The sequence below is a fragment of the Rattus norvegicus genome, chromosome 1 (assembly GCF_036323735.1).
Source record: "Rattus norvegicus strain BN/NHsdMcwi chromosome 1, GRCr8, whole genome shotgun sequence".
Lineage (NCBI taxonomy): Eukaryota > Metazoa > Chordata > Mammalia > Rodentia > Muridae > Rattus > Rattus norvegicus.
This window is the reverse complement of record NC_086019.1, coordinates 107,226,824-107,298,912: the sequence shown is the minus strand read 5'-3', so window position 1 is coordinate 107,298,912 and position 72,089 is coordinate 107,226,824. Positions and strand designations below refer to the sequence as shown.

Genomic DNA, 72,089 nt, shown 5'->3' with positions numbered 1-72,089 from the left:
AAGGAATTCGGTAGGGCTCCATCTGTTTCAGTTTTGTGGAATAGTTTAGATAATATTCGTATAAGGTCTTCTATGAAGGTTTGATAGAATTCTGCACTAAACCCGTCTGGACCTGGGCTCTTTTTGGTTGGGAGACCTTTAATGACTGCTTCTATTTCCTTAGGAGTTATGGGGTTGTTTAACTGGTTTATCTGTTCCTGATTTAACTTCGATACCTGGTATCTGTCTAGGAAATTGTCCATTTCCTGAAAATTTACAAGTTTTGTTGAATATAGGTTTTTATAGTAAGATCTGATGATTTTTTGAATTTCCTCTGAATCTGTAGTTATGTCTCCCTTTTCATTTCTGATTTTGTTAATTTGGACGCACTCTCTGTGTCCTCTCGTTAGTCTGGCTAAGGGTTTATCTATCTTGTTGATTTTCTCAAAGAACCAACTTTTGGTTCTGTTGATTCTTTCTATGGTCCTTTTTGTTTCTACTTGGTTGATTTCAGCTCTGAGTTTGATTATTTCCTGCCTTCTACTCCTCCTGGGTGTATTTGCTTCTTTTTGTTCTAGAGCTTTTAGGTGTGCTGTCAAGCTGCTGACATATGCTCTTTCCTGTTTCTTTCTGCAGGCACTCAGCGCTATGAGTTTTCCTCTTAGCACAGCTTTCATTGTGTCCCATAAGTTTGGGTATGTTGTACCTTCATTTTCATTAAGTTCTAAAAAGTTTTTAATTTCTTTCTTTATTTCTTCCTTGACCAGGTTATCATTGAGTAGAGCATTGTTCAATTTCCACGTATATGTGGGCATTCTTCCCTTATTGTTATTGAAGACCAGTTTTAGGCCGTGGTGGTCCGATAGCACGCATGGGATTATTTCTATCTTTCTGTACCTGTTGAGGCCCATTTTTGACCAATTATATGGTCAATTTTGGAGAAAGTACCATGAGGAGCTGAGAAGAAGGTATATCCTTTTGCTTTAGGATAGAATGTTCTATAAATATCCGTTAAGTCCATTTGGCTCATGACTTCTCTTAGTCTGTCTACATCTCTGTTTAATTTCTGTTTCCATGATCTGTCCATTGATGAGAGTGGGGTGTTGAAATCTCCCACTATTATTGTGTGAGGTGCAATGTGTGTTTTGAGCTTTAGTAAGGTTTCTTTTACATATGTAGGTGCCCTTGTATTTGGGGCATAGATATTTAGGATTGAGAGTTCATCTTGGTGGATTTTTCCTTTGATGAATATGAAGTGTCCTTCCTTATCTTTTTTGATGACTTTTAGTTGAAAATTGATTTTATTTGATATTAGAATGGCTACTCCAGCTTGCTTCTTCTGACCATTTGCTTGGAAAATTGTTTTCCAGCCTTTCACTCTGAGGTAATGTCTGTCTTTGTCTCTGAGGTGTGTTTCCTGTAGGCAGCAGAATGCAGGGTCCTCGTTGCGTATCCAGTTTGTTAATCTATGTCTTTTTATTGGGGAGTTGAGGCCATTGATATTGAGAGATATTAAGGAATAGTGATTATTGCTTCCCGTTATATTCATATTTGGAAGTGAGGTTATGATTGTGTGCTTTCATTCTCTTTGTTTTGTTGCCAAGATGATTAGTTTCTTGCTTCTAGGGTATAGCTTGCCTCCTTATGTTGGGCTTTACCCTTTATTATCCTTTGTAGTGCTGGATTTGTAGAAAGATATTGTGTAAATTTGGTTTTGTCATGGAATATCTTGGTTTCTCCATCTATGTTAATTGAGAGTTTACAGGATACAGTAACCTGGGCTGGCATTTGTGTTCTCTTAGGGTCTGTATGACATCTTTTCAGGATCTTCTGGCCTTCATAGTTTCTGGCGAAAAGTCTGGTGTGATTCTGATAGGTCTGCCTTTATATGTTACTTGACCTTTTTCCCTTACTGCTTTTAATATTCTTTCTTTATTTTGTGCGTTTGGTGTTTTGATAATTATGTGACGGGAGGTGTTTCTTTTCTGGTCCAATCTATTTGGAGTTCTGTAGGCTTCTTGTATGCCTATGGGTATCTCTTTTTTTAGGTTAGGGAAGTTTTCTTCTATGATTTTGTTGAAGATATTTACTGGTCCTTTGAGCTTGGAGTCTTCACTCTCTTCTATACCTATTATCCTTAGGTTTGATCTTCTCATTGAGTCCTGGATTTCCTGTATGTTTTGGACCAGTAGCTTTTTCCGCTTTACATTATCTTTGACAGTTGAGTCAATGATTTCTATGGAATCTTCTGCTCCCGAGATTCTCTCTTCCATCTCTTGAATTCTGTTGGTGAAGCTTGTATCTACAGCTCCTTGTCTTTTCTTTTGATTTTCTATGTCCAGGGTTGTTTCCATGTGTTCTTTCTTGATTGCTTCTATTTCCATTTTTAATTCCTTCAACTGTTTGATTGTGTTTTCCTGGAATTCTTTCAGGGATTTTTGTGTTTCCTCTCTGTAGGCTTCTACTTGTTCTCTAAGGGAGTTCTTTATGTCTTTCTTGAAGTCCTCCAGCATCATGATCAAATATGATTTTGAAACTAGGTGTTGCTTTTCTGGTGTGTTTGGATATTCCGTGTTTGCTTTGGTGGGAGAATTGGGCTCCGATGATGCCATGTAGTCTTGGTTTCTGTTGCTTGGGTTCCTGCGCTTGCCTCTCGCCATCAGATTATCTCTAGTGTTACTTTGTTCTGCTATTTCTGACAGTGGCTAGACTGTCCTATAACCTGTGTGTCAGGAGTGCTGTAGACCTGTTTTCCTGTTTTCTTTCAGCCAGTTATGGGGACAGAGTGTTCTGCTTTCGGGCGTGTAGTTTTTCCTCTCTACAGGTCTTCAGCTGTTCCTGTGGGCCTGTGTCTTGAGTTCACCAGGCAGGTTTCTTGCAGGGGAAAAATTGGTCCTACCTGTGGTTCCAAGGCTCAAGTTTGCTCGTGGGGTACTGCCTAAGTCCTCTCCGCTGTGGCAGCAACCGGGAAGATCTGCGCCGCTCTTTCCCGGAGCCTCCGTGCACCAGGGTTTCAGATGACGTTTGGTGTTTTCCTCTGGCGCCTGGATGTGCACAGAGTGCAGTCTCTTCTGGTTTCCCAGGCGTGTCCGCCTCTCTGAAGGTTCAGCTCTCCCTCCCACGGGATTTGGGTGCAGAGAACTGTTTATCCGGTCTGTTTCCTTCAGGTTCCGGCAGTGTCTCAGGCGCAGGGGTCCTGCCGCTCCCGGGCCCTCCCCTACGGGAACCCAGAGGCCTTATACAGTTGCCTCTTGGGCCAGGGATGTGGGCAGGGGTGGGCAGTGTTGGTGGTCTCCTCCGCTCTGCAGCCTCAGGAGTGCCCACCTGATCAGGCGGTGAGGTCTCTCTCCCACGGGGTTTGGGAGCAGAGAGCTGCTGCGGTCCGGGACCCGCTGGTGTGGGACTTCCGGTAAACACAGGAAGTGCCCGGCCTTAGAGGAATTTTGCCTCTGTGTGTCCTGAGTTCACCAGGCAGGTTTCTTGCAGGGGAAAAGTTGGTCCTACCTGCAGTTCCAAGGCTCAAGTTTGCTCGTGGGGTACTGCCTAAGTCCTCTCCGCTGTGGCAGCAACCGGGAAGATCTGCGCCGCTCTTTCCAGGAGCCTCCGTGCACCAGGGTTCCAGATGGCGTTTGGTGTTTTCCTCTGGCGCCTGAATGTGCACAGAGTGCAGTCTCTTCTGGTTTCCCAGGCGTGTCCGCCTCTCTGAAGGTTCAGCTCTCCCTCCCACGGGATTTGGGTGCAGAGAACTGTTTATCCGTTTGCAAGAATTTTATTGAGTAGTTTTGCATCAATATTCATAAGGGAAATTGGTCTGAATTTCTCGCTCTTTGTTGGGTATTTGTGTAGTTTAGTTTTAAGTATAATTGTGGCTTCATAGAAGGAATTGGATAGTGTTCTGTCTACTTCTATTCTGTGAAATAGTTTGGACAGTATTGGTATGAGGCCTTGTATGAAGGTCTGATAGAATTCTGCAGGAAACCCATCTGGTCCTGGGCTCTTTTTGGTTGGGAGACCTTTAATGACTGCTTGTATTTCTTTAGGAGTTATGGGGTTGTTTAGATGGTTTTTCTGTTCTTGATTTACATTTGGCACCTGGTATTTGTCTAGAAAATTGTTCATTTCCTCCAGATTTTCCAGATTTGTGGAATATAGCTATTGTGGTAAGATCTGATGCTTTTTTTTTATTTCCTCGGTTTCTGTTTTTATTTCTCCCTTTTAATTTCTCATTTTATTAATTTGGATTCTGTTTCTGTGCCCTCTATTTAGTCTGGGCAAGGGTTTATCTATTTTGTTGATTTTCTCAAAGAACCTGCTCCTGGTTTTATTGATTAGTTGTATAGTCCTTTTTATTTTTACTTGGTTGATTTCAGCCCTGAGTTTGATTATTTCCTGCCTTCTACTCCTCTTGGGTGTATTTGCTTCTTTTTGTTCTAGAGCTTTAAGGTGTGCTATTAAGCTGCTAATATATACTCTCTCCAGTTTCTTTTTGGAGGCACTCAGAGCTATGACTTTTCCTCTTACCACTGCTTTCATTATGTCCCACAAGTTTGGGTGTTTTCTGCTTTCATTTTCATTACATTCTAAAAACGGTCTTCAATTTCTCTCATTATTCCTTGACCAAGTTTTCATTGAGTAGAGCATTGTTCAACTTCCACATATATGTGGGTGTTCTGTCGTTTTTCTTGTTATTGAAGATCAGCCTTAATCCATGGTGATCTGATAGGATGCATGGGATTATTTCTATCTTCTTGTATCTGTTGAGGCCTGTTTTGTGACCAATTATATGGTCAATTTTTGAGAAGGTACAATGTGGTGCTAAGAAGAAGGTAGAGTCTTTTGTTTAAGGATGACATGTTCTATAAATATCTGTTAAGTCCATTTGCTTAATAATTTCTGTTAGTTTCTTTATGTCTTTGTTTAATTTCTGTTTCAATGATCTGTCCATTGATGAGAGGGGGTGTTGAAATCTCCTACTATGATTGTGTGAGGTGCAATGTGTGCTTTGAGCTTTAGTAAGGTTTCTTTTATGGATGTAGGTGCCCTGCATTTCGAGCATAGATTTCTACCTAGTTGATTTCAGGATTTGAAGATTGAGAGTTCATCTTGATGGAAAGTTGTTTTCCAGCCTTTTACTCTGAGGTAGTGTCTGTCTTATTCACTGAGGTGTATTTCCTGCATTCAGTGGAATGCTGGGTCCTCTTTAGACATCCATTCTGTTAGTCTATGTGTTTTTATGGATGAATTGAGTCCTTTGATGTTAAGAGGCATTACCCTGTTGTTTTTGTTTTTAAAAGTGGAATTATGTTTGTGTGTCTCTCTTCTATTTTGTTTGCTGCAAGGAGATTAGTTTCTTGCTTTTTCTAGGGTTTAGTTTCCCTCAGTGTGTGTGTGTGTGTGTGTGTGTGTGTGTGTGTGTGTGTGTGTGTGTGTGTACTAATAACATAAAGACTAGAACAGCAACTACCTGGAGGAACAAAAAGACATTTGGAACAAGGAGAAAGGGAGGGAAGGTGAACAGTGTATGGGGAATGTGCTCAAAGTATATCATATAGTTAAATGTAAATGGCTTCATGTAACCCACAATAAAAAAATTTAAAACATTGAAAATGAATCTTCACTGAAATACATGGTATGTTTCAAGCATCTTCTGAGATTAATAGCATTTTATTCTTAGTTTATTACTTTTTGAAGGGTTTTTCCATTGTGAATAACTTGTATATTGGTGAAGACTCTTTCTCCTTATTTTTTATTTCATTTGCTTTCTGTTAGGTTTTTATCTGAGTCATTTTATTTAGTCACTCAATGTGATATAATCTTCTCTAGACAGTACTTTTTATAAATCTCATAAGTTGTAATGCACTTCTTTAGTTGTTTCAATATTATTTTGAAATGCCCTACCAATTTCTTCATTGATGCTGATTTTCCAAAAGTATGTCCTTTGATTCTCATGGAGGTATAGACTTGTTGAAGATAGTCTTGATGATTTCTGCATTTCTATCATTGTGTATACTTAACATGATTTAAATCTTCCTCAGTTCTGTTGAGACATACTTAATGGCCTAATATACAACTCTCCTGGGAAATCTTCTGTGTGCAACTGTGTGTAGTCCATTAGGTCTGTTTAGTAAAAACAATAGTTTTTTTATCTTTATTAACTTGAGTATATCTTATTTACATTTCGATTGTTATTCCCCTTCCCGATTTCTGGGCCAACATCCCCTTAACTGTTCCCCCTCCACTTCTCTATGGGTGTTCCCATCCCCATCCTCTGCCCATTACCACCCTCCCCCCAACAATCACATTCACTTGGGGTTTACTCTTGGCAGGACCAAGGACTTCTCCTTCCACTAGGCTATTCATTGCTACATATGCAGTTGGAGTCCAGGGTCAGTCCATGTATAGACTTTGGGTAGTGCCTTAGTCCCTGGAAGCTCTGGTTGGTTGGCATTGTTGTTCATATGGGGTCTCAAGCCCCTTCAAGCTCTTCCAGTCCTTTCTAAGTTTCCTTCAACCAGGTCCCATTCTCAGTTCAGTGGTTTAATGATGGTATTCGCCTATATATTTGCTGTATTCTGACTGTCTCTCAGGAGAGATCTACATCTGGTTCCTGTTGGCCTGCACTTCTTTGCTTCATCCATCTTATCTAGTTTGGTGGCTGTATATTTATAGGCAAAATGTGGGGCAGGCTCTGAATGGGCCTATTCTAAACTTTGCCTCCCTATTCCCTCCCAAGGGTATTCTTGTTCCTCTTTTAAAGAAGGAATGAAGCATTCACATTTTGGTCATCCTTCTTGAGTTTCATGTGTTCTGTGCATCTAGGGTAATTCAAGTATTTGGGCTAATATCCCAAGTACTTGAATTCATAGAAGGAATTTGGTAGTGCTCCATCTGTTTCAATTTTGTGGAATAGTTTGGATAGTATTGGTATGAGGTCTCCTATGAAGGTTTGATAGAATTCTGCATTAAACCTGTCTGGACCTGGTCTCTTTTTAGTTGGGAGTCCTTTAATGACCGCTCCTACTGCGTTAGGAGTTATGGGGTTGTGTAAATGGCTTATCTGTTCCTGATTTAACTTCGGTACCTGGTATCTGTGTAGTAAATTGTCCATTTTCTCCAGATTTTCAAGTTTTGTTGAATATAGGCTTTTGTAGTAGGATCTGATGATTTTTTGAATTTCCTCTGATTCTGTAGTTATGTCTCCCTTTTCATTTCTGATTTTGTTAATTTGGACACAGCCTCTGTGTCCTCTCCTTAGTCTGGCTAAGGGTTTATCTATCTTGTTGATTTTCTCAAAGAACCATCTTTTGGTTCTGTTTTTGTTTCTAGTTGGTTGATTTCAGCTCTGAGTTTGATAATTTCCTGCCTTCTACTCCTCCTTGGTGTGTTTCCTTCTTTTTGTTCTAAAGCTTTTAGGTGTGCTGTCAAGCTGCTGACATATGTTCTCTCCTGTTTCTTGCTGCAGGCACTCATATCTATGATCATTCCTCTTAGCACAGATTTCATTGTATCCCATAAGTTTGGGTACATTGTACCTTCATTTTCATTAAATTCTAAGAAGTCTTTAATTTCTTTCTTTTTTTTTCCTCATTGCTATAGCACATGTGACTTTTTATTGAATTAGTTTTTACTGGTTCCTTAGTCCTAGTGCACTGTAGGAGATGCATAATAACATTTCTTTTTTTTTATTAACTTGAGTATTTCTTATATACATTTCAAGTGTTATTCCCTTTCCCGGTTTCCGGGCAAACATCCCCCTCCCCCCTCCACTTCCTATGGGTGTTCCCCTCCCAACCCTCCCCCCATTGCCGCCCTCCCCCCCATAGTCTAGTTCACTGGGGGTTCAGTCTTAGCAGGACCCAGGGCTTCCCCTTCCACTGGTGCTCTTACTAGGATATTCATTGCTACCTATGGGGTCAGAGTCCAGGGTCAGTCCATGTATAGTCTTTAAGTAGTGGCTTAGTCCCTGGAAGCTCTGGTTACTTGACATTGTTGTACTTTTGGGGTCTCAAGCCCCTTCAAGCTCTTGCAGTTCTTTCTCTGATTTCTTCAACGGGGGACCTATTCTCAGTTCAGTGGTTTGCTGCTGGCATTCGCCTCTGTATTTGCTGTATTCTGGCTGTGTCTCTCAGGAGCGATCTACATCCGGCTCCTGTCGGTCTGCACTTCTTTGCTTCATCCATCTTGTCTAATTGGGTGGCTGTATATGTATGGGCCACATGTGGGGCAGGCTCTGAATGGGTGTTCCTTCAGTCTCTGTTTTAATCTTTGCCTCTCCCTTCCCTGCCAAGGGTATTCTTTTTCCTCATTTAAAGAAGGAGTGAAGCATTCACATTTTGATCATCCGTCTTGAGTTTCGTTTGTTCTAGGGATCTAGTTTAATTTCTTTCTTTATTTCTTCCTTGACCAGGTTATCACTGAGTAGAGCATTGTTCAACTTCCATGTATATGTGGGCATTCTTCCCTTATTTTTGTTGAAGACCAGCTGTAGCCCGTGGTGGTCTGATAGGACACATGGATTATTACTATCTTTCGCTATCTATTGATGCCTGTTTTATGACCAATTATATGGTTGATTTTGGAGAACATACCATGAGGTGTTGAGAAGAAGGTATATCCTTTTGTTTTAGGATAGAATGTTCTATAAATATCTGTTAAGTGCATTTGGTTCATGACTTCTCTCAGTCTGTCTATGTCTCTGTTTAATTTCTTTTTCCATGATATGTCCATTGATGAGAGTGGGGGTGTTGAAATCTCCTACTATTATTATGTGAGGTGCAATGTGTGCTTTGAGCTTTAGTAAGGTTTCTTTTATGTATGTAGGCACCCTTGTATTTGGAGCATAGATATTTAGGATTGAGAGTTCATCTTGGTGGATTTTTCCTTTGATGAATATGAAGTGTCCTTCCTTATCTTTTTTGATGACTTTTAGTTGTAAATTGATTTTATTCAATATTAGAATGGCTACTCCAGCTTGCTTCTTCAGACCATTTGCTTGGAAAGTTGTTTTCTAGTCTTTCACTCTGCAGTAGTGTCTCTTTGTCTCTGAGGTGTGTTTCCTATAGGCAGCAGAATGCAGGGTCCTCATTGCATATCCAGTTTGTTAATCTATGTCTTTTTATTGGTGAGTTGAGTCCACTGATGTTGAGAGATATTAAGGAATAGTGATTGTTGCTTGCTGTTATATTCATATTGAAGATTAGGTTCTTGCTTTTTTTTAGGGTACAGTTTGCCTCCTTATGTTGGGCTTTATCATTTATTATCCTTTGTAGGGCTTGATTTCTTAAAGTTCTTGTTAAAGAGGTGGGTAATATTAGCTTACTTAGTCAATTCTCACGAGCCCACTTAATTTCTTTTTCTGCACAAATCAGTTGCTGTAGGTGGTTCAGAGAGAATAGTGGTCAATCTAGGGATAGCTGTTTCCTTTAAGGTTGGCTCCTTAGCAGCCTTGTCAGTCAGGCTGTTATCTCTAGCTATTGGTTTATTTTCCCATGATGAGAGCCTATGTTAATGTTATTAGCTTGGCCCTCTGAGTTTAAATGCCTGGATGAAGAGACTGAGTCCAGAAAATGGAGATTACCTTGATTTTCACTGTCACCATTGCCCCTGCTCTCCTCTGACCCTCACAGATAAAGCTGCTTCTGTCCATAAACCAGATCTGCTCTGTCTCTAATAGAGGAGAGTCATTTTCAATGGAGTGGACAGTCCAAGTCAGAGTTCAGAACAGAGTCGCAGGGTTCAGGGAAATGGCTGGCTGGAAAATATCTCTCAGCCAGGGATTACTAGTAAAGTCTGATAATGAAGCATGTAGGCATTACTGCACCATTAATCAGAATTGCAGGGGCAAGGTATAGTCATGAGTCTCAAAGTTAATTTATAGAAGCTTGGAGTTTCTTTTCTCCTGGATCTGAGGATTTATTGGCTAAAGGGCTCTAATTAATTTTTCCTGTCTTGGTCTGCACTCTTCTCCACTCTCCCTGCAACCTTGACTTTTCTCTAATATTTGGCACTGACTAATTGATGAAAGCCAGGGCTACCATACTAGAATTTTTTTCTTATCTAATATCATATCTAAACCTTGGCCAAATTATTGTTGAGACCTGCTTACAGAGCCTGGTAGTAAATCTGGAGACGTTCCCTACCTTTTACCACATTGAAGCTCTAATCTGGGTGGGTTCCCTTCAGGACCAGGAGTCAGTTTCTTCGCCTCTGTCTGTAATGAAGAGAACCTGTAAGAACTTTTGGGCAGTAGGTGTTAGCCTTCAGTCTAAACTCTACCCCACAGTTACCTGGTAACAACCAGGTATGCCTGACACTATAAGAAGGGTTATTAGCCCCCTTCTTTATTTTCTTTCTATCTCTTTTCCTCTCTTATTCTAATAACTCAGAGACCATATTTGTTCAGACAGGGAAAAAGCATTTCTCTTGGCAAGAAGGATAGCCATTTACTGAACAAAATGATTGACCAGGAGTCAGTTGCAAGCTCTGTTGAGGCATACATATGTCCACTTGGGGCCTCTTCTGTCAGGGACCTTGGATGCCAGTGTGCACTATTCTGCACTCATAAAATCCTGAGTTGGTCCTGAGAAAAAAATAAGTCACCAAGTAACTGCTGGGAATTGAACCCTGGAAGAGCAGTCAGAACTCTTAAACCCTGAGCCATCTCTCCAGCCCTAAAGTTAATGCTGTCAACAAGGATGGAGCTGGCTGCTAGGTTGGAGTTGGCTTTGTTATTCCTGTTGACAAAGAGGTATTAGCAAGGGGGAGGAGGGAAAACTTCTGAAACATTTTATCCTCTACTGCTGACAGCCTGGGGAGATAAAAGATCTCTCTCTCTCTCTCTCTCTCTCTCTCTCTCTCTCTCTCTCTCTCTCTCTCTCTCTCAGCTGGTTACTACAAGTTGTACTAAGTGGTCCTTAGTCCTAACTTCTTTAAATGAGTCAGAATAAGATTAAGGTGAAAAAACAGTCTGTTCCACATCCAAAAATTTCATCAGTACAAGTCCAAAAACACAAAGGAAGACACAGACAATCCATCTCTGATGGAGCAACTCAGATCACTCCACAAGCAGAATACATTCAAACCACCTGCCCCCTTCTGCAGGCAGAGTACACAGTCTGGTCTGTCCCACAGATGGAATAACTCAGACACCCTGCTCCTGTTACGGGCAAAATATATAGATTCTGGCGACCTTGCTAGCTTCAAGTCACAAAACACAGACCAGCCCATCCCTGCCATGGACAAGATGACTCAGACTATCTGCTCTCATCATGAGTAAGATGCACACAGATTCAGGTACTGAGGCTGTCTGCTCCTGCCACAAGCAAGATGCAAACAGATTCTGGTGACTTTGTCAGCCTCTTGCCAGATCAAAGTCCTGTTACCAAGGCTCTCTGAGCCCTCCTGACTGGTGACTTTGCTGGTCTCATGCTAGGCCAAAGTCCTGGTGACCTTGCCAGTATCCTGGCCAGATCAATGTCCCATAGAACTGGGGTGGTGAGGCTGGAGCATCCTCCAAGCCCCTCCTTAGTTACTATGGTGATCCTGTTAGCTTATGCTGGAACCAGAGTCTGAAAGGCTGAAGCATCCTCCTAGCCTTTCTATGGTTACACACAGGCTCTCTAAGCCTTCCTGATGCTTGCAAGCATGAACCAAACTGAAAGCAGACCACAAACAAAGAAGCTAGACAGAGGAAACACAGACAAGACTAATGCAGTACCTTGCTCAAGCTGTCACTTTTCCATGAGTCCCCCACAGGAGAGGAGTTTCCTGGCCAATGGACCAAAAGTGAAGTCTGAGTTGAACATCTTCCATTCTCTTGATGAGACTCACAGAGTCAGTGATTGATGAAATAGCAAGAGGAGTTTAATTCCGACAGGTTGGGGTCCTCCCACTCCAAGGGGAATTGACCCTGAGCAGACTCTAACAGAGAGTTGTATACCTTGCAAACAATTGTGGCACAATTCAAACAATTGGGTCAATATTTGTACAATGGTGACTAGGCAGGGTACTATGAGTGTTTGGTGGATGGAAACAACTTTCAGATCAGACTCAGTGTACCATTCAAGACTTTTCCAAGGGAGAGTTGGTTGGAAGCCACAGGTAGCTTTGTGTGACAGTTTGGCTTGTAGATGTTCCATGAACTAAACCAACCTTTTTCCTCCTAGAAGGGAGGGATCCTTTTCTTCAGAGGTTTTGGTGGGAATTTTCCCATTGGCCCTAGATTGGCCCTAACTCTGGCTCTTTCACACTCTAAGCTCAGGTAGATATACTCCACTGCAGCTGCTGTTCTTGGTGATCATCCAATGATACTGGCATCTCCAATCCACTGAAGTCTTCTGTTGCAATGAGGCTTCACCTATAGCCTCACATAGGCTCTCTTCCTGATGCCATACCTCAACTCCTTTTGCATGTTTCCTTCAGTCCTGTGCCATCAATGGCAACTGAGTCTGTACTTCACCAATGCCCTTCTATCACCTTTAACAGTGCTGAGCCTCAGCTGCTCTTCATGGCCACTTCATGCCTTCAAAACCAATAATAGCACCTAGGTGACTCTTACAACATTACCAAGTCCCGCTGCTGCATGAGCTACAACCTTGGCTATCTTTGGAACACAGCTTCTTTGTGTTCTCAGAAAATACTTCTCAGATTTCACCTCAGTGATGTTGGTCTCTTTTTTTTTTTTTTTCAGAGCCAGGGACCGAACCCAGGGCCTTGCGCTTCCTAGGCAAGCGCTCTACCACTGAGCTAAATCCCCAACCCCTGTTGGTCTCTTCTTAATCATGGCTAATTTTTTAGCTCCAGCAAAGCAGCATCATTCCAGTAGCCCCTTCTATTTTTCACTCTAAAGCCAAAGTCACATAGCCAAAAATTCCATGTTCTGCTGCTGTTGGGACTGGAACATGGCCTGCCCCCTTATTCTATTGCCAGCTTTGTTTTCTTACTCCCTCTCTGCCTAAGCTTGGCTTTCTTAGAACTTGCTCTGTAGATTGACCTTGAACTCTGAGATCTGCATGCTGTCTCCTAAGCACTGGGATTAAAGATGTGGTCCACCAAGCCTCAATTTAAGTTTTCATTCAACTAGAACTTACTCTGTTGTAGGCTGACCTTGAACTCAGAGATTTGCTTGTCTTTGCCTCCTGGGACTGAAGGTTTACAATACTATGACAGGATCTAAATTTAGCTAGATGGGGTCTTGTCCCAAGGTTACTACTGCCTTAATTCAATTTGATATCCTTGAAAAGAGGATTCATGTCCATTCACTTCCTGTCTCAGCTTGTTCTTTGGACAAGAACATTTCTGGGTTAAAAATTTTGAGGTGCATGGGTGTTATCATCCCTTAATGGAAAGCCATAGTTATGTACTGGAGGGGGTCTCTAGAGGTTCTATATCCCCTTTGTTGGGTATTTTAGCTAAGATCATGCATGTTGGGTCCTGGGAGCCTCTTGCTTCCCTGATGTCTGAGACTTTCTAGTGGTTACTCCCAGTTCCACATCCCCACTGCTACATATTTCTATTCAATTAACTGACACTCTGTAGTACTCTCTTGTCCCTTCCATTACCTGATCTTGCCCCCTCCCCTTTTTTGCTCCCTTCCTGTCACTCCCAGGTCCATCCCCTCCTCTACCTCTTTTGATTATTTTCATCCCCATTCTATGTAGAATTGAAGTATCTATACTTTAGTCGTCCTTTTTCTTAAGTTCCATATGGTTTGTGCATTACATTATGGGTATTCTGAACTTTGGGTCTAGTATCCACTTATGAGTGAGTACATACCATGTTTGTTCTGCTTCTGGGTTACCTCACTCAGCATGATATTTTCTAGCTTCATTCATTTGCCTGTGGAATGCATGATGGCACTGTTTTTAATAACCAAATAGTAATCCATTGTATAAATGTACCCCACATTTTCTGTTCCATTATTATGTTGAGGGACATCTGTGTTGTTTCCAGCTTCTGGCCATTATAAGGCTGCAATAAACATAGTAGAGTATTTATTCCTGTGTTATGTTGGAACATCTTTTGGTTGTATGCCCAGTATTGGTATGGTTGGGTGTTCATGTTGAATCATTTCCAGCTTCCTGGGGAACTGACATTGATTTCCAAAGCAGTTTTAGCAGCTTGCAGTCCCACCAGAAATGGAGGAGTGTTTCTCTTTCTCCACATCTTCCCCATCATCTGCTGTCACCTGAGTTTTTGATCTTAGCCTTTCTGGTTGGTATGAGGTAGAATCTCAGGGTATTTTTGATTTGCATTTCCCTAATGACTAAGGATGTTGACCATTTCTAAAGGATTAAAATTTCTTTAAGTGCTCCTATGCAGAATCTTAATAGCAAAGAATATACGATTTTCTGCCAGACCCCAAAGGTATTGAGAAGCAGCAAGTCAATGATAGGAGTCTCCTTATCCTGTGCTCTCTACCCTTTGACAAAAGTTCTCTAATTACATTAGAATACCGAGTAGTCACAAACTGTAATTCAATGTCCTAAGACAGATTATATTGGAAAGCAAGAAAAATGTCTGAGCAGTCTGTATAAGGTGCGCTAGAATTCTGGCTTTGTCTCTACTTTTCTGGAACAAAGGCAGAAAAACTGTAACTCTCAATCTTGAAACATGTCCAGTGTTAGAGACTTGGAAGGTCCATCCAAGATATAATAAATAAATCACGGTGAAGTTTCATGAAGCTAATGTCACCTCTTGATAAACAGATACAGAAATAGCCACAGTTTGTGAGTATAATATAGATATAGATACAGTATGGATGTTATATAGATTGCACCTTAAGGTAATTAATGGAAAATTTTACATGATGGACGGATCCATGTGCTAAGCAAGATTGTTAGCTACAAATAAGAGTTCATGTGAATTTTAGTTTGGTTAGTGTAGTGAGTCATTTAAATGTTTATATTAATAGATAAATGAGACCTTCCCAGAGTCCATGTGGTGACAACCGATCATATTCTCTTTTATTGGTAAGGAGAAAATTGTTGAAGACATGTTCCAACACAATAAATATGTGCCCATACACTGTGTCACTTTATACATCCCACGGACCAATATCCAGGTATCTTGGCCAATTATACATGGAGGGAGGAACATCAACAAGAAATCAGCAACATCAAATCCAAGCCATGAAATTTTTCAGCAAATTTTTTAAATACAGGAAAAGGATGCAATCAAATGAGTGGAGGATAGGCACATAGAGTCAACTGCTGTGTGCAACTGAATGTATGAGTTCTTTCTTGCTTCAGAAAAGACAATTGTCATTCTTCTCCATTGCTGAAGATTCACCAGGCAGATAGAATCTAAGCAGAAAGAAGTTTGATTCTGTAATAGAGATGAATATCAGCCCTGGGCTAAAACATCTGTCACATGTTGCTCCAGTTCTATATCATGGCTGGTTAATGAGTTATAGAAAATTCACAAGTTTTCATATCCTCTCTTAGGACAACTTTTCTGTTTCTTTATTGCAGTGAAAATGCTCCAATGGCTCCAATGATGAGTGCATCTTTCCTTGATCCTTCATTAAATCCAAAACTATAGAGTCTAGGCTTATCTGGTATTTGTGGTTGTATGCCCTACTTCAAGGACATTAGAATTGGAGTACCTGAGGCCCAGCATATAGTGATGTTGCTATCATCACTAGATCTAAATTGGATTAAATAATAGGTTTAGTCACCTAGTTCCATGTTCTAATTTTACTCATTACATAGCTATGACAAAGGATACCTATGTGATATTCCTGAGGGGAGAAATATTCATATGTTTGTAGAGTGTGACTGGCAACCAGAAGCTTATACATGATCCCAATTTTCCCACAGACTTTTGTTTTCTTCTGCAACATAGTAAGTGTTAGAATTTAAGCTCTGAATAAAATTATCAGCCTATTGGTTTTCCTTCCTTCCTTCCTTGGTTCCTTCCTTTCTTCCTTCCTTCCTTTCTTCTTCTTCTTCTTTTTTTTTTTTGAGATTCCATTTCTATGTGTGACCCAGGATGTCCTAGACTTAACTCCATATGTCACACTGGCCATAAACTCAATGAGATCTGACTGTGTCAACTTCTAAAATAGTGGGATTAATGGGAAGTACCATCACTGTCATTATTAACCCATCTTGATTTTCGATGACAGCTTATGACTTAATGCTGACAAATAGAGGTGGTTAGAGGGTTTTTTTTAATATTTCTTGGTTCCTCATGACTGTATAAGGAATCCAGAATCCTCTTCCTTAAACCAGAATGCTGATGCATTTCAGAGTGAGGTAGTACAGGGAAGAAAGATGAGAGAAATTGTGCCCAGGTGTGTCAAAGTTTTAAAAAATCCCCCATTTTAAAATCACTCTTTATATGTATAGAAACCCAATCCTTTAATTAATGTACAACTTGAATCCTGGTGCACTCCTATTTTATTCACTTCCTGGCATTCGTATGGTAGCTCTGATAGAAGTAAGATCATTCTTCAAAAAGCAACACTACACAAAAAGACATATTCAACTGGTAAAAAATAAAAATCAATTTGTCTTCCTGAGATGAAGAAAGTTTTTAGAAATGCAAACCATGTGAAGGCTCCAGAAAGATATAAAATACTTTCATTTTCCACTCATCTTTTATTTTCACTTGATGATTACTGGCATTCTAGCAAAAGATATCATTGTGTCTCATCCATAGGTTCTCAGCAATTCTGTTCCCCTATTTTACATAGGTGGAGACCCATCAGGAAGAAAGCAACTTGGTGTTGTGGAAGTTGTTTCCTTTACTTGACTTTTAATTCTCTCTTTTCTATCTCACTGTTTCTTTCTGTATCTGTTTCTCTTCCTCTATCTCTGTGTTGCTGTATCTTTGTATCTCTCTATGTCTCTGTCTTTATCTGTCTCTGAATCTCTATCTCTGTCTCTGAGTCTCTCTCTCTCTCTCTCTGTGTGTGTGTGTGTGTGTGTTTGTGTGTGTGTGTGTGGACTGTGAATTGGCAGTCCTACAGAAACCCTACCTTCCCAATAGCATATTCTAATAACCACACATAATGACAGCCAGTTGTGAATTTGCTTCATTCTTTCAGGTCTGATAATAGGAAAATTTATCCTATAAAATATGATGCATATTTCTTGCAGCCCTCAATACATCTTAGTAAAGAGCTCACACTGAAGATAGCATATTTAGCATTTTATTCCCTGCATTCTCTTTCTGAGGGAATGATAACAGATATCAATCATGTTGTGAAAAATAGATGTAATTAACAAAAAAAATCAATGAAGCCTAAGAATATTACAACAGTTTGAAATTTTGGCTTTACTAAATACATCTCTTACTAAAAGCAGGACGAAAAATCCAGGCATAGGCACATTAACAGTGGACAGTCACATGTGCTGGTGAAGTAAATAGAGCCATTCATTTAAGCTTTCTAGTTTGATGTGAAGATCAACTCCAGCCTCCACAGAAGGAGAGAAGGGGCAGATGTGGACATTAAGAAGATGAGGAAATAAATACGAAAATGTATTATGACTACCCAGAATCCACTATCATTGAATTGCAGGGACCAAGACATCACATGGGCACCTGGTTATTACTAACTGGAATATTTTTCACTAAAGGACATCATACAGGCTTGTATCCCCTTAAGTCTCCTTTACTTTTCTTTTTTAAAGATTTATGTATTTTAATGTTTGTGAGTACACTGTTGCTCTCTGCAGGTTTTACCAGAAGAGGTCATTGGATTCCATTACAGATTATTGTGAACTGCAATGTGGTTGCTAGGAATTGAACTCAGAACTTCTGGAAGTTCTCTTAACCACTGGGCCATCTCTTCATCCCCCTCCTTTACTAGTCTTATTGCTCTGAATAGAATTTCAAGGATTATAGTGAAACTTGACAGAGAGAGACAGAGAGACAGAGAGAGACAGACAGAGAGAGAGAGAGAGAGAGAGAGAGAGAGAGAGAGAGAGAGGGAGACCAGCCTTGTCTTGTCCATGGCTTTATGCTTTAATACAGAATTGACATTGTATTTTCTACATTTGTACAAAATTTATATATTACATTTGAAATGTAAACAAAATATCTAATAAAAAATAAAGAAAGATCTGGAGTGTGCATGAAGACCTGCAGATGAAAGCCAATAGTTGGGCAGAAGAAAAGTGGATGTAGTTGAGGTTTTGAGGGCTTGGGTTTGCAGGAGGAACAGTAAGGAAAAGAAGAGTACAGGAGGAGGAAGCAAAATCCACCATGGTTTAGCAGCTCAGAGAACATGACCCTGAGGGCTGGCCAACTGGAATTTGGAGAAGCCCAGATGAAACATAATAATAATTCAGAGCATTGGTAGTAAAGTAGATTCTAATAGCATAGAGAATAATATCTGCCCATCTGTTGTGCTGCTTAAGGCTTACTGTAAATATAATGGTTGTCGGTATTTTTCATCTGGGAAATTAAATATTTAAAGGCAGGATAGAAACCTCAGTCCAGGATTAAATATTTCTATGAGAGAATTGCTTTAAGTTTCTCTGCGTTTATTTTGATGTTAGCTATTCAGTTGCTGCATATTGCCTTTATTGTGTTAGGTATGCACATTTGATTTCAGATCTCTCCAAGACTTTTAACAGGAAAGAATATCGGCTTTTCTCAAAAGATTTTACCATGTAATGAGATGATCTTGTTGTTCATTTCTTCAGATTGTTGATATGATAGACTACATTAATAGATTTTCATATACTGAGCCACCACTATATCCCTGGGATAAAGGCTACTTTATCATGATTCATGCCATTTTTTATATGTTCTTAGATTTTGGTTTGAGTACTATTGAACAAAAGCTCATAAGGAAAATGGATCTGAAGTTCATCGTTGAGTCTTTGTGTGGTTTAGGAATCAGAGTGAGTCTGGCCTCATAGAATTAGTTTTGCAGTATTCCTGCTGTTTCTACTTGATGGAATAATTTGAGGAGTATTGGTATTAGCTCTTCTTTTTTTCTTATTAAAAAGTACTTAATATTTTATGAGGAGGTTACATATTCTATTCTTTTCTTATTGGATTTTTTATTTACATTTCAAATGTTGTTCCTTTTCTAGGTTTCCTGCCCATAAGCTCCCTACCCCGACCCCTTCCCCTTCCTCTATAGGTGTGTTCCCCTCCCAATCCACCCTCCTTCCCATCCGCTGACATTCCCTTACACTGGGGGTTCAACCTTGGCAGGACCAAGGACTTCTCCTTCCTTTGGTGCCCGACAAGGCCATCCTCTGCTACCTATGCAGCTGAAACCATGGTCAGTCCATGTATACTCTTTAGGTAATGGTTTAGTCCCTGAGAGCTCTGGTTGGTTGGCATTGTTGTTCTTATGAGTTTGGAAGCCCCTCACCTCTTTCAATCCTTTCTCTAATTCCTCCAATTGGGGTCCCATTCTCAGTTTAACCATTTGCAGCTAGCATTCACCTCTGTATTTGACATGCTCTGGCTGTGCCTCTCAGGAAATATCTATATTCTGTTACTGGCAGCATGTACTTCTTAGCTTCATCAATATTATCTAGTTTTGATATGTGGTACAGGCTCTGAATGACTGTTCCTTCAGTCTCTGCTCCAAACTTTGCCTCCATATCCCCTCCTATGGATATTTTTGCACCCCCTTTTAAGAAGGAGTAAAGAACCTGCACCTTGGGCATCCTTCTTCTTGAGCTTCATGTGGTCTGTGGATCATATCTTGGGTAACTTGAGATTTTGGGCTAATATCCACTTATCAGTGAGTGCATACAATGTATGTTTTTCTGTGATTGGGTTACCTCACTCAGTATAATATTTGCTAATTCAATCCATTTGCCTATGAAGTTCATGAAGTCATTGTTTTTGATAGCTGAGTAGTACTTGATTATGTAGATGTACCACATTTTCTGTATCCATTCCTATGTTGAAGGGCATATGGGTTATTTCCAGCTTCTGGCTATTATAAATAAGGCTGTTATGAACATAGTAGAGTATGTGTCATTGTATGTTGGAGCATCTTTTGGGTATATGCCCAGGATGGGTATAGCTGGGTCCTCAGGTAGTGGAATGTCCAATATTATGAGGAAACTCCAGACTGATTTCTAGAGAGATCGTACCAGTTTGCAATTCCACCAACAATGGAGGAGTGTTCCTCTTTCTCTACATCCTTGCCATCAGGTTGTCTCTACTCTTAGTTTGTCTTGCTGTCTCTGAAAGTGGCTTGACCCTCCTCTAGGCCTGAAAATCAGTACTCCTGTAGACCTGTTTCCTTTCAGCCATATCTGAGGACAGAGAGCTCTTCTATCAGGTATGTAGGTGCTCCTGGCAACTGACTTTCAACTCTTGAAGCTGGCAAGATGCCAAAGTGTCCTGCCCAGCTGGCCCAGATGGCACTAAGCGATTTTCTCTTGGATCAGGAATGTGGGCACAGAGAATTTGTCCCCTCTGGGTTCTCAGGAGTGTCTGCACTTCTGAGAGTCCAGCTCTCTCCCCCACGGGATTTGTGTGCAGGGAACTGTAGTATCCATTCAGTTCACTTCTGTGGTTGTATCAGTTCATCTATGAAAATCTACTGTAATTCTGTGCCAAACCCATCTTGTCCTGGCCTTTTTTTTAGTTCAGAGTCTTCATGATTGCTTCTTTACTTAGCATTATAGAAAGGTTTGTTTATTTACCTGATTTAATTTTGGTAAATGGTATCTATCAAGAATGTCATCCACTACATTTTGATTTTTCAACTTCTAAAGTAGAAGCTTTTGAAGTAAGACCTAATGACTCTTTGAATTTCCTCAGTGTTGTGTTATATGCTTCTTATCACTTCTGAATTCATTAAACTGGATATTCTCCTTCTGTTTCTTAGTTTGGCTAAGGGTCTACCTTGATTTTCTCAAATAACCAGCTCTTGGTTTCATTGATTTTTTTTGTATTTTTTTATGGAAATTGTTTTCTGCCCTGGACCTGATTAGTTGACTTCTCATGGGCATGTTTGTGTCTTTTTGTTCTAGAGATTTGAAATGTGTTGTTAATTTGCTAGTATGTGTTGACAGATCTTTTTTCTTATGTATTGTAATGCTAAAATCTTCTCCCCAAAGCCTGGTTGCTCCCAGGGATGAGAGAATCCACATGTACTTTGGACCATATTTTTAAAATCATTGATTGAATAAAATGTGTAGGTAGAAGAGAGATAGGTGGGGTATAAGTTCCTGGTCTTGAGGGGTCTAAGAAGAACCAGGAGAGGAGAAAAAAGAATAGAGAAGGTGCAGAGAGAAGATGCCGTGGAGTAGCTGAGTAATGAAAACATGGCCATGGGGGCTGGCAAATTCAAGTTAAGAACAGCACAGATGGAATATATCAAGTTATAACATAGGGTTATTGATATGGAAGTAGATGCTAACGGCTTAGAGGGTAGATATCTGTTCAGCTCTAGTTGTCATAAATACAATGTTTTGTGTCTTTTGTCTCTATTCTCAAGGAGAATTGATTATAGACCACCATAATGCATGACACATATCCAAGCCAAAAACTCTCAGAGTCACAGAAGCTTCCTTCCTTACTCTAGGATGGGATGGTTCTGTTAGAAAACACTTATATTATAAAAGCAGCTTTAAACTTCCTAGAAGCATGAAGCCATTACTTAACCCTAAAATGGACTTGTGGTGTCTAGAATGATAGCTCCACAGAGGAAGACATCTTATCTGGTGTTCTCAGAAAAAGAAAGAGAACTTCAGACCAGTTTCCCTTTTGAATGTCGATGCAAAAATACTCAATAAAATTCTTGCAAACCAAATCCAAGTATACATTAAAACGATCATCCATCATGATCAAGTAGGCTTTATCTCAGGGATGCAGGGATGGTTCAATATATGGAAATCCAACACTGTAATCCACTATATAAACAAACTCAAACATAAAAACCACATGATCATTCCAGTAGATGCTGAGAAAGCATTTGACAAAATTCAACACTCCTTCATTATAAAAGTCCTGGAAAGAATAGGAATTCAAGGCCCATACCTAAACATAGTAAAAGCAATATACAGCAAACCAGTAGCTAACATCAAACTAAATGGAGAGAAACTTGAAGCAATACCACTAAAAGCATGGACTAGACAAGGCTTCCCTCTCTCTCCCCACTTATTCAATATAGTTCTCAAACTCCTAGACAGAGCAATCAGACAACAAAAGGAGGTCAAAGGGATACAAATTGTAAAGGAAGAAACTTTAGTGACCCCAAAAGTTCCACCAGAGAACTACTAAACCTGATAAACGACTTCAGCAAAGAGATTGGGTATAAAATTAACTCAAACAAATCAGTGACCTTCCTTTACTCAAAGCATAAACAGGCTGAGAAAAAAAATAGGGAAATGACACCCTTCACAATAGTCCCAAATAATATAAAATACCTCGGTGTGACTTTAACCAAGCCAAGTGAAAGATATATATGACAATAAATTCAAGTTTTGAAAAAAGTAATTGAAGATCTCAGAAGATGGAAAGACCTCTCATGCTCATGGATTGGCAGAATTAATATAGTAAAAAGATGGCCATTTTTCTAAAAGCAATATACAAATTCAATGCAGTACCCACCAAAATTCCAACTCAATTCTTCATAGAGATGGAAAGAGCAATTTGAAAATTCATTAGGAGTAACAAGAAAGCCAGGATAGCAAAAACTATTCTCAACAATAAAAAACTTCTGGGGGAGTCATCTTCTCTGACCTCAAGCAGTATTATAGAGCAATAGTGATTAAAAACTGTATGGTATTGGTACAGAGACAGGTAGATAGATCAGTGGAATAGAATTGAAGACCCAGAAATGAACCCACACACCTATGGTCATTTGATCTTTGATAAAGGAGCTAAAACCATCTAATGGAAGAAAGATAGCATTTTCAGCAAATGGTGCTGGTTCAACTGGAGGTCAACATGCAGAAGAATGCAAATTGATCCACTCTTATCTCCCACAAAGCTCAAGTCCAAGTGGATCAATGACCTCCACATCAAACCAGATACATTCAAACTAATAGAAGAAAAAGTGGGGAAGAGTCTAGAACACAGAGGCATTGGAGAAAAATTCCTGAACAGAACACCAATGAATGGCTTATGCTCTAAGATCATGAATTGACAAATGGGAAGTCATAACATTGCAAAGTTCTTTTCAAGGCAAAGGACATTCTCATCAGGACAAAACAACAACCAACAGATCAGGAAAAGATCTTTACCAATCCTCCATCTGATAGAGGGTTAATATCCAATATATATAAAGAACTCAAGAAGTTAGACTCCAGACAGCCAAATAACCCTATTAAAATGGATACAGAGCTAAACAAAGAATTCTCAACTGAGGAATATTGAATGGCTGAGAAGTATCTAAAGAAATGTTCAATATCCTTTGTCATCAGGGAAATGCAAATCAAAACAACACTGAGATTCTACCTCATACCAGTCAGAATGGCTATAAGATAAAACTCCAGGGACAGCAGATGCTGGAGAGAATTTGGAGGGAGAGGAACACTCCTCCATTGTTGGTGGGATTGCAAACTGGTACAACCTCTCTGGAAATCAGTCTGGAGGTTCCTCAGAAAATTGGATATTGTACTACATGAGGACACAACTATACCTTTTCTGGGCATATAGCCAAAAGATGCTCCAACATACAACAAAGACACATGCTCCACTATGTTCATAGCAGCCTTATTTATAATAGCCAGAAGCTGGAAAGAACCCAGATGCCCTTCAACAGAGGAATGGATACAGAAAATGTGGTACATTTACACAGTGGAGTACTACTCAGTTACCAAAAACAATTACTTCATGAAATTCATAGTTAAATGGAATCAACTAGAAAATATCATCCTGAGTGAGGTAACTCAATCCCAGAAAAACACACATGGTATGCACTCACTGGTAAGTGGATATTAGCCCAAAAGCTTGAATTACCCAAGATGTAATCCATGGCAAATATGAAACTCAAGAAGAAGGATGACCAAAATGTGGATGCTTCACTCCTTCTTAAAAGGGGAACAAAAATATCAACAGGATGTGATAGGGAGGCAACGTTTAGAGCAGAGACTGAAGGAATGGCCATTCAGACCCTGCCCTGCATGTGGCATAGATAGATAGATAGATAGATAGATAGATAGATAGATAGATAGATAGATAGATAGATAGATAGATGATAGACAGACAGACAGACAGACAGACAGACATACATACAGCCACCAAAACTAGATAAGATGTATGAAGCTAAGATGTGCATGCTGACAGGAACTGGATATAGATCTCTCCTGAGAGTCACAGCCAGAGAATGTCAAATACAAAGGCAAATGCTAGCAGCATGTCACGGAACTGAGAATGGGACCCCTGTTGGAGGAATTAGAGAAAGGATTAAAAGAGATGAAGGGGCTTGTAACCCCATTACAATGTCAACCAACCAGAGCTTCCAGGGAATAAACCACTACCCAAAGACTGACCCATGGTTCCAACTGCACATGTAGCAAAGTATGGCTACTTGTTGGGCACCAGTGGAGAGAGAATCCCTTGGTCCTGCCAATGTTGGACCCCCTATGTAGGGAATGGCCAAAGACTAGTAAGAGCACCAGTGGAAGGGGAAGCCCTTGGTCCTGCCAAGACTGAATCCCCAGTGAACGTGATTGTTGTGGGGAGGGTGGTAATGGGGGGGAGTATGGAGAGGGGAACACCTATAGAGAATGGGGGAGGGGTTAGGGGGATGTTGGCCCGGAAACCAGGAAAGGGAATAACAATTGAAATGTAAATAAGAAATACCGAAGTTAATAAAGATGAAAAAATATTAGCATGATATAGATTTTATTTTCAACTAAAATAAGACTATTTTTTCTCCTTTCCATTACTCAGTCCCTGTTACCCTCCTTTCCTTCCTTTGTCCCTTCCTTCCAACCATCATTTAATTTTCCTTCCGTTCTTCCATTCTTCATGATTTTTGAGTTTCATGACTGCTCCTTATAACCTGTACAAGGAAACAGGCCCTTGCAATATACAATATATAAAAATGTCTTCATATATCTATACCCATTTTGTACTCACAAAGTATGGATCTCTTTGCATCTGCTTCAGCAAATGATAACATTATGTTAATGAACCATCATCATTATCTCTTTATTATATCTTGGATGGACCTTCCAAGTCACTAAAAGTGGACATGCTTCATTACTGGGAGTTCTAGTTTTTCTGTCCATAATCTATGACAGAATCACAATCAAGGCCAGAGTTCTATTCATATCCAATAAAGTACGCTCACACCTTTCTCCAGTATTCAAGACATAATATGGCTTTAGATGTTGAATGTGGAGACTACTCAGTATTCTAGTGGTATTAGGGAACTTTAGCCAAAGTACAGAAAGCCCAGGATAAGGAAACTCTGATTATTCATTTGCAGAGCCTCAATGACTTGGTGGGGTTGGCAGAAAATTGACTATCCATAAATCCAATAAAATGTGTAAAAATGATACATATCATTAAAGAAGAAATTAATATATCCATAAAAACACAAAAACATCAAACATGAAAGATATAAATAAAACTTTTCATTATATTAACATGCAAACAGAAATAATAAAGAAAGCACAAACTGAGTGAATATAGGAGATAGAAAGCCTAGGGAAAAGTACAGGAACTACAAAGCTTTCCCAACAAAATACCAGAGATAGAAAAGAGAATCTCAGGCATACAAGACACAATAAAAGAAATTGATATACCAGTCAATGAAAATGATAAATCTAAAAAGTTCCCAACACAAAATGTCCCAGAAATCTGGGATGTTATGAAAGGCCAAACCTAAGAAATATAAGAATAGACATAAACTCCCATTACAAAGCCCAGAAAATATTTTCAACAAAATCATAGTAGAAAATTTCCTAAACTTAAAGAAAGCCATGCCAATAAACATACAAGAAACTTACAGATCATAAAATAGATTGGAATAGAAAAATCCCCCTGCAACATGATGATCAAAATATTAAATGTTCAGAACAAAGAAAGAATACTTAAAGTTGCAAAGGGAAAAGACCAAGTAATGTATTAAGTCAGAACTAATAGAATTACAGTCAATTTCTTAACAGAAATTCTAAAGCAGGAAGGGTCTGGGCAGATGAATTACAGATTCTAAAAGAGTGCAGATGTCAGCCCAGACTACTGTACTTAGCAAAACTTTCAATCACCAAACTGGGGTGGGGAAAATATTCCATGACAAGACCAAATTTCAACCAATGGCTAACACAACTTGACAAACATCCCATGGGAGAGAGACAACCTCTGACACCATTAATTGTACTCTGTTCTGTTTACATAAATGAACCTAGCATAACTGTTGCCTGAGAGTTTTCATCCAGCAGTTGATGGAAAGAGATGCAGAGATGCACAGCCAAATACCAGTTGGAGCTCACAGAGACTTGTAGAAGAATCAGGGAAAGGATTGAGGGAGCTGGAGGTTTCAAGGGCACTGCAAGAGGACTTGAAGAATCAACTACCCTGGTCCCATTGGTGCCCACAGAGACAAAACCACTAACCAAAGAGCATTCATATACTGGACCTAGTATCCCTTCATGTGCATTTGTAGCAGATGTGACTCTTAGTCTTCATGTGGGTCCCCTATATACAGGAGCGGGAGCTGTCTCTAATCTTCTTGACTATCTTTGGATCCCCTCCCTCTAGCTAGACTACATTGTATGGCTTCAGTGTCAGGCGGATGTAATTAGTTTAAAAGTGTCTGCAGAGGAGTGATGCCCATGGAGGGTTTGCCTTTCTCTTTTGAGAAGAAGAGGAAGTATTAGAGGGAGGAGCAGAGGAGGGTGGGTATTCAAAAAGAGGAAGTATGTGGGCTGCAATCTGGATGTGATTTAAAAAAAAACTTTTCCTACATAGTCCTAAGGAGTGTCTCAGTGGTTAAAGCTCTTATTTTGCAATTGTGAGGATCTGGGTTAAAATCCCTGTAATCTACATTGAGGCTGGTTTGGTTGCCTTTCCACAATCTCAGCACTTGAAAGTCCCTTGGGAAAGATGGTTAACTGGACTAACTTAATGTGTAAGTTCTTGTTTCAAGGGGAAGTGAAGCCAGAGTGGGTGGTGTGACCAGAGGATGAAAGATAAGAAGCCAGGTCAAATGTCAAAACAGTCTCTTGGAGTGCATGACTCAAATGGGTGACACTCATATGCCAGTAGATCCAAGTACACGAAACCACAAGGCTTTCTGACAATCCGATTATCCTTCACAAAGCAGTAGTTGCATTGCCATCTATGCACTGCAGATGTGTTTCATATTGACAGCTGATTTGGGACAGACCAACTTAACATCTTCCATAAGAAAAATGGAGGAAAGGTAAGAGTCTTTATGAGATCTTTTCCCAACGTTTTTGTCTATTTTTCTTAGTCTCTGGCTATATATCTACACCTTGATGTGGACATTCCAAGGACCATTGGGTTTTCATGAAATTATAGAAGCTGCAAAAGTCATTTTAGTTGTGTACACTGGCAGATTTGACTATGCAAGGTTAGGATATTGTTAATCAAGGTACTGGCTACTTGTAATTTCTCCTCATTCTGCTCTCATCTCAGCTACCAACATGTTCTGCTATTGTGAGAATTCTGCCACTCTCCTTGATTTAACAAGAATATGAGTACAGCCACCTATTCTAAAAGCCCAATCATGTCAGTAACTCAAATGCCTGTGTTTCCTGCAACAAAGCAATTTTCATTTCTTTGTACATCTTTTTCTCAATATACAACAGATGGTCTGAAAACAAGTGACTGAGAACATAATTAATAATAATTCATCAATAATGTACATATTTGCAAAGGGAGTTAACTCTATCTCTAACCCTAGAAAAGCACACAGAGTATTTAACTTTATAGACAGTAATGGGGCACTAGTGTTCTAAACTAAGAGTTGAATGTTTTATGGATGTAGTTGTACCAGTGCTGCTCCAGGCATACAACGCCTTTTATTCATTGATTACATTTGGTATTTAATTACTTGATTTCTATATGTGATATTCTCAAATTACTCTCCCCTCCCATTTCTTACCTTTACCCAATCCCTTTAAACTTCCTCCTTCATCCCTACTAGACCCTTTCCCAGACCCATCCTTTTTGGTTTTGTTTGTAATATAGTAATATGCTGAAGAAAAGTGCTCAGTGCTTTATACCAAGAAGGGTGTACAGCTTGATTGGCAGTTGTTTGCTCTAAAGGTATAGAACACATCTTTCCATGCTTTCCAAACTTTAGATATTTGTATAGAAAGGTACTATTTTTTTTCTGACAACTTTTCTTCTGCTAGTAAAGTGGCACATATCCCTATATTTTTTATATTACCATTCTTTTTATCCATATTTTTATTCATTTTACATCTCACTCACAGCCACCATTGATCCTCTTTCTATTTCAACTCTTACAAAGCTCTCCTCCAACTGCTCCTTCCTCTTCTTTTCAAAGAAAGAGAACCCCCTATGTGTATGACTCCACCCTGGGACATCAAGTCCCAAAAGGACTAGGCACATGTTCTACCACTGAGGTCCAACAGGCAGTACAGATAGAAGGAAGTATGTCCAATGGCAGGGATCAGAGACTGAGACAGCCCACACCTACTCCACTTGTTAGGTGAACCACATGGAGTCCAAACTCCACAGTTGCTACAAATGTGTGTGGGTCATTTTCAAGCTCTTGCATGCTCCCTGGTTGGTGGCCCAGGCTCTCTGATCCCCTATGGACCCATGTTAGTTGATTTTGTAATTTCTCTTGTCATTTCCTTAACCCTTTCAATTTGCTTACCTCTATAACCCACTCCTCCATAAGACTCCCTCAACTGCACCTGATGTTTCCCTGTGGATCTCTGTATCTGCCTCCATCTGCCACATGATGAAGTATATCAAGAGATAGTTATGCTACGTTCTTCTGTGCAAGTATAGCAGAGTGTCATTACTAGTGTCAGGGGTCGACTCTCTCACATGGGGTGCACTGAATTGGGGCGGTCTTGGGTTGATTGGTTTTGTCCTCAATCTCTGCTCAGAATTTATCCCTTCACATCATTTAGGCAAGACAAATTTTGGGTTGAAAGTTTTCTGTGTGGATTGATATCCCCCTCTATCCACTGGAAATCCTGCCTGGCTACAGGAAGTGGATAGTCTCTATATACCCTTCTCATAGGAATCTCAGCAAGGGTCAACTCCATAGACTCCTGTATCCTACCACGTGTCTCCAGCTAGTCAACAAAGATCCCCCCCCATCAATTTTCATTCTCACTCTCAGCCTCCTAACCACATCACCATCCCGATGTCCCATCCTCCATTCCCCTACACATTTCCCTCTCTCCACCTATTTCCCATGACTATTAGGTTTCCCTTTATGGGCAGTATTTGAGCATCCTTCCTTTGGGACCTCCATATTTCCAAGTTTCTTTGGGTTTGTGCATTGTAGCATGGTTTATCTGCAGTTTTTCAATAATGCACACTTATAAGAGATTGCATACCCTATGTGCCTTTCTGGCTCTGGATTACCTTATTGGGGATGATATTCTTCAAGATCTATCAATTCACCTGAAAAATTTATAATATCTTTTTTTTGATAACTGAGTAGTATTCCAATGTGTAGACATACCACATTATAGTTATCCATTCTTTTGTTGAAGGACATCTAGTTTGTTTTGATCTTCTGACTGTGACAAAGAGAGCTGTTATGAACATCGTTGAGCAAAGTCCCTGTGGTACAGTGGAGCACATTTTGGGTATATTTCCAGGAATGGTATAGCTGCTTCTTGAGGTAGAACTATTCCAACTTTTCTGAAAAACTGCCAAATTGATTTCCAAAGTGGTTGTGCAAGTCTTCACTCTAATCAGCAGTGGATCAGCATTCCCCTTGCTCTACATACTGGGCCAGCATATGCTAGCATTTGAGTTTTTATCCTAGTCATTCTGAGTGGTATAAGATGTAACCTCAGGGTCATTTTGATTTGCATTTCCCTGATCACTAAGGACTTAGAACATTTCTTTAAGTGCTTTTTATGCACGAGAGATTTCTCTGTTGAAAATTCTCTGCTTAGTTCTGTACCCCATTTCTTTTTTATTTTTATTGGTTATCTTATTTATTTCCACTTCAAATGTTGTCCCCCTTCCCAGTTCCCCTCTGCAAGCACTCTATCCTATCTTCCTTTCACCCTGCCTCCATGAAGGTGCTCTCCCACACACCTATCTATTCCCGCCTCACCACCCTATCATCCACTTCTACTGGGGCTTCTAACCTCTACAGGATCAAAAGTCTCCCCTCCCATTGATGTTAGATAAGGCAATCCTCTACTTCATATGCAATTGTAGCCATGGGTCCCTACATATGTACTCTTTGGTTAGTGGTTTAGTGTCTGGGAGCTCTGGGGTATCTGGTTAATTGATATTGTTGTTCTTCCTATGGTGTTACAAATCCCTTCAGCTCCTACGGTCCTTCCCCTAACTCCTATTTTGGGTCCCTATGCTCATTCTGATGTTTGGCTAGGAGCCTCAGCATATGAATTGATCAGGCTCTTATACACCATTTCTTAATTGAGTTACTTGGAATATTGATGTCTAACTTCTTGAGTACTTTTTATGTTTTAGATATAAGCCCTATCTCAGATGTAGGTTGGTAAAGTTCATTTCTGATTCTTTAGGGTGCCATTTTGTCATATTGATAGTGCCCTTTTCCTAACAGAAGCTTTCCAGTTTTTTTTAAGGTCCCATTTATTGTAGATCTCAGAGCCTGAGCCTTTGATGTTTTATTCAGGAAGTTTTCTCCTGAATGCTTTGATCCACTTGGGTTTGAGTTTTGTTCAGTGACAGAAATATGGATTCATTTGCACTGTTCTACTTGTAGACGTCTAGTTAGACCAAAGATATTTGGTGGAGTTGCTTTCCTTTTTCTATTGTATGGTTTTGCCTGCATTGTCAAAAATGGAAAAATCAAGTGTCCATAGGTGTGTGGATTTATTTCAGGGTGTTCTATTAGATTCTATTGATCAATGTACCTGTTCCTATGATGTATGGTTACAGTTTTTATTAATACTGCTTTGTAGTACAGCTTGTTGTCAGGGATTGTGATTTATCCAGACAATTTTTTTAATTGTTCTGGATTGTTTTATCTATCTGGGGTGTTTTATCTTTTCATATGATTTTGAGAATTGTTGTGCCAAGATCTGTAAAGACCTGTGTTAAAAATTGGATGACAGTTTTGTTCAATCTGTACATTGGTTTTGAAAAGATAGTCATTTTCACTGTGCTAATTCCACTAATCCAAGAGCATGGAAGATATTTCCATCTTCTGATATCTTTTTCAATTACTTTCTTCAGAGACTTAAAGTCAGTGTCGTACAGTCCTTTAACTTACTTGGTTAGAGTTACAAGTTATTTTATTCTTTGTGGCTATTGTGAAGTTTGTAGATTCCCTGATTTATCAGTCCATTTATTGTTTGTATTGAAAATGGCTACCAGCTTTTTGGAGTTAATTTTGTAACAATTCACTTGGCTAAAGGTGTATATCAGCTGTTTGAGTTCTCGAGTAGAATTTTTAGGAAGGGGGAGGGAAAAGGGAGGCAGGATCCAGTGTGGGAGGAGACCGGATAGAGGTACAGAGGGCCAGGAAATTGAAGAGAGGTGTGTAGCAGTGGAGGATTGTTGGGTTCCCGGGGATTTGACCTATCTTGACTAGGAATCACAGCCTGCCTGTCACAGCTTGCCACCCCATAGGGGATAGGGAACTGGAGGTAGCTACTAGAAAGTCCCACATGCCAGGGAAGCAAGAGGTTCCCAGTACACAATGGGGATGACATTAGCCAAAATACCCAACAAAGGGGAGAGAGAAACTGTAGAGATCATATACAATGGATATGCATGGCCTGTGATTGAAGGATTATGCTACCCATGCATCCCAAAATTTTAACCCAGAATTGTTCCTTTCTAAAGGAATGCAGGGACAATGAGTGGAGCAGAGACTGAAGGAAAGGCCTTCCAGAGACTGCCCCATTTAGGAATCCATCCCATTTGAAGACACCAAACCCAGATACTACTGCTGATGTCAAGAAGTGCTTGCTGACAAGACCTGGTATAGCTATCCCCTAAGAGGTTCTGCCAGGACTTGACCAATAAATACGCAGATGCTCACAGCCAAGCATCAGACTGAGCTAGGGACCACAATGAAAGAGATAGTGGGAAGACTGAAGGATCTGAAGGGGATTGCAACCCCAAAGGAAGAACAACAATATCAACTAACCTGTCTCCTCAGAGTTACTAGGGACTAAACTTCCAACTAAAGAGTTCACATAGATGGACCAATGGCTCTAATTGCATATGTAGCAGAGGACTGCATTATCTGGCATCAATGGGAAGGGAGGCCTTTGGAACTATGTTGACATGATGCCCTAGATTAGTGAGATGCTAGGCTGGTGAGGCAGTAGTGGGTGGGTGGGGGAGCACTTTTATAAAATCAGGGGGCTCAGAATTTGGGATAGGGTAATTGCTGAGGGAAAGCCAGAAAGAGGGAAAACATTTGAAATGTAAATACATAAAATAACCAAATAAAAATGACAACTGACATTTTAGAGTTAATTTTTTGATATTTTTTAGTTACATTTCAAATGTTATTCCCTTTCCTGGTTTCCTGCCCATAAGCCCCCTATCTCATTACCCCTTCCCCTACTTCTATGGGGGTGTTCCCCCTCGAAAACAACCCACCCCTCTTGCATCCCCAACCTGATATTCCCTTACGACCTTGGCAGGATCTAGGACTTTTCCTCACATTGGTGCCCAACAAGGCCATTCTCTGCTACATATACAACTGGAGCCAAGTGTCTGTCCATTAAACATTAAGCATAAGAAAGATTTGATTTATTAGGATAAGGATGAGCTTCTTTGCTTGAACAGGGGAGGTAAATTGGCTACAGTGAAGGAGGGGGTGGCAGTGTAGGAACATGGTTAGCAGGGGATGGTGGTTTTCTAGGAGGTTGGGGTGGGGGTACTAAGATGGGATTAGGTCCAATTGGTATTGGCCTGGAAGCAAGGACAGGTTCCTTGAGAAGCTTTATGATAAAAGTGAGACATGTGCCTGTCCCAGACTGCTATAGACAGAGGCCCCACAAGAAGCTATATGTGCAGTTTTTGTCCTTTGTGTGGTCTGTGAATCTAATATTTAGGGGAAGACAACAGCCCAAGGTAAAAGACTTACTGCCCCTACAGAGGGGGTTGTGGTGGATAGAGTTAGAGGGGCAGGAGAAATTACTAGACACTGTGATGTAATCCCAAGAGGAGGATAGTCCCCAATAAGTTGTTCCTGTGGTCCCCAGGCAGCATAATAGTGATCTGACTTGCTGCCACATTTGTTTAGGAGAGCGTGAACCCTGAGGTATCCAGGGCATACATAAAAGTCAGTGGCCTGGAGCAAGGTGTGGCTTATTACATTATCTCAGCCAGGCTTGACAGACCTGCAGACCCAAATGAACAAATTTTGAGCCTGAGTGCTCTGGGTATTGGACATGTTATCCTCTGGGGCAACTTGTAGCTCAAGCCGATGTTCAAGGCCTCAAGGAGCTCCAGCCCCGAGGGCTAGTTTACAGAGGTCTGGATGGAGCAAAGTAGGCCACCAAATTATGGTGGAGGTCCAGGATATTGACCACACCACATCATGCCTTTCTGTAAGCACTACCCAGGTATAGTTCTGAGGCATATGTCTATTATCAGGGTATTCGGGCTGGGGGAAGTGAGTGATGGAAGTCACCTTTGTCAGCAGCAGGATTATAAGAATATTGCTCCTTTTCTGGAGCAGTATTTGGAAGATAAAAGAGATGAATCTCAGGAGGAGATGGTGGCTCCATTCGGGACATAGGTGGGTTAATAGTCGAGGGTGGGAACATTCTCACATGAAATGACTGACCTGTTTGCAGTTAAGGCAGGTTTTTTGAGAATTATGTAAGCCTGCCCTTTGACGAGTCGCACCAATTGCTAGGCCAATTGTATGGCTTGTTCCCGCCCCTGCACAGAGGCACATGTGTTCAGCCAAAGGTTTTAAGCAGTGATGTTTAAGAATATCCTAGCATGTGGAGTTAGCATTTTCAAAAGCTAGCGCCTTTAATAAAGGAGCTTTCAGGCTCTTGGACATGAAAAAGGTGCTCAGCTGTCTCTGTCAAGCAGCTGACAAATGAATTGTATGACTCATCCGCTCCCTGAAGCACCTTAGTGAGAGTGGAAGAAAAGCCAGCTCTAGGGGGTAGTTTCTTCCAGGCTGTCAAGCATGCCTGGCAGACTTGAGCCAAGAGACCAGGGGAGAAGAGTATCTGAGCCTCTAAAGTATTAAAGGGCGGCTTGCCCAGGATCTTTTTTGCTGTCCATGACCTAGTGTTGGGATGTGTATGGTTTTTAGTTACAATTTCTTCCACCGCCTCAGCCATCTCTGACTTCCAGAGCACAAAGTCACCTCCTGAGAGCCCGGCTAGGGTGAGCTGAGAAAACTCTCTTGGCATGAGAGGATTCCTTCAGTAGAGGATTCTGGGACTGCCAATGTGAAAGGGGATACAGGGCCATAATTTGATACTGCTGTTCTGGGCTTTTCTAAAAATTTAAAATTTAGGGGCAGATAGTGGTAGCATGGCAGGTTAGGCACGTGAACAGTGCAAAACACAGAGCTGGTCACTGCAGAGGGTGCCATAAGGCAGAGTGGAGAAGAAGGGCAGGAGGCGGCTACTGGCACTGGCTGTAGCCAGAGAAATTGTGGCCATTTTAGGCAGGTCATGATAACGATCTGTCTCATAACTGGTGGCTTCCTCCTCTAATTTAGCCTTATCAGGGGGGAGGGGGAAGAACACCATCATTACCTAAATCTTGAAGGGAAGGATAAAGGCTCCTTTTGGGTTATTATTGTGGAGTATTGAATCTTTTTAGTGGGGAAAGGTCTGGTGGGGAAAGGATAAGAGGCACTCTCCATGCCAATGATGAACGATGGGGAAGGTGACTTAATGTCAGAGACTGATTCCTCTCCCAAAATAGGGTCAGTGGGTGAGGGGAGGGAGGCAGCCTCCCTCAGTGAACGTTATCTGAATAAATGCTCCTCTTCTGTGACCAAGTGTTGAAGGTCCGGCCACTCAGGGGTGATCCTAAGGATATCATTAATAAGAGACCACTAACAGAAGGCAGTGAGCAGGATATTTTCAGGACCAAAAGTCTCATAATAATCTTTGAAACAATCACCAACTCTACACTACCACCTCTCATCAATTGTTCCTTCCTGGGGGAATCATGGGCAAACATCTCCCACAAAGTCCAAAAATTTCTTCAGATCCTTTTTCTAAACCCTAGTTCCTTGTGTCTTGAGGGATTCCTTGAGCCTGGACACAAAAAGTGACTGCTTAGAGAATGCTTGTCCCATCACTTACCGTAAGATCTGTGCCATGCTATAATCTCTCAGGCTGTCTCATGGCGGGTGTACCGTGATGAGCCAAAGACACTCTCTGGTACTTCTGTGATGAGCAAATAGGCCTATTTTTCACTGATGAGCATCATTCTCTCCTCTGTAACCCCTGAGGGTCCCTGTTCAGGTGCCAGTTGCCCTGTTCTGCAGGGTCAGTCAACAGAGTCTTGGGACCGCCTAGGAAAGAATGGGGGACAAGAGACTCAAAGAACAGATAGCAAGACAGGAGGTCTGATCAAGCTGATAATTTTTAAAAAAATATTTATTTATGTTATTCATATGAGTACACTGTAGCTATCTTCAGACATATCAGAAGAAGGCATCAGATCCCAACACAGATGGCTATGAGCCACCATGTGGTTGCTTGGAATTGAACTCAAGACCTCTGGAAGAACAGTCAGAGTTCTTAACCACTGAGCCATTTCTCCAGCCCCCAAAGCTGACAATTTCTAATTTTTCTCAGGCAGCAGTTATGCTTGTAGAAGCAGGATGTGGGAAGGGGTTAGGTAACCACAAAGGAATGAACTTTGCTCAATGAACAGGATGTTGGCTGGGTAAATCAGTTGGCAGGAGGAACAGTACAGGGAGGGTTGCTAAGTGACCTAAAGACAAGATTTATATTTATATTTTAAATTCAAGCAGAGCTTTAGGTGTAAGTGTGGTTTTTTAGATCTAACATGAGGCTGCTCTCAACATATATGGGCTAGATCCCCAGGTGGGGCAGGCTCTGAATTTGTTCACCCTCTGTTGCAAATTTGTCTCCATATCTCTTCCTATGAGTATTTTTGTTCCCCCTTTTAAGGACTGAAGCATCCCCACTTAGATCACCCTTCTTCTTGAGGTTCATGTGCTCTGTGGATTGTATCTTGGGTAATTTGAGCTTTTGGGCTAATATCCACTTATCACTGAGTATATATCATGTGGGTTTGTTTTGTGATTGGGTTACCTCACTCAGGATATTTTCTAGTTCTATCCATTTCATAAAGTCAGTGTTTTTAATAGTTGAGTAATACTCCACGGTGTAGATGTACCTCATTTTCTGTATCCATTCCTCTGTTGAAGGACATCTGGGTTCTTTCCAGCTTCTGGCTATCATACATAAGGCTGCTATGAAAATAGTGGAGCATGTGTCCTTGTTATATGTTGGGGCGCCTTTTGAGTATGTGCACAGGAATGAATGTGATAGCTGGATTCTCAGGAAGTACTATATCTAGTTTTCTGAGGATCCTCCAGACTGATTTCCAGAGTGGTTGTACCAGCTTGCAATCCCACCAACAATGGAGGAGTGTTCCTCTTCCTCCTCATACTCAACAGGAACTGTCCTTATCTGAGTTTTTGATGTTGACTAATGGTTTGTTGTATATTGCTTTTACAATGTTTAGGTATGGCCTTCAGTTCCTGATCTACCCAGAACTTTTATCATGAAAGGGTGTTGAATTTTGTCAAATACTTTCTCAGCATCCAATGAGATTATCATATGGTTTTTTACGTTGAGTTAGTTTACATAGTGGATTATGTTGATAGATTTCCATATATTCAACCATCCCTCCATCTCTGGGATGAAGGCAACTTAATCATGATGGATGATTTTTTTTTAGGTGTTCTTGGATTCAGTTTGCAAGAATTTTATTGAGTAGTTTTGTGTCAATATTCATAAGGGAAATTGGTCTGAAGTTCTCTTTCATTTTCAATTCATTGTGTGGTTTAGATATAAGCATAATTGTGGCTTCATAGAAGGAATTGGGTAGTACTCTTTCTGTTTCTATTTTGTGGAATAGTTTAGACAGTATTGGTATGAGGTCTTCTATGAAGGTCTGATAGAATTCTGCACTAAACCCATCTGGTTCTAGGCTGCTTTTGGTTAGAAGACTTTTAATAACTGCTTCTATTTCCTTAGGAGTTATGGGACTGTTTAGAGGGTTTCTCTGATTTTGATTTAATTTGCTACCTGGTATCTGTCTAGAAAATCGTCCTTTACATCCAGGTGTTCCAGTTTTGTTGAATATAGGCTTTTGCAGTAGGATCTGGTGATTTTTTTAATTTCCTCAGATTCTGTTATGTCTACCTTCTCATTTCTGATTGTGTTAATTTGGATATACTCTCTGTGCCCTCTGGTTAGCCTGGGTAAAGGTTTATCTGTCTTGTTGATTTTCTCAAACAACCAGCTCCTGGTTTTATGAATTTTTGTATATTCCTTTTTGTTTTTATTTGGCTGATTTCGGCCATGAGTTTGATTATTTCCTGTCTTCTACTCCTCTTGGGTATATTTGCTTCTTTTTGTTCTAGAGTTTTTAGGTGTGTTGTCAAGCTGCTAGTGTATGCTCTCTCCTGTTTCTTTTTGGAGGCGCTCAGAGGTATGAGTTTTCCTCTTAGCACTGCTTTCATTGTGTCCCATAAGTTTGGGTATGTTGTGCCTTCATTTTCACTAAACTTCTAAAAAGTGTTTTAATTTCTTTCATTATTTCTTCCTTGACCAAGTTAGCATTGAGTAGAGTGTTGTTCAACTTTCACGTATATGTGGGCTTTCTGTTGCTATTGTTGCTATTGAAAACCACCCTTAGTCCAGTGTGATCTAATACGATGCATGAAATTATTTCAGTCTTCTTGTATGTTTTGAGGCCTGTTTGTGACTGATTTTATGGTCAATTTTGGAGAAGGTACTATGCGGTGCTGAGCAGAAGGTATATTCTTTTGTTTTAGGATGAAATATTCTATAAATATCTCTTAAATCCATTTGGTTCATAACTTCTGTTAGTTTCTCTATGTCTTTTTTTAGTTTCTGTTTCCATGACCTATCCTTTGATGAGAGTGGGATGTTGAGATATACCACTATTATTGTGTGAGCTGCAACGTGTGATTTGAGTTTTAGTAAGGTTTATTTTATGAATGTAGGTGCCTTTGCATTTGGAGCATAGGTATTCTGGATTCATCTTGGGGATTTTTCCTTTGATGACTATGAAGTTTCCTTCCATATCTGTTTTGATTATTTTGGTTGAACGTCATTTTATTCAATATTATAATGGCTATTTCAGCTTGTTTCTTCAGACCATTTGCTGGCGACATTGTTTTCCAGCCTTTTACTTTGAGGTAGTGTCTGTCCTTGTCTCTGAGATGTGTTTCTTGTATGCAGGAAAATGCTGGGTCTTCTTTACATATCCAGTCTGTTAGTCTATGTCTTTTTATTGGGGAATTGAAACCATCAATGTTAAAAGATATTAAGGAATAGTGATTGTTTTTTCTTGTTATTTTTGTTGTTATAGATGGAGTTATATTTGTGTGTCTCACTTCTTTTTGTTTAGTTGCAAGGAGATTACTTTCTTGCTTTTTCTAGGGTGTAGTTTCCCTCCTTCTGTTGGAGTTTTCCATCTATTATTCTTTGTAGGGCTGGATTTATGGTAAGATATTGTGTAAATTTGGTTTTGTCATGGAATATCTTGGTTTCTTCCTCTATGTTAGTTGAGTGTTTTGCTGGATATAGTAGCCTGGACTGGGATCTTTGTTCTCTTATGACATATGCCCATGATCTTCTGGCTTTCATAGTCTCTGGTGAGAAGTCTGGTATAATTCTGATAGATCTGCCTTTATATGTTTCTTGACATTTTCCCTTACTGCTTTTAATATTTGTTCTTTGTTTTGTGCATTTGGTGTTTTGACTATTATGTCATGGGGGGAATTTCTTTTCTGAACCAATCCATTTGGAATTTTGTAGGCTTCCTGTATGTTTATGGGCATCGCTTTCTTTAGGTTAGGGAAGTTTTCTTCTATAAATTTGTTGAAGATACTTCCTGGCCCTTTAAGTTGGAAGTCTTCTCTCTCTTCTATACCTATCATCCTTAGGTTTGATCTTTTCATTGTGTCCTGGATTTCCTGGTTGTTTTGGGTTAGGAGCTTTTTGTGTTTTACATTATCTTTGATGTTGTGTCAATGTTTTCTATGGTATCTTCTGCCCCTGAAATTCTCTCTTCTATCTCTTGTTTCCTGTTGGTGATGCTTGTATCTATGAATCCTAATCTCTTTCCTAGGTTTTCTATCTCCAGGGTTGTCTCCCTTTGTGTTTTTTATTGTTTTTATTTCCATTTTTTAAATCCTGGATGGTTTTGTTCAATTCCTTCACCTGTTTTCTTGGGTTTTCCTGTGATTCTTTAAGGAAATTTGTGTATCCTCTTTAAGGGCTTCTACTTGTTTATCTGTGTTGTCCTGTATTTCTTTAAAGTAGTTATTTATGTCCTTAAAGTCCTCTATCATCATCATGAGATGTGATTTTAAATACAAATGTTGCTTTTCTGGTGTGTTAGGATATCCAGTATTTGCTTTGGTGGGAGAACTGGGCTCTGCTGATGCCAAGTAGTCTTGGTTTCTGCTTAGTTTCCTGTGTTTTTCTCTCACCATCAGGTTGTTTCTGGTGTTGCCTTGTCTTTCTGTCTCTGACAGTGGCTGGACCCTCCTGTAAGTCTTTTTGTCAGCACTCCTGTAGACCTGTTTTCTTTCAGCTGCATCTGGGAATAGAGTGCTGCTTGTGCATTTGTGTGTCCTAAAGCCTCCAGGTGGGTTGCTTGGAGCATAAAAGTTGGTCTTACATTTCCTCTCAGTGCTCCAAGCAACGGGCTTTCAGTTCTTGGTGCAGGCAGAAACTGGAAGGGTCCTTTCCCTGACGGTTCCTAGGTTCCCATATCCAGAGGGCACTAGGCAAGTTCCTCTTGGGCCAGGAATGTGTGCAGAAGTGGTGGTCTCCTCTGAGCTCTTAGGATTGTCTGCACTTCTGAGAGTCCAGTTCTCTCCCCCACGGAATTTGGTTACAAGAGAGCTGTGGGAGCAGTTCAGCTCTGGAAGCAGGCAGAAACTGAAAGTGTTTTTTCCCAGATGACTTCTGCCTTTGTATGTCCTGAGGACACCAGGTGGGTCACTTGGAGCGAAGAGTTGGTCTTATTTCTGCTCTCAGGTGTGTTGGCACTCCTGGAAACTAGCTTTAGGCTCTCTATACAGGCAGAAACCAGAAGGGTGCAGCCCCTAATTAATTTGTTACCCTTTAGAATCCTCTATTTCATTGTATTTTCCTATATTTATGTAAGGGATTTATTAATTTCATCTTTAAAGGCCTAGATAATTTTCAGAAGATGAGATTTAAGGTCATAGTCAGGTGTGTGTTAGAGTATCCCTGGATTGCTGTAGTAGGATAGCTGTTCTCTGACGATTTCATATTTCCATGGCTTTTGTTGATTGCGATCTTATTTTTAATCATCAGACCTTTAACCAACTTGCTGTCCCTGGATGTTCCTGATGTGCTAGGTAGTTGAAGGTGACATAAGGTGACCTTGGTTTCCTTATGTGGGACGCTTCTGGTGTCTTTCCTTGGGCTACACAATGTTACTCATCTGGCAACGAAAGTTTCCCAGGTATTGGGTGTGTCCCTAAGGAAACAGAGAGTAGGGAACTCCAGGGAAAATGGAGACAGAGGAGTTCTGGTACAATGATACTCAGGAGCATGGTTCACCTCTCTGGGCAGCAAGGACACTCCCAGAGAGGTCTCAGGGGGCAGTGAAATGAGTGCAGGGAGGAAATCTAACATGTATCAGCAGGTCCAAAGAAGGTTTGTAGAGAGATGACTGGACAATGGAGATGGAGGGGGCATGGCAATAGGCTGCTCAGGACAGCTGGGTATGCCCTAGCTGTCTCTACAGGCAAGAAAATGGATGCAGAGATGGGCATTATCCTCTATGATTCCAGATAATTAAGTCTAATGAAAATGGGAAAATGAGTACAGGGAGAGAATCCCATATCATTCTTTATATGTCATCTTTATATGTCATCTTCTCCTGGCATTTGTCACTTGAGTTTGACATGTATGGGTTTATCCCTTGTAAGATGCATTTGGAATACCTCCCACATTTGAATGTCCACACCCTCCTCAAGATGAAGGAAAATCCATCTTTTATTTTATTGAATTAGTTTTTTGTGCTTTAGCCTGCATTCCAGACCAATCCTATGCACAAAGTGTTAATAAGTTTGGTCTCTAAATTGACTCATAGATTTCTCATATTCTTCACTGCCCCCACCTCACGTTGGGGAATAGCAAAGGCCATCATTAACCATCTCTGTACCATAAGCCATTTTTTTCAAGAACACTAGAGATGTCCACTAACAGGATCATCAACAATGATAATTTTTTCTTTCATATGTATTTTGTGGCACTGCAGTTGCTTTAAAGTATTTTCAAAAACCTTTATTCTAAATTCACATCTACATTGGGGGACATGATCCATGTATTTATTCATTGAGTGAAAGTTCTCAGCTATTCACTGTACCCTTAGGGAGAGATAGACACTTGTGATATAGCAACAGGCAACATAAAAGTGCTTAATGTCCTCAAAGGTTTCCTCCTTTCTAGTTTTGAAATTGAAATGGATACTGAGTCATGCTACCCTCCCTACAGGTCTGGTTCTTTTATACTGGTCTTAGTATAATTTGGCATACATGTCATGTCTGCCCCTCATGATTTCCATGTTTTTTCATTTGGTGACCTCCCCACCTTCCAGACTAAGACCATCAGCAGTTGGTCATGCTTCTGGCTCCTGAATTCCCAAAGCAGAGAACCAGCCTTAGCCTAGAAAGAAAGTTGGGTTCAGAGTTTTATTTTCTTTCTCAGAAATAGATTGTCTTATAATAGGAGTTTTAAAATAGCCTGAATGTCTCTACTGGGAGCATTAGCTACTCCAACATCAATACAGTATATGGGTTGCAGATAAATTATTATAAGTTATATTTACAATAAGGCTCCAGAAATATTGATTTTGATAAATTACTTCATCTATATCATATTGTTTCCCCATTTTACGAAGCAGGTGACCCATTAACATATGTAAGAGTGACCTTGAGAATCAGATAGTGTACAGCATGTGATCATGTCTTGTTTTTTTGTTTGTTTGTTTGTTTGATTGTTTTACAGAAACATCAGCAGAAGGCTTCTAAGAGTGGATTCAAACAATCCAAATTGGGGAACTAACATCACAGCTCTGAATGATAGTAACGACCCTGAAATGTCATTTTGTGAAGTTGTATCTTGTGCCATAATTTTGCTTTCTCTCATCATTGCCCTAGTTGGGCTTGTTGGAAATGGAACAGTGTTTTGGCTCCTGGGCTTCCAGATGCGCAGAAATGCCTTTTCAGTCTACATCCTCAACCTGGCTGGTGCTGATTTTCTCTTCATGTGCTTCCAAATTGTTTATTGTTCTCATATCATGTTGGACATGTACTACATCCCTATCAAATTTCCCCTGTTTTCAATTGTTGTGTTAAACATTGGTTATCTTTGTGGCATGAGCATCCTCAGTGCCATTAGCATTGAACGCTGCCTATCTGTCATGTGGCCCATCTGGTATCGCTGCCAACGCCCAAGGCACACATCAGCTGTCATATGTACCTTGCTTTGGGTCTTGGCCCTAGTGTGGAGCCTCATAGAAGGAAAGGAATGTGGCTTTCTATTTGATACCAATGGCCCTGGTTGGTGTGAGACATTTGATTTAATTGCTACTGCATGGCTAATTGTTTTAATTGTGGTTCTCCTGGGGTCCAGTCTAGCCTTAGTGATTAATATCTTCTGTGGCTTATACAGGATTCCTGTGACCAGGCTGTATGTGACCATTGTGTTCACAGTGCTGGTCTTCCTGCTCTGTGGTCTGCCCTATGGGATCTACTGGTTCCTCTTAGAATGGACCGAGAAATTTAATTATAACTTACCTTGTGGTTTTCATCCCGTGACAGTACTTCTATCCTGTGTTAACAGCTGTGCCAACCCTATCATTTACTTCCTTGTTGGCTCTATTAGGCACCACAGGTTCCAACGCAAGACTCTCAAGCTACTTTTGCAGAAAGCCATGCAAGACACTCCTGAAGAAGAAGAATGTGGAGAGATGGGCTCCTGAGGAATATCTAGAGAAACAAAGACAGTCTGCAAGGGACTGAGAGCTGCTTTGATCAGGCATAAGTAGCTTTAAAAAAACCATGTCTTTGTTAGTTTGTTGCAGTTTCATAATGTTGTATAGTTGACGAACAAAGGTTAGGAAAGTATTCAATGTTGCAGAAGTTGGTTGATACTAGACTTATTATAAATACTAAGTGCAGCATTTATGTAGCTATCTTGCTCAGGAATTTACCACCTCCTTTTGAGGGGCCTCCTTGTAAGCTGTATGGAGTCCAGAAGAGCTATTGACCACTACTGACATCCTTTCTTCAGCAAGAGACTCAAGAAAGTGCAAGAAAGAGTTGCAGTTCTTAGTTAACTTAATAGTGGATAGATCTATGTTACACACACACACACACACACACACACACACACACACACACACATATATATATAATTTTATTTCACTGTAGAAGGGTCAAATAGGCCTTATAATCCCAGAACATATTAATTTCTGTAGGTTTTACAGGATGAATGGAGCAGTAGTCTTTCTTGCATAAATTTCTTAGTTAAGCAGTGAACACTCTCAAGAGAAGTCTGTTAAATCACTATTCATGCTTTGGAGTCCTTACCTTTAAGTTCACTGTGTGATCCATTTTCATCATTGGAAGTGGGTGGTGAGGTTTATAAGGAGATACTCAACATACATGCACACAGGAGGTGTAGAATATCTGTTTTTTGTGGTTTCTTCATAGTGTCCTACTTAGCATTTCATGGTTGAGTCTTGTTTTGTCATGATTCTCCCTCTCTCTGGCTGTCTAATTCCTCATGACACTTTTCCAATAAGGTCCTTTACAGGAAACTCCCTTAAAAATCAAACTTGTTTCACATTTATACCATTTCCAGGAGTCCACAGCATTTATTAACTTAATTATGCAATTTACTAAAAATTTAATAAATAATATTTCTTTTGTAAAGCTGCAGTATGTAATAATTTCAATTGTTCAACAATTAAGAGAATATAATATCAACAGATTAAATTAAACAAATCAACATATTTCCTTAAAAATTTAGCTACATACACAGAAACTAATTAAGACACAAAATACTAATATCTTTTAATTTTCATCTCCCCTCCATTCAAAAGTTTTTATATTAGAGGTAAATAGGCTGTCCTTGTTTCTTTTCTTTTCTTTTCTTTTTTCAGAGCTGGGGACTGAACCCAGGGCCTTGCGCTTGCTAGGCAAGTGCTCTGCCACTGAGCTAAATCCTCAACCCCTATTTCTGTTCTAAATTAAAAGTTAGAGTGTAATTGAAAGATTGTAATATTATGCTTGATACGTATGTGGTTAAATTGTTGTTATGGTTGAACAAACTAACCTATATATCATGTCATGTAAATATTCACTTTTTTCTTATTGTGTCAAAACTTCATACTTTGGAAAACTTCTATGTGCAATGCACTCTTACTACAAAGATTTCATGCTGTATATTACTGCTGTGGTTTCAATGAAGATGGCTACCATAGGCTCATTTATTTAAATGATTTACCCCAATTAGTAGAATTGTTTGGTTAGGATTAGGAGCTGAGGAGTTGTTGGAGGAGTTATGGCACTAGGGTTTTCTTTGAGGTTACAAATCACCAGTGTCTCCATCCACACCATGCCTGTGAATTAGATACAGGCTCTCAACTACTACTCTAGTGTCATGCTTCCTGCCGTGGTGGTCATACATTACAAAACTGGTGATGAGATCTCCCAAATTAAATATTTTCTTTGTAAAATTGCCTTTGCCATTGTTTCTCATCACTGCAATGGTAATGTGACAAAAGAGAAGCTGCTGTCAGAGAAGTTGTTATTGCTGTAACAGGCCCAATCCCATTGCTTTTTCAAGGAATGAGAAAGACTATGGGATTTTGGACTAGGGAAGCAATTGAGGTGAGGCTTAAAAAAGATACTAGTATGAACTTGGATGAAAGTGGTACTGAGAGCATGTACACTGTGGAGGGCAAGTTGAAACAGTTTTTGAGGGAAACACTATTAGCAACTTGGCTAGAAAAAATCTTGAATATTTTTCACATAATGTGGCTGCTTTTTACCCTTGTCATTAGGAATATGCATGAGGCTAAATTGAAAACTGTAGAGATAATTTCTTGGCAAAGGATATTAGGTCAAAATGAGAAGAAGGGCAAAATGAAATATAAAATGTACAATTGAAGAGAAAACAATAATCAGGATTTTAAATTTTGTAGCTAATTCTTGTGCCTAAAGATGTTAGTAGTTTAAAGAAAGGCCTGAGGGGAAATGGAATAAATGGAGTACTGCTCCAGGGTGAGACATAGCACAGCTAAGCTTTCAACTTGAAAAAAGAAAATACCTAAAGATGCTCATAAATCAAAGGAAATTTTATTCAGCAAATGAAAGCAATGAATCAAAGTTTATGCAAATAAATTCAAGGAAGTGAAGATGTATGATCTGTTCCTCTGTATGTTGGAAACATGTAGTTGACAGTTGAATAATGAGCAGAGAGCAGAAGTTGGCAGAAACAGTCATCTGTTGATGGCCTTTTGGTCAAGAAGGGTTCAGGAATAATTATTATTACAATTTTTTTTGTTCTTGCCATGGCTCTGTTTTAAATGTTTATTTATGAGCTGTCTCAATGTCAGAGACTATTGTGCATAGGTCTACTGACTTAAATTCAAGATCTGAATACTCACATAGTAGCAGTATATAAAAGATACTGCAAATTGACAAGAGGTCTAAGTGTGACAAATATATTATCATGTTTCCAGGCCCTGTTTTCTATATCTACAACAAAATCGCCACACCTAAGATTCAGGAACCATAGAGGAAAATGGGGAAGAAAGATGGTAATATCCAGAAGACCAGATGTCTCAGCTAGATGTGTTCTTCTAGACAGGACAGAGGCTGTACCCACACAATCTCAGCAATCTTAAACCAGCTTAACAATCTCAACAATATTGCACAAGACCTGCAGAGTGATAAGACCATTATAGATGCCAGTGTGGATGGGAAAATCTCACAAGGATTCATCCCTCTCCATCATCTCCTGCTTGCTGATGTGCTTGAGTTCCAGTCCTGACTTCCTTTGGTGATAAACAACAATGTGGATGTAAAAACTGAATAAACCCTTTCCACCCTGACTTGCTTCAGGTGTTGATGCTTGTGCAGGAACAGAAACTCTGACTAAGACACATATATATTACTCATATTTGAAATTCTCAAATAGTAAAAATAAAACAAAATACTGCATGGAGTTAAAGAGGTGGTCTTGTGAGTTGATGAATCCTAAGGAGGAAGATTCATTTTTTTTTCTTTGGGGTATGAAATTGGTAGATAGGTTGTCTGAATCTCAACAATGATGCCTCATACATGGACATATCATTAGTATCAATTGGATTCTTTGGGCTAGAAAAATAATGAACTGCCACAGCGAGAGACTCTTGCTTCTATGACCACCATGAGCTCCATTTTGGAAACAATGGAAGGACAAACTCAATGCCAAACCGTGTTTCTTTCTCTAGATGTATACCATAGATTTGTGAAGCATCCCCTCAAATAAATAAATAAGAAAATACTGAAAAAATATCTGAACATCTCAAGAAGCTATAAAATGAAAAATAAAACTAATATCAAAATTAGTAGAAGGGAATAAGTAATAAAGAACAGAGAAGTAATAATTTAAGCACAGCAACAGTGAACACACAGGACTCTAAGTAAAAAGGATTTTTTTTTCTGAAAAAAATCCATCCAGATTAACTTAGAGATCTAAGACTCAAATAAACAATATCATTGGTGAAAAATAATTCAGGACTGATGCCACTGAAATGCAAAGGATTTATTTTTCGAGCATATAGATGCTGAAAACTTGATAGTCTTGTAGAAATGAAGAGACATGGAGAGATACACATAGCAACTCACCACAATAAAATTGTGAAGACCCAAATGAGAGACAAGGTGGGAGATGTGATTCATGAATTAAAAGCACATACTCTTCTTGTGGAGGATAGATGCTGGTTCCAGCCTTCATACCAGGTAGATCACAACCAACTGCAACTCCATTTCCAGAAGGATTCAATGCTAGTGGTGTCCAGGAAATCTGAAATACACAAAGACCTTAGATATAACATACATGCACGCACACACACACACACACACACACACACACACAGTGAGAGAGAGAGAGAGAGAGAGAATAATACATAAAATGAAATCATTCGGAAAAGAAATACTGAATCCACAAGAAAAATTTTCAATCCAAAAAAATTCCATCTGTGCAATACACCTTAAGATATGACAACATTAAAAGGCTTTGTACAAAACATGTGACATATTCCATACTGAAGGGTTCTAGAAATCGACTGACAGAAATGGAAACTCAGGATAAGGTCTGAGGGTGTGGCTAGTATGGTGTCCATCACAGAGATAATACAAAGTTCACTAGGCTATTAATTACATGTGCTTTCAACCTTCTGGTAGATAAAAAGTTGCACTTCTCTCCCTTTAAAGAGAAAACCCTGAATGTTTAAGAATATTTAATTCTCTGGTGTATATTTGTGAGCTCAATAACCTCTGTGTCACCTACAAATGGTACACTGGGGAGAAGAGTCATCAGAATGACTTAGTGCTAAGGCACATCAGCATACTAAGCAGAAAATATGCTGGGTTAGTTTCTGATTCACTGTGATCAACTATTTTTCAGAATAAGCAAATGAAAACAGTTTACTTATAATTACGCTTTTTAAATTTTATATTTTTATTTTTCAATTAATTAATTAATTAATTTTTACCCTGCATATTTTCTTCCCCTCCTGGTCCAACTACTGAGGGTTCCATATCTCATACCTCCTCCCCATCCCCCCACACCCCCCCCTTATCTCCACATGGAGGTCCCCCACCCCATCCACCCTATCAGACCTGGTGCCTCCAGTCTCTTGAGGGTTAGCTGCATATTCTCTGACTGAACCCAGATCTGGGAGTCCTCTGCTGGATATGTGTTATAGGCCTCATCTCACCTGGTGTATGCTGCCTGGTTGGTGATCTAGTGTGTAAGAGATTTCAGGGGTCCAACTTAATTGAGATTGCTGATCCTCCTACAGGGTGGCCCTTCTCCTTAAATTCCTCCAGCTTTTCCCTACTTCAACAAGAGGAGTCAGCAGCTTCTGTTCACTGGTTGTGTGTATATATCTGCATCTGACTTTTTCAGCTGCTTGTTGGGCCTTTTGGAGGGCAATCATGTTAGGTCCCTTTTTGAGAATGCCTCATAGCCTCCATAATGGTGTCTGGTCTTGGGCCCTCCTCTTGAGCTTGATACCACATTGGGCCTGTTGCTGAACCTCAGACTCTTCAACATTTCCATACCTGCATTTCTTTAAGACAGGAAAACTTATGAATCAGAACTCAGGCTATGGGATAGCAACTCCATCGCTCACTTGCATGTCTTTCTTCTGCAGGTGGATTCAATAAGTTCCCTCTCTCCACTATCACCTGAGGTTTGGATCTTAGCCTTTCTGACGGGTGTAAGGTGGAATGTCAGGATCATTTTGACATTTCTTTGATCGTTAAGGTCTTTGAACATTTCTTTAGGTGCTTCTCAGGCATTCAATATTCCTCTATTGTGAATTCTTGGTTTAGTTCTATACCCCATTTTTTATTGGGTTATTTGGTGTTTCAATGGTTAGCCTCTTGAATTTTTATATATTTTGGATATTAGTCCTCTATCAGATATGGGGTTAGTGAAGATTTTTTTCCCATTCTATAGAATGCTGATTCGTCTTTTTGGCTAGGTTCTTTGCCTTACAGAAGCTTTCCAGCTTCATGAGGTCTCAATTATCAATTCTTGACCTTAGATGGTGAGCCATTAGCGTTCTGTTTAGGAAATTTCCCCTTGCTCCAATGAGTTCAAGGCTCTTTCCAACTTTCTCTTCTTACAGATTCAATATATCTAGTTTTACGTTGAGTTCCTTGATCCACGTGGACTTCAGCCTTGCACATGGGGACAAATATGGGTCTGTTTTCATTTTTCTACATACAGACAGCCAGTTAAGTCAGCACCATTTATTGAAGATGCTTTCTTTCTTCTGTTGAATATTTTTGGATTCTTCATCAAAGATCAAGTGTGTGTAAGGGTATGGTTTTATTTCTGAGTCTTCAATTATAGTCCATTGATCAACCTGTCTGTCTCTGTACTAATACCATGCAAAGGAAAAGGGCCAAGTAACATACAAAAAGCAGAACTATCAGAATTACACCAGACTTCTCAACAGAGACTAAGAAAGCCAGGGGAGCCTTGTCAGAGTTCACACAGACTATAAGAGTACACAAAGGTCAGCCCAGGATACTATACCTAGCAAAACTCTCAATCAACAGAGATGGAGAAACCAAAACATTCCAAGACAAACCAAAATTCAAACAGTATCTATCTACCAATCCAGCCCTACAGAGGATCCTAGAAGGAAAACTCCAATACACGGACAATACCTATACCAAAGAAAGGACAATATATTAAGCATCTCACAACAAATCCAAAAGGAGAAAACTGCAAGCACATAAAGCTACCTACAAAAACAAACAAAACAGTCATCTGTCTTTAATGTCTCGCAATATTAATGGGCTCAACTCACCTATAAAAAGACATAAGCTAACACGGTGGATCCGCAAACAAGATCCAGAATTTTGCTGCATACAAGAAACACACCTCAATAACAAAGACAGTCACCATCTCAGAGTAAAAGAATGGAAAAAGGTCTTCCACGCAAAGGGTCCCAAAAAACAAGTTGGAGTTGCCATCCTAATATCCAATAAAATAAACTTGCAATCAAAAGTTTTCAAATATGATGAGGAAAGTCACTTCATATTCACCAAAGGGAAAATCCACCAAGAGAAAGTTTCAATTCTGAACATCTATACTGCAAATTCAAGGGCACCCACATTCATAAAAGGAACTTTAGTAAAGCTCAAAACACACATTGAAGCACACACAATAATTATGGGAGACTTCAACACCTCACTCTCACCATTGGACAGATCATTGAAACAGAAACGAAACAGAAACGTGCTGAAACTAGTAGAGGTTATGAACCAAATGGATTTAACAGATGTTTACAGCACATTTCACCCTAAAACAAAAGAGTACATATTCTTTTCAGTACCTCATGATACCTTCTACAAAATGTACCATATAATTGGTCACAAAACAACCCTCAACTGATGCAAGAAGACTGAAATAATCCCATGCATCTTATCAGACAAAGCTAAAGCTGTCCTAAAACTGGTCTTCAGAAACAGCAAAAGTATCAGAAATCCCATATACATGTGTAAACTGATCATCTCTCTACATAATGATAATTTGGTCAGGGATAAATAAAGAAATTAAAGATTTCCTAGGATTTAATGAAAGTGTTAACATATCATACCCAAACCTATGGGACACAATAAAAGCAGTGCTAAGAGGGAAATCATAGCACTAAGTGCACTAGTAAAGAAACTAAAGAGATCTTACACAACTAACTTGTCAGCACACCTGAGAGCTCTAGTACAAAAAAAGCAAATTCCAAGAGGAAGAAAGGGCAGGACATAGTCAAATTCAGGACTGAAGTCAAATAGAAACAAAGTAAACAATACAAAGAATCAGCAAAACCAAAAGTTGGTACTTTGAAAGAATCAACAAGATAGATAAACTCCTAGCCAAACTAACTAAAGGGCCCAGAGGCAGTATCCAAATTTAAAGTCATAAATGAAAAGTGAGACATATCAACATAAATGGAGGAAATTCAAAAAATCATCAGATCTTATTACAAAAGCTTATACCCAACAAAACTGGAAAATCTAGATGAAATGGATGGTTTTTCTGGACAGATATCACATACCAAAGTTAAATCAAGAGCAAGTAAACTTTCTAAACTGGCCCATATCCCATAAAAAAATAGAAGAAGTCATTAAAAAAAACCTCACAACAACAACAACAACAGAAAAGCCCAAGGCCAAATGGATTTAGTTCCGAATTCTATCAGACCTTCAAAAAAGACATGATACCAATAATTGTCAAACTGTCCCATAAAATAGAATCAGAAGGAACACTACATAGTTTCATTCTTTGAAACTTCCATTACTCTGTTACTTAAACCACACAAGGACCCAACCAAAAAAGAGAACTTCAGACCAATCTTGCTTATGAATGTAAATGCAAAAATACACAATAAAATTCTTGCAAACCGAATCCACGAACACATCAAAACCATCATCAATTACCACAATCAAGTAGGCTTCATCCCAGGGATGCAAGGTTGGTTCAATATACAAAAATCCATTGACATAATCCTCTATGTAAACAAATTAAAACAAATCACATGATCATCTTTGTAGATGCATAAAAGGCATTTGACGCTGCCCCCGTGGAGAGCTCATAAGCAACACCCCACCAGCAAACTTGAGCCTTGGGACCACAGGTAAGACCAACTTTTCTGCTGCAAGCGACCTGACTGGTGGCCTCAGGACACACAGAGGCAAAATTCCTCTAGGACCAGACACTTCCAGTTTTTAGCAGGATTCCCAACCTCTCGGATCCCTGCCCCCAGCTCACTGCTCCCAAACCCCATGGGAGAGAGAGCTCACCGCCCGGACAGGTGGGCACTCCTGAGACTGCAGAGCAGAACAGACAACCAACACTGCCCACCCCTGCCCACATCCCTGGCCCAAGAGGAAACTGTATACGGCCTCTGGGTTCCCTTGGATAAGGGCACAGGAGCAGCAGGTCCCCTGCATCTGAGACACTGCCGGAACCTTAAGGGACCAACCAGATAAACAGCTCTCTGCACCCAAATCCTATGAAAGGGAGAGCTAAACCTTCAGAGAGGCAGACACGCCTGGGAAACAAGAAGAGACTACACTCTGCCCACATCTCTAATTCCAGAGGAAAACACAAAACGCCATCTGGGACCCCGGTGCACGGGGCCTCCTGGAAAGGGCGGCTCAGGTCCTCCTAGGTGCTGCACTCACGGAGAGCTCATAAGCAACACACCACGAGCATACTTGAGCCTCAGGACCACAGGTAAGACCAACTCTTCTGGTCCAAGCGACCTGCCTGGTGAAATCAGGACACAGGCCCACAGGAACGGCTGAAGATCGGTAGATAGGAAAAACTACACGACCGAAAGCAGAACACTCTGTTCCCATAACTGGCTGAAAGAAAACAGAAAAACAGGTCTACAATACTCCTGACACACAGGCTTATAGGACAGTCTAGCCACTGTCAAAAGTAGCAGAACAAAGTAACACTAGAGATAATCTGATGGCGAGAGGCAAGCACAGGAACCCAAGCAACAGAAACCAAGACTACATAGCATCATTGGAGCCAAATTCTCCCACCAAAGCAAACACGGAATATCCAAACACACCAGAAAAGCAAGATCTAGATTCAAAATCATATTTGATCATGATGCTGGAGGACTTCAAGAAAGACATGAACAACTCCATTAGAGAAACGCAGGAAAATATGAATTAACAAGTAGAAGCCTACAGAGAGGAATCACAAAAATCCCTGAAAGAATTCCAGGAAAACACAATCAAACAGTTGAAGGAATTAAAAATGGAAATAGAAGCAATCAAGAAAGAACACATGGAAACAACCCTGGATATAGAAAACCAAAGGAAGAGACAAGGAGCCGTAGATACAAGCATCACCAACAGAATACAAGAGATAGAAGAGAGAATCTCAGGAGCAGAAGATTCCATAGAAATCATCAACTCAACTGTCAAAGACAATGTAAAGCAGAAAAAGCTACTGGTCCAAAACATACAGGAAATCCAGGACTCAATGAGAAGATCAAACCTAAGGATAATAGGTATAGAAGAGAGTGAAGACTCCCAGCTCAAAACACCAGTAAATATCTTCAACAAAATCATAGAAGAAAACTTCCCTAACCTAAAGAAAGAGATACCCATAACCATACAAGAAGGCTACAGAACTCCAAATAGATTGGACCAGAAAAGAAACTCCTCCCATCACATAATAGTCAAAACATCAAATGCACAAAATAAAGAAAGAATATTAAAAGCAGTAAGGGTCAAGCAACATATAAAGGCAGACCTATCAGAATCACACCAGACTTTTTGCCAGAGGCTATGAAAGCCAGAAAATCCTGGACAGATGTCATACAGACCCTAAGAGAACACAAATGCCAGCCCAGGTTACTGTATCCTACAAAACTCTCAATTAACATAGATGGAGAAGCCAAGATATTCCATGACAAAACCAAATTTACACAATATCTTTCTACAAATCCAGCACTACAAAGGATAATAATTGGTAAAGCCCAACATGAGGAGGCAAGCTACACCCTAGAAAAAGCAAGAAACTAATCATCTTGGCAACAAAACAAAGAGAAGAAAAGCACACAAACATAACCTCACATCCAAATATGAATATAACAGGAAGCAATAATCACTATTCCTTAATATCTCTCAACATCAATGGTCTCAACTCCCCAATAAAAAGACATAGATAACAAACTGGATACCCAATGAGGACCCTGCATTCTGCTGCCTACAAGAAACACACCTTAGAGACAAGACAGATACGACCTCAGAGTGAAAGGCTGGAAAACAACTTTCCAAGCAAATGGTCGGAAGAAGCAAGCTGGAGTAGCCATTCTGATATCAAATAAAATCAATTTTCAACTAAAAGTCATCAAAAAAGATAAGGAAGGACACTTCATATTCATCAAAGGAAAAATCCACCAAGATGAACTCTCAAACCTAAATATCTATGCTCCAAGTACAAGGGCACCTACATACACAAAAGAAACTTTACTAAAGCTCAAAGCACACATTGCACCTCACACAATAGTAGTAGGAGATTTCAACACCCCACTCTCATCAGTGGACAGGTCATGGAAACAGAAATTAAAAAGAGACATAGACAGACTAAGAGAAGTCATGAACCAAGTGAATTAACAGATATTTATAGAACATTCTATCCTAAAGCAAAAGGATATACATTCTTCTCAGCTCCTCATGGTACTTTCTCCAAAATTGACCATATAATTGGTCAAAAAACAGGCCTCAACAGGTACAGAAAGATAGAAATAATCCCATGAGTGCTATCGGACCACCACGGCCTAAAACTGGTGCCTGCAGAAAGAAACAGGAGAGAGCATACATCAGCAGCTTGACAGCACACCTAAAAGCTCTAGAACAAAAAGAAGCAAATACACCCAGGAGGAGTAGAAGGCAGGAAATAATCAAACTCAGAGCTGAAATCAACCAAGTAGAAATAAAAAGGACCATACAAAGAATCAACAGAACCAAAAGTTGGTTCTTTGAGAAAATCAACAAGATAGATAAACCCTTAGCCAGACTAATGAGAGGACACAGAGAGTGTGTCCAAATTAACAAAATCAGAAATGAAAAGGGAGACATAATTACAGAATCAGAGGAAATTCAAAAAATCATCAGATCCTACTACAAAAGCCTATATTCAACAAAACTTGAAAATCTGCAGGAAATGGACAATTTCCTAGACAGATACCAGGTACCGAAGTTAAATCAGGAACAGATAAACCACTTAAACAACCCCATAATTCCTAACGAAATAGAAGGAGTCATTAAAGGTCTCCCAACCAAAAAGAGACCAGGTCCAGATGGGTTCAGTGCAGAATTCTATCAGGCCTTCATAGAAGACCTCATACTACTACTATCCAAACTATTCCACAAAATTGAAACAGATGGAGAACTACTGAATTCCTTCTATGAAGCCACAATTACTCTTATACCTAAACCACACAAAGACACAACAAAGAAAGAGAACTTCAGACCAATTTCCCTTATGAATATCGACGCAAAAGTACTCAACAAAATTCTGGCAAACTGAATACAAGAGCACATCAAAACAATCATCCACCATGATCAAGTAGGCTTCATCCCAGGCATGCAGGGATGGTTTAATATACGGAAAACCATCAATGTGATCCATTATATAATCAAACTGAAAGAACAAAACCACATGATCATTTCATTAGATGCTGAGAAAGCATTTGACAAAATTCAACACCCCTTCATGATAAAAGTCCTGGAAAGAATAGGAATTCAAGGCCCATACCTAAACATAGTAAAAGCCATATAGAGCAAACCAGTTGCTAACTTTAAACTAAATGGAGAGAAACTTGAAGCAATCCCACTAAAATCAGGGACTAGACAAGGCTGCTCACTCTCTCCCTACTTATTCAATATAGTTCTTGAAGTTCTAGCCAGAGCAATCAGACAACAAAAGTAGATCAAGGGGATACAGATTGGAAAAGAAGAGGTCAAAATATCACTATTTGCAGATGATATGATAGTAAATTTAAGTGATCCCAAAAGTTCCACCAGAGAACTACTAAAGCTGATAAACAACTTCAGCAAACTGGCTGGGTATAAAATTAACTCAAATAAATCAGTAGCCTTCCTCTACACAAAAGAGAAACAAGCTGAGAATGAAATTAGGGAAATGACACCCTTCATAATAGTCCCAAATAATATAAAGCACCTTGGTGTGACTTTAACCAAGCAAGTAAAAGATCTGTACAATAAGAACTTCAAGACACTGAGGAAAGAAATTGAAGAAGACCTCAGAAGATGGAAAGATCTCCCATGCTCATGGATTGGCAGGATTAATATAGTAAAAATGGCCATTTTACGAAAAGCGATCTACAGATTCAATGCAATCCCCATCAAAATACCAATCGAATTCTTCAAAGCATTAGACAGAAAAATTTGCAAATTCATCTAGAATAACAAAAAACCCAGGATAGCTAAAACTATCCTCAACAATAAAAGGACTTCCTGGGGAATCACTATCCATGAACTCAAACAGTATTACAGAGCAATAGTGATAAAAACTGCATGGTATTGTACAGAGACTGACAGATAGACCAGTGGAATAGAATTGAAGACGCAGAAATGAAGCCACACACCTATGGTCACTTGATTTTTGACAAAGGAGCCAAAACCATCCAATGGAAAAAAGACAGCATTTTCAGCAAATGGTGCTGGTTCAACTGGAGGTCAACATGTAGAAGAATGCAGATCGATCCATGCTCATCACCCTGTACAAAGCTTAAGTCCAAGTGGATTAAGGACCTCCACATCAAACCAGATACACTCAAACTAATAGAAGAAAAACTAGGGAAGCATCTTGAACATATGGGCACTGGAAAAAATTTCCTGAACAAAACACCAATGGCTTATGCTCTAAGATCAAGAATCGACAAATGGGATCTCATAAAACTGCAAAGCTTCTGTAAGGCAAAGGACACTGTTGTTAGGAGAAAACAGCAACCAACAGATTTGGAAAAGATCTTTACCAATCCTACAACTGACAGAGGGCTTATATCCAAAATATACAAAGAATTCATGAAGTTAGACTGCAGGGAGACAAATAACCCTATTAAAAATGGGTTTCAGAGCTAAACAAAGAATTCACAGCTGAGGAATGCCGAATGGCTGAGAAACACCTAAAGAAATGGTCAACATCTTTACTTATATAGGAATGCAAATCAAAAGAATCCTGAGATTTCACCTCACACCAGTGAGAATGGCTCAGATCAACAACTCAGGTGACAGCAAATGCTGGCGAGGATTTGGACAAAGAGGAACACTCCTCCATTCCATTCTTGGTGGGATTGCAGACTGGTACAACCATTCTGGAAATCAGTCTGGTGGTTCCTCAGAAAATTGGACATTGAACTACCCGAGGACCCAGCTATCTTAGCCATATACCCAAAAGATGCCCCAACATATAAAATAGACACATGCTCCACTATGTTAAGAGCAGCCTTATTTATAATAGCCAGAAGCTGGAAAGACTTCTGATGCCCTTCAACAGAGGAATGGATACAGAAAATGTGGTACATCTACACAATGGAATACTACTCAGCTATCAAAAACAATGACTTTATGAAATTCGTAGGCAAATGGTTGGAACTGGAAAATATCATCCTGAGTGAGGTAACCTAATCACAGAAAAACACGCATGGTATGCACTCATTGATAAGTGGTTATTAGCCCAAATGCTTGAATTACCCTAGATGCATAGAACACATGAAACTCAAGACAGATGATCAAAATGTGAACGCTTCACTCCTTCTTTAAAAGGGGAACAAGAATACCCTTGGCAGGGAATAGAGAGGCAAAGATTAAAACAGACACAGAAGGAACACCCATTCAGAGCCTGCCCCACATGAGGCCCATACATATACAGCCATCCAATTAGATAAGATGGATGAAGCAAGGAAGTGCAGGCCGACAGGAGCCGGATGTAGATCGCTCCTGAGAGACACAGCCAGAATACAGCAAATACAGAGCGAATGCCAGCAGCAAACTACTGAGCTGAGAACAGGACCCCCGTTGAAGGAATCTGAGAAAAAACTGGAAGAGCTTGAAGGGGTTCGAGACCCCATATAAAGAACAATGCCAAGCAACCAGAGCTTCCAGGGACTAAGCCACTACCTAAAGACTATACATGGACTGACCCTGAACTCTGACCTCATAGGTAGCAATGAATATCCTAGTAAGATCACCAGTGGAAGTGGAAGCCCTTGATCCTGCTAAGACAGAACCCCCAGTGAACGTGATTGTTGGTGGGAGAGCAGCAATGGGGGGAGGGTGGGGAGGGGAACACCCATAAAGTAGGGGAGGGAGGAGTTAGGGAGATGTTGGCCTGGAAACCGTGAAAGGCAATAACATTCAAAATGTATATAAGAAATACTCAAGTTAATAAAAAAAAAGGCATTTGACAAAATAAAATACCTCTTCTTGTTTAAAGTATAGAGAGATCAGGAATTCAAAGCCTATACCTAAACATAATAAATGCAATTTAGTGCAAACCAACAGCCAATATCAAATTAAATAGAGAGATACTTGAAGCAATCCCACTAAAAAAGGGGACAAGATAAAGATGCCCACTCTCCCCATATCTATTCAACATAGTACTTGACATGCTAGCTAGAACAATAATACAACAAAAAGAGATCAAATTGGGGGATACAAATTGGCAAAGAAGAAATAAAGTTATCACTATTTGCAGATGACATGGTAGTATACATAATCGACCCCAAAAATTTTACCAGAGGATTTCTGCAGCTGATAAACAACTTCAGCAAAGCAGCCATATATAAATTTAACTCTAAATCAGTAGCCTTCCTTTATACAAATGATTAACAGGCTGAGAAAGAAATTAGGGAAACAACTCCCTTCACAATAGTCACAGATAATATAAAATATCTTTGGGTAACTATAACAAAACAAGTGAAAGATCTTTATGATAATAACTTCAAATCTCTCAAGAAAGAAATCCAAAAAGATCTCAGAAAATGGAGAGATCTTCCATGCTTGTGGATTGGCAGAATTAACACAGTAAAAATGACCCCCTACCAAAGGCAATCTACAGATTCAATGCAATCCTCATCAAAGTTCCAACACAATTCTTCAAAGACATGGAAAGAGAAATTCTCAAATTCATCTCCAAACACACAAAAAACCCAACAACACCCAGAATAGCAAAAACAATTCTTAACAGTAAAAGAACAGGTGGGGGAATCACCAACCCTCGCCTCAAGCTCTACTACAAAGCAATAGTGATAAAAACTGCATGATATTGATATATTTATGTTTCAAGGGTTTGGTTCATGCTTGTTTGGTACCATTAACCTGAGCAGAATATAATGGAAGTCAGAGCACAAACTAAAAGATGAAAGATTGCACTATGTAAGACAGGAAGCACATGGTAACGAGAAGGAATAAGACATCCCTCTTACTGACTTACTTGTTTAGCATCATAGAGCTTCTAATATTCCTGCAATCCCCCGAAGTATCTTAGTGTCTGCTGAGAAAGAATTTAAAGTGTGTAAAGTATTTATTATACTGAAACCTTAACCTTCTGCTCTTGACCACAGAGAGTCAAGTGCATTTCGGAATGCCAGATTCACTTAGTTAACTTAATTGTAGGACCACACACCTCTAAAACTCTCTGATTCTGTTCACTGTCTGGGTACCAAGTGAACTGTTTAACTGTGCAGAGGAGATGTGAATAAATATCTACTTACCCAGGAAACACATGAAGAGCAAAGTAATATTTCTACCAAAGTTTTGCTTGTTGAACCAATTAGTTTATTTGAGTGTCTTACAGAACAATAAGTGGGGGTTTATTAGTGTAATGTGAATAAGAAGTTACTTACCAGAGTCTGATGGCATAGGATGATTTTCATGTCTGCACCTTCAGCTTTAAATTATGTAGGCTGAAGTGATTAATTTTTTCATTCTAAATACTATGTATATTAAATGGCAATTAAATTCAACTAGTGTACTTATTGGGTCTAAAATACTTTAAATTACTTCTATTCCCATACAATAATTTGGTACATACTTTCCCTTCGAAAAGCTGTTTCTTGATCGTGTTTATTTTCTAAGTTGTATGACTCTGTAATGCCTTTGATGGTAGCATTTCAATCTCATAATATTTGTTAACATCCATACAAGAAAATATGTGTGTGTTATTTATGATATAAACTGGTGCAGCATGTAAACTCTTATCAGTACTTGAAGGTAATGACACTCGGGCATAAATTACCTCTATATGAAAGGAGCAAGTTTCCAAGAGTAACTTGAACAAATATCAGAGTACGTGGCTTTTTATTATTTCTGGTGCTGAATGATGCACAGGTCTGTGCACACACTAATCAAATTTAAGTTACAAAAATGCACCAGTGCTTTTTATATCAAGTATTTTACTTATTCATTTAACATTTATTAACTGTGAATGTTCTTCAATGCCTGCTAAGAGTCAATCATACTACCAATTGTGGGGACAGATCAAAATGATATATTTCACATTAGTGAGACAGAAATTGAAATAATTTTAAGAAACTCATTAGAAATGGGACATTATTTGGGTGTCTATTTGAGCTGTGGCCTAAGGAAATTGGCCTTTTCTGCAGAAAAGGAGATTGGACAACAGTGGGAACAATTCCAGAATCAAGATTTGTTCAAGCTTGTACCAGTTAATTCCAACACTCAGGAGGCAAAGGCAGGAAGATATTTGTGGGATTAAAGATAGGCTAGACTAGCATGAGTTACAGGACGATCAAAGCAACAAAAAGAGAAACAAACAAACAAACAACAAAAAAGCTCATACATCTGTGAGTTCAAACCTTAATAAGGTGATTCTAGGAATACCAATGTCACTTTTACTTTACAGATTCTGTCCTGTTTAATGTTCATGGGGATTTTATTATTATAATCATCATGAGATCAGGGACAAGGAGAAGACAAGTTCAGAAAATCCTCCAAATTGAAAAGAGCAGTTTCTCAAAAAGCATATCTAGTTACTCAAAGCATAGATTTTATCAATGATTCACTGCCATCCTACATCTCCAGTATTCCCTACAAAAGACTTGCTCCACATTCATCCTCCATAGGAGTGTGCTCGAAGGGGCTCTGTAGAATCAACTGGAAGGTATATGGTGATGATAAAATGACAAATGCCAACACATCAACATTTGATGTTGTTGGCACACCTGTTGAGAATTGAGAGAGAATTAAATCAATCCCCCCCCATTGATGTCAGATAAGGCCATCCTTAGCTACATATGTATATGGAGCTATGATTCCTCCATGTATACGCTTTGGTTGGTGATTTAGTCCCTGGGAGGTCTGGGTGGTCCACCTTTATTGATATTGTTGTTAGTGTGCAATCCCCTTCAGCTGCTTCAGTATTTCCCTCTAACTCTTCTACTGGGGTCCCCAAAGAATATACCAAAATCAGTCTGAACCTGGAAGAGAATGGCACAACAGATGCATGAAGGCAAACTAACAATAAGGAAGGGAAACACAGTGAGCTTGAGGGTAACATAATCCTCCACATGCATATATGCCTGGAACCTCAAAGGTCCTGACAAACAGTGACAGGCAAATCCCAGAGAGAATCAATAATAAAATAATTGACCACAGGCTATGAAAATAATTTGACAGATGCAATTCATTGCCAATTGTTTTAAGTAGGCAGCAACATCAGGTTTATTAAGCAGCACAGATAGAATCCAGAACAGAATGAATGCTAACTGACTGGTGTTTTGAATAAAATTAGTAATCTTAGATAGGTTACAAGACAGGCAAATAACTTCTCAGTGATAATGACACTAAGCATGTGCAGGTCAAAAGTGTAGGGAGAACGTAACATGGTGGTGATGAGTCTAGAAATGAAGACTGTATGATATAGAAGGTTATGGTGAATTTATATCATAACACAAGAAGATATAAACATCAACCCATCAAATTGATTTTAATTAATTATGTTATTCATTTACATTTCAAATGATGTCCTCCTCCCTAGTTACCACTCTATGCATGCCCCATGCCATCCCCCATCTCACCCCACCCTTCCTCTTGCATTATGAGGGTGCTCCTCTACCCACTCACCCACTCCTGCATCACTGCTCTAGCATTGTGCTCACTGGAGGCTGAGGCATTAAGCTTCCACAGGACCAAGACCTTTCCCTCCAATTGATGTCAGATAAGGCCATCCTTAGCTACATATGTATATGGAGCCATGATCACTCCACGTATACACTCCTTGGCTTGTGATTTAGTCCCCGGGAGCTTTGCGTGGTCCACTTTATTGATATTGTTGTTAGTGTGCAATCCCCTTCAGCTGCTTCAGTACTTCCCCCTAACTCTTCCATTGGGGTCCCCAAGCTCAATCTGATTGTTGGCTTTGAGTATCTGCATCTGTATTGGTCAGAGGATGGTAGATACTTTCAGGGAACAGCTATACCAGGCTCCTGTCAGTAAACACTTCTTGGAATCAGCAATAGCCTGGGGGGTTGGTGTCTGCATAGAGGATAAATGCCCAAGGGGTGAAGCCTCTGTATGGCCTTCTCTTCAGTCACTGTTCCATTTGTGTCCCTATCTTTCCTTTGGACAGGAAAATTTCTGGGTTAAAAGTTCTGAGATGACTACAAAAGCCTATATTCAACAAAACTTGAAAATCTGCATGAAATGGACAATTTCCTAGACAGATACCAGGTACCAAAGTTAAATCAGGAACAGATAAACCATTTAAACAACCCCATAACTCCTAAAGAAATAGAAGCAGTCATTAAACGTCTCCCAACCAAAAACAGCCCAGGTCCAGATGGGTTGAGTGGAGAATTCTACCAGACCTTCATAGAAGACCTCATACCAATACTATCCAAACTATTCCACAAAAGTGAAACAGATGGAGCACTACCGAATTCCTTCTATGAAGCCACAATTACTCCTATACCTAAACCACACAAAGACCCAACAAAGAAAGAGAACTTCAGACCAATTTCCCTTATGAATATCGACGCAAAAATACTCAATAAAATTCTGGCAAACTGAATCCAAGAGCACATCAAAACAATCATCCACCATGATCAAGGAGGCTTCATCCCAGGCATGCAGGGATGGTTTAATATATGGAAAACCATCAACGTAATCCACTGTATAAACAAACTGAAAGATAAAAACCACATGATCATTTCATTAGATGCTGAGAAAGCATTTGACAAAATTCAACACCCCTTCATGATAAAAGTCCTGGAAAGAATAGGAATTCAAGGCCCATACCTAAACATAGTAAAAGCCATATACAGCAAACCAGTCGCTAACATAAAACTAAATGGAGAGAAACTTGAAACAATCCCACTAAAATCAGGGACTAGACAAGGCTGCCCACTCTCTCCCTAGTTATTCAATGTAGTTGTTGAAGTTCTAGCCAGAGCAATCAGACAACAAAAGGAGATCAAAGGGCTACAGATTGGAAAAGAAGAAGTCAAAAAATCACTATTTCCAGATGATATGATAGTATATTTAAGGGATCCCAAAAGTTCCACCAGAGAACTACTAAAGCTGATAAACACCTTCAGCAAAGTGGCTGGGTATAAAATTAACTCAAATAAATCAGTAACCTTCCTCTACACAAAAGAGAAACAAGCCGAGAAAGAAATTAGGGAAACAACACCCTTCATAATAGTCCCAAATAATATAAAATACCTCGGTGTGACTTTAACCAAGCAAGTAAAAGATCTGTACAATAAGAACTTCAATCCTCTGAAGAAAGAAACTGAAGAAGACCTCAGAAGATGGAAAGATCTCCCATGCTCATGGATTGGCAGGATTAATATAGTAAAAATGGCCATTTTACCAAAAGCGATCTACAGATTCAATGCAATCCCCATCAAAATACCAATCCATTTCTTCAGAGAGTTAGACAGAAAAATTTACAAATTCATCTGGAATGACAAAAAAAAAACCAGGAAAGCTAAAACTATCCTCAACAATAAAAGGACTTCTGTGGGAATCACTATCCCTGAACTCAAGCAGTATTACAGAGCAATAGTGATTAAAAACTGCATGGTATTGGTACAGAGACAGACAGACCAGTGGAATAGAATTGAAGACGCAGAAATGAACCCACATACCTACAGTTTCTTGATTTTTGAGAAAGGAGCCAAAACCATCCAATGGAAAAAAGATAGCATTTTCAGCAAATGGTGCTGGTCCAACTGGAGGTCAGCATGTAGAAGAATGCAGATCGATCCATTCTCATCACCCTGTACAAATCGGATCAAGTGGATCAAGGACCTCCACATCAAACCAGATACACTCAAACTAATAGAAGAAAAAGTGGGGAAGAATGTCGAACACATGGGCACTGGAGAAAATTTCTTGAACAAAACACCAGTGGCTAATGCTCTAAGATCAAGAATCGACAAATGGGATCTCATAAAACTGCAAAGCTTCTATAAGGCAAAGAACACTGTTGTTAGGAGAAAACAGCAACCAACAGATTGCAAAACGATCTTTACCAATCCTACAACTGATAGAGGGCTTATACCCAAAGTATACAAAGAACTCACAAAGTTAGACTGCAGGGAGACAAATAACCCTATTAAAAAATGGGGTTCAGAGCTAAAGAAAAATTCACAGCTGAGGAATGCTGAGTGGCTGAGAAACATCTTTAGTCATAAGGGAAATGCAAGTCAAAACAACACTGAGATTTCTACCTCAAAGCAGTGAGAATGGCTCAGATCAAAAACTCAGGTGACAACAGATGCTGGCAAGGATGTGGAGAAAGAGGAACACTCCTCTATTTTTGGTGAGATTGCAGACTGGTACAACCATTCTGGAAGTCAGTTTGTAGGTTCCTCAGAAAATTGGATATTGAATTACCTGAGGACCCAGCTATACCTCTCTTGGGCATATACCCAAAGGTGCTCCAACATATAACAAAAACACATAGCAGCCTTATGTATAATTGCCAGAAGCTGGAAAGAACCCAGATGCCCTTCAACAGAGGAATGGATACAGAAAATGTGGTACATCTACACAATGGGGTATTAATTACTCAGCTATCAAAAACAATGACTTCATGAAATTCATAGGAAATGGATAAAACTAGAAAATATCATCCTGAGTGAAGTAACCCAATCACAGAGACACACACATGGTATGCACTCATTCATTAGTGGCTATTAGGCCAAATGCTTGAATTACCCTAGATGCACAGAACACATGAATCTCAAGAAGGATGAAGAAAATGCGAATGCTTCACTCCTTCTTTAAAAGGGGAACAAGAATACCCTTTGGAAGAGATAGGGAGGCAAAGTTTAGAACAGAGACTGAAGGAATGCCCATTCAGAGCCTGCCCCACATGTGGCCCATACATATACAGCCACCAAAGTAGATGAAATGGATGAAGCAAAGAGGTGCAGGCTGACATGAACCTGATGTATATTTCTCCTGAGAGACATGGCCGGAATATGGCAAATACATAGGTGAATGACAGCAACAAACCACTGAACTGAGAACGGGACACCCCCTTTAAGGAATCAGAGAAAAGACTGAAAGAGCTGAAGGGGCTTGAGATCCATATGAACAACTATGCCAACCAACCAGAGCTTCCAGGGACTAAGCCACTACCCGAAGACTATACATGGACTGACCCTGGACTTCAAATTCATAGGTAGCAGTGAATAGCCTAGTAGGGGCACCAGTGGAAGGGGAAGCCCTGGGCCCTGCCAAGCCTGGACTCCCAGTGATCGGGATTGTTGGGGGGAGGGCGGTAATGGGGAGGGGAGGATTGGGAGGGGAACATCCACATAGAAGGGGAGGGTTAGGGGTAGGGGGATGTTGATCTGGAAACCGGGAAAGGGATTAAACATTGAAATGTAAATAAGAAATACCCAATTTAATAAAGATGGAAAAATACTTATTATGGTTTATCAGATGAACAAATAAAAGATCATATTAACAGATTATTTTAACCTCATAGAGTCTTCAAAGGTCATTATTTTATCCATGAGCCGTTTTTAGTTAAAAAAAAAAGAAAGAAATGAATCTCTCAGACATATAGGACCAAAAACAAAAAACAAACAAACAAACAAACAAAAAACAGAAATCAACACATCAATCAAAGAAAATGTTAAATCTAAAAAGTTCCTAACACACAATGTCCAAGAAATCTGGGACAGTATGAAAGGTCAAATCTAAGAAAAATAGGAATAATAGAATAAGACACTCATGTACAAGACCCAGAAAATATTTTCAACATAATCATAGAAGAAATTTTCCTAAACCTAAAGAAAGATGTGCCTAAAATCATGCAAGAAACTATAGAACATGAAACAGATTGGACCAAAAAATAAAATTCCCCCGCAACATAATGATCAAAACATTAAATGCCCTGAACAAAAACAGAGTATTTAAAGCTGCGAGGGGTAAAAACCAAGGCAAACTATCAGAATAACACTCAAATTCCCAAAAGGTACTCTAAAAGCCAGAAGGGCCTGGCCAAAAATTACAGTTTTTAAAAGACTACAGACATCAGTCACGTCTACTATGGCCAGCAAAATTTTCAGTCACCAAAATAAGGGAAGAAAGATATTCCATAACAAGACCAAATTTAAACAATATCTTTCCACAAATCCAGCCTTACAGAGGACACTAGAAGGAAATCTCCTAAACAAGAAATTTAACTACCCCCTCCAAAAAAACACACAGGACATAATAACTTAATACCAGAAAAGCAAAGAAAGTAAGATACATGCACACACACACACACACACACACACACACACACCTATACACACACAAACTCTGTTAACATCAAAATAGCAGGAATTAATAAGCATTGGTTATTAATATATCACACTATCAATGGATTCAGTTCCATTGTAAAAACCACAAAGCCTAATAAAAGTGAATGCAAAAAGCAATAGCCCTCATTCTGCTCCATACAGCAAACACACCTCAGAAACATACTTAGTCATTACCTCAGGGTAGAGGACTAGAAAAAATTTTGGCAAGCAAAGTGACCCAGGAAGGAAGCTGGAGAACCCATTGTAATATCTAATAAAAAAGACATTCAAGAAAAATTAATCAAAAAAGAGAAAGGACTATCTTTCGTATTTATTAATGAAAAATCTACCAAGATGATTTCTCAAATTCTGGATATCTATGCCGCAAAACCAAGTTCACCCACATCCATAAAAATCATTACTGAAGTGTAAATCACACTTCAAGTCCTACACATTAATCAAGGGAGACTTCAGTTCCATAATCTTGCTGACTGACATCAAGTCAGCAAGACAGAAGCTAAACAGAGAATTAATGAAACTAACAGAGGTTATAATCAAAAGGACGTAACACATATCAAAAGAATATTTCACTCAAACACAAAACAATATGCCTTGCTCTAAGCACCTCATGGAACCTTTTCTAATACTGACCACATACTCAGTCAGAAAGCAAGTCTCAAAAGATACAATTAAATTGAAACAACTCCCTGTACTTTTTCCACCAGCTGGACTTTCACAACAGGAGCTTCAGAAAGACTACAAAGTTATGTAAATTGAACAACTCTCTACTGAAGGGCCATTGGGTTAGAGAATAAATAAAGAAAACAATGAAAGACTTTCAAGAATTGAAGACCAACAATTCCAAACTTATGGGACATAAGGAAAACAGGGCTAAGAGGAAAGTTCCTACCACTATCTTCAAAGAGAAATTCAAGAGACTTTTTTATTGGCTTTTTTGTATTGGATATTTTTATTGGCTATTTTATTGGACGTTTACCTACATTTCAAATGTTATTTCCTTTTCTGATTTTGGCTATGGAGTCCCGCTGTCCCTTTTCTCCTCCCACTGCCTCTATGAAAGTTTCCCCTACCCATCTACCCACTCCCTCCCATCTCCCCACCCTGGCTTTCCCCTACACGAGGTCATTGAGCCTTCACAGGATCAAGGATTTCTCCTCTCACTGATGCCAAATAAGTCCATCCTGCTACATATGTGGCTGGAGCCACGCGTCCCTCCATGTGTACTTTCTGGTTGGTGATTTAGTCTCTGGTAGCTCAGAGGGTCTGGTTGGTTGATATTGTTGTTCTTCCTATGGGGCTGAAAACCCCTTCAGCTCCTTCAGTACTTTAACTCCTCCATTCCAGACCCCATTCTTAGTACAATGGTTAGCTGAGAGCATCTGCACCTGCATTTGTCAGGGTCTGGCAAAGCATCTGAGGAGACAACTATATCAGGATCCTGTCAGCATGCAGCTCTTGGCATCAACAATACTGTGTGGGTTTGGTGGCTGTATGTTAATGGGCTGGATCCCCAGGTGGGGCAGTCCCTGGATGGCCTTTCCTTCAGTCTCTGCTCCAAACCTTGTCTCCATATTTCCTCCTATTATTATTTTTGTTCCCCCTTCTAAGGACTGAAGCATCTGCACTTTGGTCATCCTTCTTGAGTTTCATGTGGTCTGTGGACTGTGTCTTGAGTAATTCCAGCTTTTGGGCTAATATCCACTTATCAGTGAGTTCATACCATGTGTGTTTTTCTGTGATTGGGTTACCTCACTCAGGATGATATTTTCTAGTTCCATCCATTTGCCTATGAATTTCATGAAGTCATTGTTTTTTTTTTGTTTTTGTTTTTGTTTTTTTTTGGTTCTTTTTTTCGGAGCTGGGGACCGAACCCAGGGCCTTGTGCTTCCTAGGTAAGCGCTCTACCACTGAGCTAAATCCCCAGCCCCGAAGTCATTGTTTTTAATAGCTGTAAATGTACCACATTTCTGTATCCATTCCTCTGCTGAGGGACATCTGTGTTCTATCCACCTTCTGGCTATTATGAATAATGCTGCTATGGACATAGTGAAACATGTGTTTTATTATATTTTGTAGCATCTTTGGAGTATATGCCCAGGAGTGGCATAGCTGGTTCCTCAAATAGTACTATGTCCACTTTTTTGAGGAAACTCCAGACTAATATTCCAGAGTGGTTGTACCAGTTTGCAATCCCACCAGCAATGGAGGAGTGCTCCCCTTTCTCTACATCCTTGCCAGCATCTGTTCTCACCTGAGTTTTTGATCTTAGCCATTCTGACTGGTGTGAGGTGGAATCTCAGGGTTGTTTTTATTTGCATTCCCCTGATGACTAAGGATGTTGAACATTTCTTTAGGTGCTTCTTGGCCATTCGATATTCCTCAGTTGAGAAATTTTTGTTCAGCTTTGTCCCCCATTTTTAGGGTTATTTGATTCTCTGGAGTCTAACTTCTTAAGTTCTTATTATATATTAGATATTAGCCATCTATCGGATGTGGGATTCATAAAGATCTTTGCCCAATCTGTTGGTTGCTGCTTTGTCCTAATGACAGTGTCCTTTGCCTTACAGAAGCTTTGCAATTTTTGAAGTCCCATTTTTTGATTTTTGATCATAGAGCATAAGCCATTGGTGTTCAGGAAATTATCCCCATTGCCCATGTGTTCAAGGCTCATCCCCACTTTCTCTTCTATTAGTTTGTGTATATGTGGTTTAATGTGGAGGTCCTTGTTCCACTTGGGCTTAAGCTTTGTACAAGGTAATAAGAATGGATCTATTTGCACTCATCTTCATGCTGACCTCCAGTTGGACCAGAACTACTTCTTGAAAATGCTATCTTTTTTCCACTGGATGGTTTTATCTCCTTTGTCAAAGATCAAGAGACCATAGGTGTTTGGGCTCATTTCTGGGTCTTCAATTCTATTCAATTGATCTACCTTTCTGTCTTTGTGCCAATGTCATACAGTTTTTATCACTATCGCTCTGTAATACAGCTTGAGGTCAAGGATGGTGATTCCCCTAGAAGTTGTTTTACTGTTGAAGATAGATTTCACTATCCTTGATTTTTTGACAAATGAATTTACAAATTACTCTTTGAGAGATCTCATAGTAGCAACTTTAAGCACATGTGAATTCTCTATAATAAAAAGAAGCAAACACACCCAAGAGTAGTAGATCACAGGAAATAATCAAACTCAGGGCTGAAATCAATGAATTAGAAACAAATTGAACAATGCACAGAATCAATGAAATCAAGAGCTTGTTCTTTGAGAAAATCAGCACCTATTACAATAGCCACAAATAATATAAAATATCTTTGGTGAAACTCTAACCAAGCTATTGAAAGACCTGTGTGAGAAGTACCTCAAGGAGGTGGGTTATCAGTCAGCTCGGCCACCTTCCAGTACTCTCGCCACAGCACCCCATGGGGATGAACGTGTCCTGTCTTTCCCTGTCTTGGGGGCTGCACAGGAGCTAGGCAAATCCCGGGAGTGTACTGGCAGTGGTAAGGTCCTGGGTGAAAGAACGTTGTGCTTCAGGGTGCACTGGGGGCTTGGCTGCTCAAGATTGTGTCACTCTGATTCTGCTTTCTACGAGTGTGTGTTGGAAGAGGAACCAAAGGTGCCATTCGGCTTCCACCTTCCTGAACACAGCACTGTACCAGGGGACTTCTTGGAGTGCGGTTATCATGCAGCTCTTTCACTTTTAGTGTGGGAAGCAGTTCTCATAGGAGAATAAGTGTCCATCTATTAATTGAGCTCATGAACAGAAAATAGCATTCTAAACACTTTTGTCAGAGGTGATAGAGGAAAAAAAATAACCCGTAAGAAGTACATCGTTGTGTGTGTCTCATTGTGCAGCTTTTAATACTCAGTAATTAAGTCATCATTATGTCCTCAGTCAGCGAAGTAAATGTGGAAATCAGAAATTTCCTGATGACCATCAATTTGGAGCAGTACCTCTTACAATTCCATGAATTTGGTTTTTATACTGTGAAGGAAGACATATCAATAAATTATAGAGTGCTACATCAAATTGGAATATTATCTACAGGACAGTGTAGGAGGATACTTAAACAGTTACAAATGATCTTTTTGAAAATATAAGACTTCCCCATACATATGCAAATGTTCATAAAACAGAGAACGGCAGCACCCCAAAAGGGCAGCACCCCAAAACATCAGCACAGTGCTCCATCCAGTGGCAACACCTGAATAAACTTTTCTAATTCTGTTACTGTCCATAGACCTGGTTCAACACCATCAGAGATGGTTAAAACCAGTACCCTTAGTGAAGGAAATTGTCAGTCTCCTAAATCACATGATAAGCTAAGTATTTCTTCACTTGACCTTCCCTGTCCAGAAGAAGAGCTATACCACAATGTGGATTCTTCTCAAGATTCCTTATTTGGTTGTGTAAATGCTAAAATAGATACTTTGATTACCAAGAGGGATGTGGAGTATACAGGTAGAGAAAAATAAACAGAAAAAGTCAATTTGATATCAGAAGATTCCAGCAAGGCACTTAGTACAAACACTGAATGTCTTCCCTCTGTGGACTATCCAGCATCAGAAACACATTCTGGAAATGGAACTAATGGCATGTTAGAAAGCTTCTTACTGTCCCTGTTCTCTCAGATTCAAGGAGAGATGATTGTGAATGGACAGTATGTTCTGTCCACACCAGTCCACAGCCCCATGAGAATCCAGAGCAAGTTGATATCTAGACCTTCTCCAACATTTCGCCTGAGACATCGCCCTGTACCAGAGATCTCAAGGTCAACAAAATCAATTATATGGAGCTATTTCCATGACAGAAGAAATATTACTACCTCAGTTTGGAAATCTTTAACACCGAAAAATTCAAATGAGGATAACTCAACTTCCACGTTTCCTTATGGAGAGATATTTCTCTTCCAGAGACTAGAAAGTTTCAAGAAGAGATTGATAAAGAATGAGTTTTGGGCCCATGAGGACACAGTTAAAGAGGAAGCAGCCACTACAAGAAACTCTATCCTAACCACATCAAGCATATATGATAACAGGAAGGAAAAAGTGAGTGAAGACAAAGTAGAAGACATTTGGATACCCCTTGAGGGTAAAAATAATCTTCCACAGTATTCTGCTTCTGAGTCAGAAATGCGACAGTAGAGGAATGCTTCCAGAGTTTAATAAGAAATATTTACAGAGCATCTAAGTCTAGGACTCAAAAACCCTTCTACTTGGACTCTTTTAATAGGCACAGTTATCCTTTAAGGTCAATGAGGAAATATTGATTCATCAACCATCTGAAATGACATCTCTCCCTATGCCTGTTTCTATGGATCTTCTGGAGCCAAAGTGAAATCTGAGTGGCTAGACAAACTCTCTCCTCAAGGGAAATGCATGTTTCAGAAGAGATGAGTGAAATATGATGGACTTAGCATGTTTGCTACAATACTGACAGATTATTTTATCCATTGAAACTATTGTTAGTCATCAAAACCTACATGATGACCTGCAGGATGGCTCACCAGGTAAAAGTGATTGCACCGAAGTGTGAGGACCTGAATTCAATTCCTGGGATTCACACACTGGAAGGATAGAATCAACTACAGCACATTTTGCTCCAACCTATATGAACATGCCCTTACAC

The 72,089-nt window shown here is 39.7% G+C and overlaps 1 protein-coding gene across 2 annotated transcripts; it reads left to right on the top strand.

Annotated features, from left to right (window-relative positions):
• Window positions 1-27,103: 27,103 nt before the first annotated feature.
• Window positions 27,104-46,446, top strand: Mrgprx2 (MAS related GPR family member X2). Of its 2 annotated transcripts, XM_017589513.2 has the most exons (2): window positions 27,104-27,289; window positions 42,330-46,446. In XM_017589513.2, exons 1-2 carry the CDS (start codon window positions 27,219-27,221, stop codon window positions 43,303-43,305), a joined length of 1,047 nt encoding a protein of 348 aa, XP_017445002.1. In that variant the 5' UTR covers window positions 27,104-27,218; the 3' UTR covers window positions 43,306-46,446. The 2 variants fall into 2 exon arrangements, with proteins under 2 accessions (XP_017445002.1, NP_001002280.1); NM_001002280.1 differs by lacking the exon at window positions 27,104-27,289 and having other exon boundaries at window positions 42,421-43,305.
• The last annotated feature ends 25,643 nt before the right edge of the window (window positions 46,447-72,089 follow it).

Excerpts from the sequence above, each read along its gene's own strand:
- Mrgprx2 (XM_017589513.2), top strand. The coding sequence starts at position 27,219 with ATGTGTTTCATATTGACAGCTGATTTGGGACAGACCAACTTAACATCT. Across the intron at positions 27,290-42,329 it reads ATAAGAAAAATGGAGGAAAG|AAACATCAGCAGAAGGCTTC; the intron begins GTAAGAGTCTTT and ends ATTGTTTTACAG.